Here is a 57191-nt window from a genome sequence, read left to right as displayed (position 1 = left end):
GATTCTATTAAAATCTGATCGTATTCAAATACTAATGGATTTTTTTGGATTTCATAAAATAATGAATTTTGTGGCATTCTTCGGTGTATTTTAAATTTTTGAAATCTCACCAAAATCAATGATGATTTTGAAGCATTGTGCTTAAATCGTATTAACTCTGCGACATTTTATCAAGAATCCGTACAAAATCAAAATCACATACAACCCATTAAAATCCATAAACTAAAAACAATCTATTAAAATCCCAATCGAATACACCCCTCTAAGATATTGGGAAAAAATATATTAAATTTCGCGATGTCTGGACAAGTTTAAAAAAGTGATTCTTTGCTTAAAATAAATAAGTGGATTAGAAGTTAGAAGTAAATAAGTTAATAAAGTATTTGAAAAAAAGATGGAAGAGAAGCTGACATTCTCAACTTCTTAAAAATGTTTCTACTTATTTACAGAAACAGGTCAAGAAAAGTAGATTCTAAAGGCAGCTTCCGCTTTCTCTGAACAGACATGTGTATAATTATTATTTTGATGTAGTGGTCCGGATTCTCGATATACATATCCTCCCGGTGGCTGTTTTTGTGGAAAATGTCTACTCTTTTCCTAATGAAAAGATTCTCGTAAAATGTGTATTATTTACTCCCACCTTTTATTTTTTCTAATATCAATCCGTATCATCACTAACCCTGATTAATCAATTTTCTGTCTACCAAACAAAATCACTAAACACCGTATACACATACTTAGACTTTCTCTATTAATCTTAATAATCACCATATTAAATAACTAAGTCATCTATACATTCATTTGGACGTTCTCTACTAACCTTGATTATCACCATGTTAAGTATGTTGTTTTCAAAACCTAACGACCATCGTCTTCAAATCTATTTGTATACATTCATTTGGACATTCTCTACTACCCTTGATTATCACCACGTTAAGTAGGTTGTTTTCAAAACCTAACGACCATCGTCTTCTAATCTATGTGTATACATTCATTTGGACGTTCTCTACTAACCTTGATTATCACCATGTGAAGTAGGTTGTTCTCAAAACCTAACGATCATCGACTTCAAATTTATGTATTTACTCGTTCTCATTCCTTCTCATAATATCGTTCTCATTTCTTCCTTTGTCACCGCTAATCGATGTGTTTTACTCATTCCCGCTCCCTTTCATAATATCTTGTTCTCGTTTCCTCCTTTTTTTTCAATGCTAGGGACAACGAATTAGTAGTATGAATTAATAAATACTCACAAACTTGTATTTCAGAAACGATCTCAGGTTTTATCGATATTTAAAATCGGTTGATTATTTAATTGAAAATTTAAACACTAATTCTAATCTTGTTATTTGGGGGATATAATGGAAAGTAGACTTAATTTTCTATTTCTATGACAATAATGACGATTATACAAATTTTGTGTCACACACAAATCTAAATAAGAACAAAAAGTGAAATTTGAGAAGAAAATAAAAATTAAATTTTATAACACACAAGATAAGACAAAGTTGGATAACGATAGGATGATGATGAACAATGGGTGACGAATGCCTTCGGTTCAGCCGTCTGTTCAAAAAATCAGTTACATGTATGTTAGTAATATATGGGAAAAAAAGGGAGCGCTCAACAACTTAACCCTAAATTTTTTATGTATACGTACGGGTGTTATAATACCATCTAGCACAATATAGTCTCCGATATTTTTTATGTACAGCTTTTTCCTCATCAAATACATGCTAATAACATATGTATGTTTTGAATCCCTTTCAAGTTAAAATTTTAAAAAATTGATTTGGCAACCCACTCATATTTCTTTGCAGCATTTTTCTGAACCGTGGTTATTGATGATGAGATGGTAATATCAATTATTAACTAGTCAAGTTTATACGAATATGTGACTTTATATATGATTGAAAAGAGTAAGAAAATAAGATTATATTTGTGATATCAAAATATGTTAATGTATGTAAGATATGTATTCTAAAAATATGTACAAGTCTTTTAGGAAATAATATACAAAAATGCGTATATAAGGGTTCTCGTTCTAAAAATCGTATATACAAAATTAATACTAATCCTCAATATCTTATTCGTATTAACCTTACTTTTTATGTAAATTGTTGTAATATAAAAATTTGTGTATATCAAGAAAATTTAAACATATTGCACAGTACTCCCTCCGTCTCATTTTATGTGAGCTGATTTGACTTCCACGGAGATTAAGAAAAAAGATAGTAAATTTTGTTGAAAAGTGGGTAAGTGGTGGGGCCAATCAATATTTAATAATAAATTTGAAATAGTGGAGGAAAGTAGTGGATGTAATACTGTTTATTTAATAAAAAAGAGAATATAAGATAGAGAAGTAGTTGGTGTAATAGCGAAAAGTAGTGTTCAAAAATAGTAAGTATAATAGGTTCTAGGACATCCCAAAAAAGAATATAAAATGAGACGGAAGGAGTATCAATATATATATATAAAGTAGGATGCGGACGTATCTAGAATTGTTCGATTCAGTCTTCTGATTTTTCTTAAATTTCGGAGAGAAAATATAGTTATAATTCAAAAAATCAGGTTCAAGAATTCTAAAGGTAATACAATTCTTCTCCCATTGAATTCTAAATATAATACAATTCTTTTCATATTTAGTATTTCTTATTGTATTCTAAAGATGATAAAATAATATTTCTTATTGAATTCTAAAGATGATACATTTTTTTTTCTATTTAGTAATCCTAAAAGAAATAGGATTATATTTATTCAAACTGATAATAATAGATAAAATACAATTTATATTTAATATTTGTTAAGTAATATATACAATTCTTATTTTCGATAAGATATATTGAAGATGTAGTTGAATTTTATATTATAAAATTTTATTTTCGATAAGATATATAGAAGAATAATCTAAATATGTTTGAATCATAAAGTTGGCGTATCTAGAATTGTTCGATAGATAAAATACAATTTGTATTTAGTATTTGTTAAGTAATATATACGATTCTTATTTTCGATAAGATATATTGAAGATGTAGTTGAGTTTATATTATAAAATTTTATTTTCGATAAGATATATTGAAAAAATAATCTAAATATGTTCGAATCATAATCAAAAAAAGTTGTGAAATTTATAATCTTATTTTATTAATTTTTTTCAAATTATATATTTAAAAAAATAAAAATCAGCATCTTCCGTAACCTACATTGTCTAAACATGTTCGTAGCGCTAAACTCACGTCGTTCCATAATAATCAACAAGAAAATAACATAAAACATTTTGACATCTTCACAACCTCATTCAAATAGTATGTATGGACTTACGACCAATCTCGACAATAGTTCATTCAGTCTTATAATTTTCTTGAATTTCCAATAATAAATTAAATTATAATTTGGATTCAAAAAAAAATTATAATTCAAAAAACCAAATTCAAGGATCTTCTTATTTAGGAATCCCAAAAGAAATAGGATTTTATTTATTTAAACTAACAATCAAAAAAATACAATTTATATTTAAAATTTGTAAGGTAATACGTACAATTTTTATTTTCGATTTAGTCTTATAATTTTTTTAAATTTCGAGTAGAAAATTAAGGACTATAAAGATAATAATCATTAAAAAAAACTAATAGCACACAAATTAGAATAATAAAAGAATAATATTTTTTAACTAACAAATAGGAATCATTAAATAAAAATAATAATAAATAAATAGGATATATAAAATTGGAATCATATATTGATTTTATGATTCTTGATTAGTATTATGTTTGACGGGCACGGGAGGCGGCCCAAGCTAATTTTTATCTAAATAATAATAATTTTCTGTTAGTATTGTGTTTGACGGGTAGGGGAGGCGGCCCAAACTAATTTTTATCTAAATAATAATAATTTTTTTATTAGTATTTTGTTTGACGGGAAAGTGGCTAAATAATTTTTTTTATCTATGTTATAATATATTTTTTTGTTAAAACAGGACCACGGTTCAAAATAATTTTTATCCAATTATAATTTTTAATATTACAAGTTTCATATATTATTTTATTTCATAATTTACGAATAGATATTACACGCCGCCGCCAAGTAATCACACTTTATATCAAACGGCTTTTATGAAGCAAACAAATTTTTACGACAATACACCTTAATATATCATACATCCAAAGATTCTTGATAGTCTGATTGAATATTAAATGAGGGCCACTTAAGCAAATTTTTATACTAATTATAATATTTTTTTATCAGTGATATGTTTTACGGGAAATGACTCAAAAGAATTTTTAAGCTATTATAACATTAAAGAATTTTTAAGTTGTTATAACATTAGTTCATATCAGAATTTAAAAAAAAAATCATGACGCCGCCGCGAAGCGCGGCTTTTTTCACTAATATAATATTAGTATTATGTTTGACGGGACAGTGACTAATATAATTTTTATCTATGTTATAATTTTTTTTGGTTAAAACGGCAAAATAATTACAAAATAAAATAGGATATATAAAATAGGAATCATATATTGATCTTATAATAATAATGTAAATAGTTCTTGATTAGTATTGTGTTTGACGGGCACGGGAGGCGGCCTAAACTAATTTTTATCTAAATAATAATAAATTTTCTATTAGTATTATGTTTGACGGGTAAGTGGCTAAAATAATTTTTTGTCCATGTTATAATATATTCTTTTTGTTAAAACGGTACCGCGGTTCAAATTAATTTTTATCCAGTTATAATCTTTAATTTTATCATAATTAGAATAATTTTATTAGTATTGTGTTTGACAGTAAAGCGACTCGAACTAATATCTTATATCTAAATTATAATGTTTTGTTATTAGTATTGTATTTGACAAGAGAGCGACTCAAACTAATTTTGATCTAAATTATAATATTTAATTTTATCTTAAAAATAATAATTATTGATTAATATTGTCTTTGACGGGAGGGAAGTTCGAGCTAATTTTATTATCAGTATTGTGTTTGACATGATGGCCACTTATACAAATTTTTATATTAATTATAATTTTATTTATTAAAGATATGTTTAACAGGAAGATTGACTCAAAATAATTTTTATGTTATTCATATCAAAATTTATAACACCGCCGCGAAACGCGGCTTTTTTCACTATTTTTCTATAAAAGAATATATTGCATGGTCAAAGAAAAGAACTAATATACACCGATCGAATCTAATCTACACATTTATATGGAAAAAAACTCCTAAATAGTTACTCTCTCCATCCCACCCAATTGTTTACATGGATTTGAGCATGGAGATTAAGAGATATATGTAAAGTAGTGGAAAAGATAAAAAAAAAAAGTGGGTGAAGTGGTGGAACCATTGATTTTTAATATATAAAATGAAGATAATGGAATAAAAGTAGTGTGAAATGGGAGGAAAATTGGAAAAGAGGTGAGACGTATTAATTATTTTAAAAAGGTTTTGTAATGTAAAGAAATAAATGGGACATCCGAAAAAGAAAACTATAAAGAATCGTAGGACGGAGGGGATAGTCAATATTGAGGGGCAGTCAACGACCGAGAAAGCATTGCGTTATGCATGGTCTTGGATTTCAGATTATTGGATATTCCTCCTAGGGGTGAGCATTCGGTCGGTTCGGTCCAAAACCGGACCGAACCGAATAGACCGAGAACCGAAATTTAGATTTTTTTCGGACCGAACCGGACCGAAATTTAATAATGGACCGAACCGGACCGAAGGAACCGAAATTATTTTAAAAATAAAAAAAATATTATAAATAAAACTAAAATTCATGATTTATTTTAAAATTTTCATATTAATTAATCACCCCCAATTCATTAAAGATACATATAATTAAATTTACAAACTAGATATTAAAATTATAACATATAAGATACATATATAATATAAATATAAATTAAAATTATATATATTTTGGACAATTCGGTCTATTCGGTCCGGACCGAAATATTTTTTTACGGACCGGACCGAACCGAACTTTATTTCGGTCTATTCGGTCCGGACCGAATGGACCGAACTTTCAGAAAATTTGGACCGAACCGAACCGAATTTACACGGTTCGGTCCGGTTTTTCGGTTCCGGTTCGGTTTTGCTCACCCCTAATTCCTCCGGTTCTATTTATTTCCAATAATATCAGTTGTTCGCTACTTTATTTGTGTCATCCCACGTTAAAGTATATTCTAATTGAAGAAGATTAGCTAAAACAAAATGTGGAATGAGGATGTCTCTTTCTTTTGGTGTGGCTAGCGGCCAGCCCTTGTGGACTTTTAAGTGCGAGGTGTTGGCTGCTCTTGTTTCCTTCTCTACATATTCAACCGACTATCTATCATTTCTATGAGATTTTATAACATTACAAAGGAAACTAATTTTATTAGAACTTGAAAGAATAAACTTTGATCTAAAATTTAATTATAAAAGAATATGATGATTGTCTAATATTTGATTGTGACTTTATACTCATTAAAAATAAATTAAAATTTACTGTTTGATTAAACGAAAATTGATTTTAAGTCCAATATATTTGGGTTTTGTTTGTGATTCAGTGATAAAGGTTTGTATGGTGATACATTTATAATCGATTGCTCAAAACAATATTGAGAGTATTACAGACTTTACAGTAGGTACATACTCCCTCCGTCCCTCCCAATTCTTATCGTTTGGGTTGGGCACGGAGGTTAAGAAATATGTATAAAGTAGTGGAAAAGAGAAAGAAAAGTGGGTGAAGTGGTGATTTTTAATGTATAAAAAGAAGATAGTGGAGTAAAAGTAGTGTGAAAAGGAAAGAAAAGTGAAGAAGTGGTGGGACCCATTGACTATTTTGGGTAAGTTTTGAAATGTAAAGAATTGGATGGGACATCCCAAAAAGGAAAGTGTAAAGAAATGGGAGGGACGGAGGGAGTATCTCTTAAAGAATCGCGACAATATGATTCTGCGTTTGTTCAATTTCGATTATATCTGCAGACGACGTATGACTTTGCATTATTGAATTATTTTTTTTTTTCAAAAAGTCAGAGATTAAGATTAATTTAATAAATCACTGGTGGTAGCCAAGGATAACAACGGTGGTCACTGGTCAGGGACTGAGCAGACAGCTCTGTTTGGGAAGCATTATCTTGTTTTGGGCTTATACTTTAAGGCTGATACCTAAGCCCAATTATTTACAGTGTTATTTGTAAGTTCTGTATTGGGCTTCTTGTTTAATTTGGTGCATCAACCCAATTAATAGTGTTTCATATTTTCTAGAGTTGCCAAATAATCATACTGCCTTGTAAATTGTAATGATACAAAATAGAGAGAATCAAGTGCTACATGTAAACATTTAAACGAACAAAATTTAATTAAGTCCTGAATAATCAGGATTTTCTTCCTTTTTCTATCTGAAAAATCCTAACAAAAGGATCACCCGTTGGAATATTCTGCCTTTTCCAGGATACCTGGTTCATATGGGATCCGTGGTCGGAGAGAAAATAACCCGTTTAACTGAGTTGGTGACCTGATGACAGGGGGCCGACGACCGAAGCCGAACTGGGTTCAGTTAGCCCTTGGGATCATGTTTACATCAAATTTTAGATTCAACAAATAACTATAAGTCACAAGTTCTAAAGAAATAAATCAGCTGTATCAGACTTTTAAATAGATGAGCCCAACAAGACAAATTTCAGGCCACTCTTATGACTATGACATACTATAAGATTTGGCGGGACACAAGTAAAGCGCCATCATATAACCGCTCGGATTTCTCCTGTTAGCAAAGCAAACTTCCGATGCTGTGATATTATCGATGGTAACTTGACAGCCTGAATTCTAGATGTCAAGTCGTTACTATCTGATCCTTTAGTATCCTTAGCTGCATTTAGTATTGTCTGCAAAATCTGCAAAGGATCGCCATGGCTGACAACCAAGACTGCACACCTGCAACGCATATGTCGAAACAGCTCAAACAAGCTAAAAGTTCTCATGCTTTAAAGAATACAAATTGGATTACATAGAGATCCATATTATGCAGAAGCTACATATCATACTATGCCAAAGCGAGTGATATTAAAGTTGCTGATCATTACCCTTTAAATTCTGCCTCTATGGTTAGCAGAGCATTTGTAAGTCTAGAAACAACGTCTGCAACACTTTCTCCACCTTCTGGAGGCTGAAATGGATCCTTCTTGTCGAGTGCCCATATGTCTGCATACTGTGTTACCAAGAGTAGCAAGAAATTCTCACCTCAGTGAAGCCAAATAGAAATTTAAAGTGAACTGAACTTTAAGAGAAACTGCACAGTGCGCACAATTGGGAAGCTACAACAATTGGCTATCATGCCAAAGGAAAATAAATGAAATTGATATCAACAATACTTACTTTATCATGAGACATAAGCTCAAATGATGGTCCGAAGTAACGTTCATGGAGATCTTTCACAACCTGTCCAGAAATTCTGAAGGTGTTGTATAACAAAGGCTAAAAGCTGATGATAACTGTGAGAACTCTAAGACTTTAAGCAATTATATTCCCCGAATATAATTCAACAAATAATTGAGCTGAACTACTCCATGTGTTTAGGTAACGATATACTTGGTCAGATACAGGGGACAAAAACTAATATTCTATATAACAATCACAGAATCACATGTTTTACAGACAAATCTGGAAACAAAACCATATTTGTTGAATTCACCGTCCTTATTATTTCTCAAATATTTTATATTAATAACTAATAAGCAATTAAAATCGTACATATTAATATATATTATCTTCTTTATTTTAACTGACAATTGATTCCCCCCCCCCCCTCCCCCCCCATATTTTACACATGCTGTACTTATAATGCTTTTCAATTTTTAAATAAATTTGATTTTTGTTTATAAACAAATTTTTGCTAAATCACTACTTCGGTGTTACCTATTTATTAAAATTTATGTAACATATATATAACACGAAATACAACCATAATAAATAAATAATAGTTATATCATTCATATTATGCAATTTGCAAATCATGCTTTTACAAAAGAAGAAACGAAATTACCTAAAGTGAAAATGTTAATAAAAATATCAGTTCATGTGCATACATGACTTAACTAAATAAATCAGAACAATGTGAAACGCCTATCTGTAGTCGTTTAACCCATGCCTGCAGATGCCTCAGGTAAGGTTAATCTCATATCCAGTTTGCTCATAACTATAATTAAAGCACGGTAGAAAAGAAGACGATTGTATAATTATAAATTACATCTGAAGTAGATTGTGGTTGACTAAAAGAACTGGAGACTTGAACAGGTAGATATGTTATGGACTTACGGGTCACTAGTGGAACAGTATTCCTGCTATGGACTTATGGTTATGGGTCACTAGTGGAATAGTATCTTAAATCTCCTTACAAGTTATGAGCATCAATGCCATAATGCTCATCCCAGAGGTCACTTACTGAGAACCATAATCAGCAATCATAAACTCACGTCACAACAGCTAAAGGTCAGACGATTCTCAACTGTGATTAACAAAGATTACCTTACATTGAGGCCCTTCAAAGGGAAGATCCAAAACAGATGCGACCATTTCAGCTGTGTGACGTGTCCTTGAGAATGGAGAGTAACAGATTCGAACGTCTTTGATCGACAAGTGATTTTTCTCAAGTTCCTGTGCATATAAACACGGACAACATCCGACCAATTATTGGACATATGAATACTGATAACACTGAAGCTAGGTCATATACAAGTACTAGGAGGATATTAAAAATAATCTTACGTCAGGTAAATATAAGTATATCCTAGACACATTTATATTACTTGACTGCTATGCATTTTCCACATGCTTCAGCGTTATACAATGAAACTAATAATATACTATTACAAATATGTCTGTATACTTTACTGAGACCACTGTTAAAAATAATTGATCTGAACCCAACGCCTAGCAATTCACATCATGATGTCATGAGTTGTGACTCATGAGACAAGATATCTATAATCACGAATTGTAGTCGAGCATATATTTTGAAGTTAGCACATATGAGGGAAACATTAGCTGGCAGCCTGGCACATAGCACATAATGGACCTCTTGAATTTTTTTATTGGGAACTGCTAAGTATAAAGGTTTTGTACCTGAACTCATATGTGAAAAGACCGGGAGGCAGATCAAAAATTGTACATCATAACATTCTCTTACTGTAAAGATGAATTTAACAATGCTAGCTGATTCCAGCTATTACCTGGCTACCGTTGGTCATTTCACATCAATTATTTACAAATTTCTAATATGCATAAACTAGTTTAAAGTCATTCTAAGTCCTCCATTTTTCAAACAACTCACCTTTCCAGCCAAACTAGTTACAACAATAGTATCAACTCAATTACATTAAATTGTTAACCGCAACTAGTAACAACTAGAGACATGCTCAGTGCTCGACCAGCATTTCCTCCTTACATGATCAAAAAGTAGATAAGCAAACAGCTAGCGCTTACCTTAAGGAACGTCTGTCCAGCCAATCGAGCTTGATCAATACCTTCAGGGGCTAACTTGTATTTGTCAAGTACACCATTCTCCTGTCAAGAAAAGTAAAATTCAATTGGCACAAGCATAACCAAACCTCTACATTCTAACCTCGAAAACTCGAAAATCGAAAAATTGCCCAAGAAAAGACAAGACCAGTAGGCAGTAGACCACCACATTACAGAAGAAAGGGAAACAGAATACTAGTATGCAAATAACAGAATCTGTTGTAACTGAACCTAAACATATAAAGGAACGATTGTTATAGTTCAAAATAGAAAGAAAGAGCATTACCATGGAAGAAACGATGATACCCTGGTCATTTGGAATGCTTTTGCCATGTCTGAGTACCCAGTATTTGTTCTGCAAAAAACCCATTTTCAATCTTCAATCAATCCCAATTATCCGGCACTTATCTCCAATGTAGTATCACAAAATTGACATTCGAGAGAAGATAAATACTCTTAAGGTGTGTATTAATCAGGATTACGGACAATTTTTATTTTTTTTAAAAGTGAAATCTGAACATATTAAACTAGTGTTTTTATTGAAAATTAAAGATGAATTCGACTGAGATTTTAATAAATTTTTTGTAGTTTATGAATTTTAATAAATTACATGTGAATTTGGTTTTATGTGAATTTTGGATAAAATATCACAGAATTAATTTTAATTTTTTAGAAGTTAAACATAATACATCAAAATTTCATAGATTTTGGTAAGATTTAAAAAAATCCTAAAATACACTGAGCAATCCTATGTAATTCATCATTTTATGAAATCTATAAAAATTCGTCAGCATTGAATATCATCACATTTTAAACAATTCCAATCCATCGGTTTCTTAAGCTTTGATATCCTGATTGAATACCATCACATTTTATAGTATAATTTAAAATCTCAATCGAATATCTCAATATTTTAACAGGTTTTAAACAATCTTAATTGAATACCCACACATTTCATGAATGAAAGAAATCTCAATCGAATACAACCCTCATATTGGATTAGCGAAGGATTTATTCTGAACATATTAGATAAGTATATTTATTTTATAAATAATATTATTATATTTGAATATAATTCTTTTTTAATATTGAAATAGGATTAAAATAAAAACTTAAATACAATTAGTTATCAAATAGATCACTTCATTCGTTCGTGAAGTGGGTTATCGACAAATTTTAGGTGTTGTTTGCATCACTTGTTTAAAATAAAACGACATTCTATTAATTTTAAAATTTGCATAAATAAAAAGGATTAACTATTCAAATTTCAATGATTATGCATATGCTCATGTTCAGACTACTTCAATTTCTTGTACTAATCTTTCTTTTTAATTAAATTAAAACTCTATTTTTATATATTTTTCTTATGACAAAAAAGAAAAAGGAAAAAAGAACCTAAAATTAATGACAAAAAAGAAAAAGTTATAGTAGAGTGATAAGTTCTAAACACAGAATAAGTTGGTGAATGTATTATATAATAGGATGATATATTTCTTCTCAATGTGATTTTAAAAATACTCCCACAGTCTCTCTCATTTTATTTACAATTTTTTTGTTGCTCGACATATATTTTAAGACGTACATAAATTATAATTTCATAATTTATTTTCCTATAACATTAAATATTTAATTAGAAGAGGGAAAAATTCAACTTAATCAAACTATATTTTATGGGAATATTAAAATGAGTTTCGTGGTCTCCTCGGTGATACAATACCAATTGAGTGGAAACAATTGAATGGGAAGAGCAGTATAACATAACAAAATAAAGTGGAACTAAATAATTTTTGAGAAAAGTGTACTTTTTGTACTTGAACTTTAACCATTACAGCACTTTCAATACTGTACTTTAATATCCTACACCCGATGTATTATACTTTTTAATTGTGTACAACCGTTAGACAACGCCTAACGCTGGGAGATTAAATTGTAATTAGCCATGGTATGCACAACCGACAACCCTTCCACCCTTTGGGGCACTCAAGCTTCTTCCTATTTGCATTTTCCTCAAACCAACGGTAACTCTCAACAACACATTTGTCACAGAAACATAGATCGAGATCTGGAATCCCACAAGAGTCTCCAGAATTGGTGTTGCTACTGTTTGCTGCGGCCATCTATTCAAGAGTAGAGATAAAGAGAGAAGGAGATTTAGGGTTTAGAGAGAGAGGGAGATTTAGGGTTTGTTTCTAGGATGGGTCTATGCAAAGTGATGGGTTGGGAAAAGACTTTAAAGAACTTAAAAATAGCCGTTACCAACATAATTAAACCTGCTAATTACAATTTAATCTCACGGCGTTAGGCGTTGTCTAACGGCTGTACACTAACTGCATAAAATTAAAAAGTACAGTACATCGAATGTAGGATATTAAAGTACATTATTGAAAGTGGTGTAATAGTTAAAGTTCAGGTACACAAAGTTTTTGTGCACTTTTCTCATAATTTTTTAAGGAAAAAGTAAAAAAGCAGAGCCCTGAATCCGACAAAGTCATACGATAGTTGAATGGGACTGTAACTGAGCCGCCATAGCCCACAGACACACATATATACTACCCACCGCACTCTTACCTCGTTCGCGTGTCTCTCTCGCTCTGTAAACATGTGTGGAATACTCGCTGTGTTTGGCTGCGTTGATAGCTCTCACTCTAAGCGCTCCAGAATCATCGAACTCTCCAGAAGGTACTTCATTTTTATGTTCTGTCTTTTTTTTTTTTTCATTTTATATATTTTTTGTTTGTTGAATTCGTAGTATATAGATGTGATATGTGTTGCTGATTGTTTGTGAGTATTGGTTATTTGATAAATGTGTGTTGGAAATGCTGTGGAGGATGGGTTTTTTTCCGAATTCGATTAAGGTATTGTTGAGGCAATTGATCTATTGTGTTATGTGTGTAAGTGATTGTGCGAATGTAGAGTGGAATGAAGATTTGTGAATTGGATTAAAGGGTGAGGAAAGGGCAGAAGAGGAGTGGAAAATTTGCGGATTTCTTAATGATGATGTTGTGAAATTAAGAAATTTAGTGGGAAGGAGTGAGCAATTATCGGCAGGGACACCGAATTGATGAAATAGAGCTCTTTTATAGATATGTTGTAAATGAAATGGAGGAATTAAGGGAAATTAATATATATGTGCACAACAAAGTATTTCAAATCGTTAACTCGATTAGACGTGGCGTCTTAGCTTTGGGTGGAAATTAATTTATCTAAACAGCTAAACTATTGTCTTTAAAAATTGGAGCTTCTCGATAGAAATGTCTGTAAAAATGTTGTTAAGACGAGTACTAACACTATAATCAGATAATGCAGGTTAGAGCTGGAAAATAAATCAACTGTGCATCATATAAAGAGTTAATGTGCATAGCCTTTGTACATAGTGGTAGTACTATGAATAATTGCAGCTGGCTGTAAACTTTTTCAGGACAGTCAAAATTGGCAGCTTCCTTTTGAAATGATGTTCACTTTGTAGGGTGATGAGGATATCAAGTAACGTTAGCAGTGTACGAATTCTAAATAAACATTAAACATCTAAATGCTAAAATATAAGTTAGTGAACTGGTTGCTAATTTGCTATTAGTGGCTCTAGTTACTTTACAAAGTTGTCTCAGTCTGCAATTTATATGGATGCCGTTCTGCTTCTTTCTTCAGTCATCCACCTATCTGCCAAACTATATTTGACTTGGTACAATTAAAAATGCTACTTTTCCTTCCTCAATCATTGTTGGCAAATGTAGGCTGCGACATAGAGGCCCAGATTGGAGTGGATTGCATTGTTATCAGGATTGTTTTCTTGCTCATCAGAGATTAGCTATTGTTGATCCTGCTTCTGGAGATCAGCCACTATATAACGAAGACAAGACAGTTATTGTAACGGTAATGGATTAATGTCTCTCTCTTATACTTGTATCCTTCGTAATATAGGAGAGATTTATTGGTGTGCTGAGATTCATTATAATTCACTTAATTTTAAACCCATGAGTATATACACTTAAATTCTGTATTTTATTGCACACATACTTTTTTTATATTCGTTAGGTACAGTCTGTGCCTTGCACAGAATTGGTGATATATTTATTTGAAATCCTTGTTTTTGGTCAATCATTAATGATTTTGTATCTTCTGTCAAAAAAAAAAAAAATAAATAATTTATGATTTTGTATAAAGATTTCCTAAATTAAATAATTAAGATGTTGTGAATGTAGAATAATTATGATAGTGGAATTAGAATATGCAACGCATTGGAAGTTAAATTGTGAGTTACTGATAACTGCTGCTAGACATACCTATTCTGTTAATTAGTTTGGACTATCAGTTGTGGTTCAAGTTTTAATCTTCTCTGTTATAAACTATAAATTCATTGATGATTTAGTTTTGTGAACTTGTAGTTCATTTGTACATAGATCATATCAAATTAGGCTGTATTACCATTTACTTATAATTGCTAAACAAGTGTTGAATATGCTTCAGTACAGGCTCTAGATTACATTTTAGACATTTGCATTTAAAGTGCCTGCTGTTTTGTTGTAACATTAATATCTTCGTTTTAGTAATCTCTCATTCCTATCTTAGCTACATGTTTGATCCTTGCACATCTGACTGTAGGTAAATGGGGAAATCTACAACCATAAAGCTCTTAGGGAAGGTTTGAAGAATCACCAATTTCGTACCGGAAGTGACTGTGAAGTGATTGCTCATCTTGTAAGTGCTCTGCAATTTACAGTGATCTTTGTGATTAGTAATATGCTATGATGTATTCAGGATTACAAACTACCAAAAATTCTTTCTCTCTATATGTGTATGTATCTATCAGTATGTCCATATCTAGGTATCTGTCTCTGTTATACTTATAAAGAGGGAGGAAGGGATGACGGACATTTATATATACTTATAAAGACTTGATTGTTGATCATTGGCAGTACGAAGAACATGGAGAAGATTTTGTTAATATGTTGGATGGAATGTTCTCATTTGTACTTCTTGACACCCGTGACAAAAGTTACATTGCTGCAAGGGATGCTATTGGTATCACCCCGCTTTACATTGGCTGGGGACTTGACGGTAAGTATTTCGGAAAGTGATTGTAAAAGCACTTCACCTCACTCCGAGATGTTTTTGCTGGGTATGGTCAATTACACGAATTTAATTACACACAAATGCCTTTACCGAGGCTCGAAGTCTTGATACTTCTGGGTTATCCACTATGCTACATTGCTAGGGATCACTCAGAGATGTTTGCTTGTTGCAATCTGTGTCGTCTGTGTATATAGAAGCTCGTTTATTCTGTTTTAGCTGGTTTCAATTTCCTTTTTTCACCATCTGGATTTTCACTGTTTTGTGTTTATATGTTTTCTCTTAAACTTGCATGCTGAACTTGCATCAGAGGTGATATATATATATATACCTATCATACTAGTAACTTGATAGTTGAGATAATATAAAATCTTTATCACTGCAAATTTACTATCTTTTTGCTTAAAATTAATTTGAGAACTTTATTTTTTGGGGGAATTCACAGGAAAAGACTAATCTTTTGTATGTTTTACAAATTTAGTATCATTATGTTCCTGAATTTATGGGTACATATTACACTATTCCCTTTTGAAAAAATAATTTAGAAGACAAATATATGTTTACTTATGAGCTTATATTGGCTGATATGGCTAATGTTTGTATCATTTTATTAATTTTGGTTGGCTTAAATCGTGGACCTCTATAGTCGTAGAATTGAGCTTCATTAACAGTTCAGATTACAGAGTATACGTATTCTCTAATTTGTCATTTTCTACTGCTCGAGTTTAAAAGTGTTTCAGTTAGTTGACTAAAAGTTGAGTTGCCTAATAATAATTCTAAAAGTACGAAGTTAAGTTAATATAGCTACTCTTTTCTTCCCTACCGACACCTGCTAATACCATCTTCTCTTAGCGCAAATAGCTTTTTCTCTCTACCGACACCTGCTAATACTATCTTCTCAAAGTGAAATTAGCTTTTCTTCTTTATTGAACTTGTAACTAACTTATAGATAAGAGACATTTCATAACCCAAATACAATTTTGATAACATGCCCAACTGAATGGTTTCATCTGCATTTTGTTTTCATTTATCCTAGTACCGGAACAGTTTTTCAGTTCAGTAATCTTTTACTTTTCATTTCCTGTACACAAATGTAACAAAATTATACTTTTAGAAGAATATTATCTGAGAGTTATACCTTTTTTGCAGGGTCGGTTTGGTTTGCTTCAGAAATGAAGGCTTTGAGTGATGATTGTGAACGATTCATGTCTTTTCTTCCTGGCCATATTTATTCTAGCAAAACTGGTAAATGCAGCAGCCTTACTAATTACTATTGGATTCTTTGCTGCACGTCTACAATTCAAATTTTTTTCTCTTTTATGTGCACTTTTGCTTATTTGTCTCATCTCTTATTTTGGGTTTGTATTTTAGTGCCATTTTCTACAAAATAATAATTTATAATGTTCTTGGTTATATCATTGCTTAGAGTTACTTATTTGATAAGTTGGAGTCCTGTGTAGATTGATGTCCTGGAAAGCAACAAACCTCGAGAGTAGAGTTTGTCTTCACTGTTACCACCCTGATCATACCTTTTCTGTGTTATTAAGTTTTATCATGAGCTCCTAATTTTTTTTTTATGTCAACAGGTGAAATAAGAAGGTGGTACAACCCACCTTGGTACTCAGAAGATATCCCTTCAACTCCTTATGATCCCCTAGTGTTACGTAGGGCTTTTGAGAAGGTTTTTTACTATCTTTTATCCCTGATAATTTACCGTCAAGCGTCAACATTACTTTTGAGAGCTTTTAGAGTGTGAATATCAAATTTTCCCACTAGCTTTAGCAAATTCTGTACAAATGAAGTTCCAAATCCTTTTATAAAAACTGTATTACATATTCTGAAAATTATGATAATGGTAAACGCTTGAAACCTAAATCCTACTGTGTATATATATCTGGTCAGTTGCATTCGGAAGAAAAGAGACAGTGAGCTGGTTTGTTTTCCTTATATTTGTGACTAGATGATCAATATTGCATTGCATGTTTCACTCTGCAACTCATACAATTTCACTGCATTCTAGGCTTTCTTTCTTTGTGTTATTGTGACATGGTTCGTGCTATTTGTGTTGAGCAGGAGTCAGCCTGCTTTCGTTTTTCATAATAGTTCTCTATATATACAAACACTTGTACTATCTAAGTTCTTTCTTCATTTAAGCATGCAGGTTTATATTGTTTATGAATATGTAACTCATGTGGATTTCCTATCGAATGTATTGCAGGCTGTGACTAAGAGACTTATGACAGACGTACCATTTGGTGTACTCTTATCAGGGGGACTGGATTCATCACTTGTTGCTGCAGTGGCTTCACGCTACATGCTTGATTCAGAAGCTGCCTGTCAGTGGGGGTCTCAGTTACATACATTCTGTGTTGGCTTGAAGGTGACGATACTTTTGTCAAATCGCGGCTTTTAGAGTTCATTTTTTTGATAAAACAAGGGCGGGAGATTACTAATATAATAATTGCTATTAATATTTCATTTTGATGCCAATTATAACGCAATATAATGCTTTAGTAATAGGTTCCTAGAAATTCAAAAGGATCTTTTTTCTTACCCCTGTGGATTGAATTTGGATGTGTACGTAGTATTTTAATCAAATTGCGGTATGTCTTCCCTCAATGTTCAAGTATTGGTTTAAGCTACATCTTGTGGTCCGTACATTTATGAACAGCAATACCTACATTCATATGTCTGGGGCTGTATTAATAGAGCTACACACTTGTTCATAAGATAGATGTTGAATAGTATTTGATGTCTTCCTTGGGCTCCCTTTTCTGAAACATCGAGTACGTGCAATAAAAATATTGTAAAATAAGTAAACAAGAAATGTAAATTATATATTCTGTCGTTTCTAGGAACAGCTCCAAGTAAAGCTAGTATTCTATCAGACGGCTAAAAATATACTACCCTCTTTGCTGAAAAACCCAACTTGCAAAATGAGTTACCTGTAAATTTGATCATTTAAAGCCTACTGGTGATAACATGATACTGTTAAAAGTAATAATAATTTGCGTACATTGTTCTATTTTGTTCTATCATAATTATCAGATTATGCATTTTATCTATCATACTATTTATTTAGTTACTAATTAGTTTTTCGTATTATATTAACTGTGACTTTCTGGGAGAAAACTACGATTCTTGTGGAATCAAGGGATTAGGGTTCTGTAGATCTACTGGTATGCTTAGCTTGGCTGTTGTATATTCGCATTTCCTATATTGGACCTATTTTATCTGTACTCTTGCTAACTCTATTTTCGGGTAATTACTGGCGAGCATGCAAACACACACACACGCGCGCGCGAGCACACACACACACACAGATATATAATATTATATCTGAGGAAATAGAAACACAATCCAATAGATAAATGATTGCGTGCTTGTTAAATACATTTGATGCGAGTGTTTAAACTATTCAAGCTTGTTTCATATACTTTTTAACCTTATATGTTAAGTTATACTCAGTTGCTTTATGTTTATACTATTTGTTACGCAAACAAAAGCTAGAATATTTTAAACCTCATATTCGATTTTAATTTCATCTTTCAGGGTTCTCCAGATCTGAAAGCTGCCAGAGAAGTTGCAGATTATCTTCACACACGCCACCATGAGTTTCATTTTACAGTTCAGGCAAGTTTTTTCCAGCATAGTAAGCATCTGTCCTGTAAATCAGTGCACCATGGTTAGATACTGATAATTTTTGCTGTATCAGGAAGGTATAGATGCACTTGAGGAGGTCATCTATCATATAGAAACATATGATGTTACCACCGTCAGAGCTAGCACACCAATGTTTCTTATGTCTCGAAAGATCAAATCTTTAGGAGTAAAGATGGTTCTGTCTGGGGAAGGTTCAGATGAGATATTTGGCGGGTACTTATATTTTCACAAGGCTCCTAACAAGGAGGAGTTTCATCAAGAAACATGTCGAAAGGTATTGTAACCTTTTGCTATGCGTATTAGATTTCAGAGAAGTTGTATGTCTGATTGCTAGTTGGATTTTCGATCAGATTAAGGCTCTCCATTTGTATGACTGCTTGAGGGCAAATAAATCAACTTCAGCTTGGGGTCTTGAGGCCCGTGTACCCTTTTTGGACAAAGAGTTCATTGACGTCGCAATGAGTATTGATCCTGAGTGGAAAATGGTAAAGTATATAACTTCTGAAAGTTTTTTATTCTCCTCTCTTTGGCATAGTTTCTGATATGGTTGTGACATTATACTGATAAAAACAATTCAAGCAGGGTTACTAGTGGGGTTTGCATTTAGGTTGTTGTCAAACAAAATTATACTTATCATTGTAATATGGTGGCTTTCTAATCTTCAACCTTATAAAACATATTACTAAAGTATGTTAGTGTTTGTCCATTGTTTTAACTTTAGCATACTCATCTCAAGTCTTTTAATGGAAGAATTTCATGCAATCATATAATTTGCTTGCCAGCATTATCTTGAAATCATTGTTGTAATCATCATGCCACAGTTAAGTGATTGCCTCATTAAAGTATTGTGGTAACTGGTAATATTGTATAAATGTCCTCTTGTAATCTGGTAAATTATTTTAGCTAATTGAACTTTGTCGATTGTCGGAGTGTATACACCAAACAATGTAACATATGATTCTCTTTATTAATTTGTTTGTTGGGATTCCAAAAAATAAATTTGCTTCGTAACTTTAAAATCCCTACATATATTAATAAATTACAGATTCGGCCTGATCTGAAAAGGATTGAGAAGTGGATATTACGCCATGCATTCGATGATGATCAGAATCCATATCTGCCAAAGGTTTGTCTTTTTCTTGTATGTTTGTAAATACTGGACTACATACTACCGTGATGGAGTTGCTGAGGGTGCTGTATTGGTCTTAGCACATCTTGTACAGACAGAAGGAACAATTCAGTGATGGAGTTGGGTACAGTTGGATTGATGGTTTGAAAGATCATGCAAACCAGCAGGTATTCGACCTTATATTTTATGGTTGCAAACAGTTGTATGCTTACATTTCCTATTTTCTTAAATATTACTTCTCCATTGCTAATTAGTTAACTACATGAGTTATTTCAGGTTACGGATGCGATGTTGCTGAAGGCCAGCTACATTTACCCTGAAAACACTCCTACAACAAAAGAGGCATATTATTACCGAACTATATTTGAGAAATTCTTTCCTAAGGTGGCGTCTGCATCCACTCATCTTTAAATGTTTTAATTGAACCGTTCTTCATCTCACTTTTGTCCGATCTATATGAGCAGAATGCTGCCAGGTCAACAGTTCCGGGAGGTCCAAGTGTGGCTTGCAGTACAGCTAAAGCAATGGAATGGGATGCGTCTTGGTCAAAAAACCCTGATCCATCTGGCCGAGCTGCTCTTGGTGTTCATGAGTCTGCTTATGAGGAAAGTAAAGCCTAATGTTTGAGCACTCGAATTATAGCCAGAAAGCAGTAAATTTAGCAGTCTTGCTATTGTACATTTTATTGCTAGCTCAATTTCGATTCAAGTTGTTGGTTAATTACATGTTAGTTTTCTATTCAAACGTCAAAGGTATCTGCGGACATGTTTAGGGAACTTTTTTTTTTTCTGTAGTGGTGGAACAGTGGGGACGACTATCAAGGTAGGAATCAACTAGGCAATTACCGTGTAAGGGGTTGTGCCAGTTCATTGCGCTGTAGACATGGCCATGATCCTTAATCAGAGTATTCATGGGTATGAAACGTTTGTGTAGGAGTCCCCATATTCACAAATGTGGTTTTGCATTGTTCTTGTTTATTCAGTTTAGTCGGAAGGTTGGTTTGTCTATTTCGCTTTTGCTCTACTTTCTTTGATTGGCACCTGCATAGATTAAACCTTTTTGACCTTATTATTATTACTATTTTTTTTTCCTGCGAATCCAGTATTTGTAACTTTACCCAAGTGATCCAGTAAACCAACTTGTACCGCACGCACATATTGCATTTTACAACGTCCATATAGTCATATCTCGCTCAAAATGAGGTGATGTAATGTAATGTATGGCAAGACACCGTTGCAGTGTTGAAAACATTGCAAAACGATCGTTGGGTGATCGAGTTATTAGCTGCTAGGAAATCAATGGCATTTATTAAAATTATTATGATTGTAATCTGCTCCAGATTCCACGTCACTTTACGTTTTTAAAAAAACAAATTGACTGATTTTTGACTAAACATTAAAAGGTAGGAGAAATTTAGGATTATATTATTAAGTTCTGGTCAAAATATAGTTAGTTGTCGATTCAAAAATATGGCAATTTGACTAGTCAAAAATCAAAAAAAAAAGAATTAAGTAGAGATTTCATTAATTCAAAAACTATTTATGAAAATTGGGTTTTCAATCAAAAATAACTATATGAATCTTTTTTTATTTGACAATCAATTCAAAATAATTTGTTTTCTGAAAAATTCGAAGTACTAGAGTTTCATTTGAGTTGCATCTAATTATGTTTGTTTACAAAATTTTATTTTCTATAACTTATTAGAGGATTTCGTATTACTGTATGAACTCCATTTTATTCTAATACTCTTTTTATTTTATTTTTCTTGATGTTTTGATTTTTAACACGCATCTTTAGGTTGGTTGATTGGATTGTAAAATTTATTATTTTTTATTGATCTTCTATAAGTCATATTTGTCAAAAAAAAAATTAAATTTTTTAAAAAGTATAATATATGTAATTATTCAGTCAAAATAATTAAAAATAAGAGAGAGTTAACAAAGATGATAGAAATGTTCCAAATAAATTCAAATTCCTAGGGCAAGAAGTACTGGTGTGAGAGAACTCAAGAGTCTCTGAGTAGTGAGTTTATAAGCAACAACACAAACACACACTCTCAAAACACAATGGCTCGAAAGCAGCGATCGCCTCCTGCGACTATTTCGCAGCCCTCCCAAAACGACGCCGTTGAAGAGCATGCAGCGTCGTCTGAGTCGGAGAGATCTCCTGTCAAACGCACAGCGACTCCGGATCCGAAGCAGAAATCCGGGTCAAAACCCGACCCGAAACGAAGCAGGAAGAGGGGTTCTGAAAAGGAGGAAAAGGTCGGTGTGAGCAAGAAGGCTAGGGTTGAGAAGAATTCGAGTGTGAAGCGGGTTTGGAGCGATGAAGATGCAATTGCTATCGTGCAAGGACTAATTGATTATGAGTTGGAGTATGATGAGGACCCGCGTTCTGATTACGAGGCGTTTTTTGAGTATGTGAAGGATTCTCTCCAGGCCAAAGTGTCTCTTACTCAGTTGAAGGAGAAGATTAAGACGCTGAAGAGGAAGTATAAGTCTCTCAAAGATTCTGATGCTGTGTTTGTCAAACCCATTGAAGAGGAATTGTTTCGGCTTTCTGATAAGTTTTGGGGCGAAGGGGATGACAATCAGGGTAATGCTGCTAGCAGGGAGAAGGATGCGAGTATCGAGATCAATGAGGATGGAGTGATTGAGAACGGCAGGAAGGAGAAGGACACGAGTAACGGGATAAATGAGGAGGATGGAGTGAATGAGGACGGTGGGAAGGAGAATGGGACAAATGAGGAGGATGGAGGGAATGAGGACGATGAGGATGGGAAGGAGAATGAGGGTGAGGATTTGGATTTTAAGGAATTGTATCCGAATTTGAGTCGGGCATGGGAGTCGGATGCTGGTTTTCCGCAGGCATTGAAAGATCTGAGCATGAAAAATTTGAAGTTGCATGCAGGTGAAAAGATGAGGGCTTTGGAAAAGGAATGGAAGGATGTGTTGGTTAAGGAGTTGCAGTTGTGTGCTAACAAGTTGGAGTTGAAGACTAAGCTTGCTAAAGTGTTGTTGGATCAGATGCTAAGTTCAGACCCTTGAAGACTTGTGGAAAGCATTCGAAGGTCTTAATATAGTAGTATCGCATATATTAGCTATCTTTTGCTTTCGAAGTAGTACCAACTATGTTAAATATGTTAATGGTTTTACTGTCTACCATTTTATGGGGTATTTTTGTGACATTTGAATTATTTCGGCAAATCTAAATCCCTGGTCAGAACAGTTAATGCTGTGGTTACTATAACTATTATTGGTTTCTTGCCATAATTCTATTATAATTATTGTCCGTAAAGGTGTTCTTTTGAGCTAAATATCTGCATGTGCCAGCAACTTAATATAGTTGTAAAATTTGATTCTCCTTTAATAATTTGGTTGGTTTATCCGAATCAGGTTGTCTAGCTTTCATTTTCCAATACAGAAGCATGTTTGTGTTGTCTCTATATTGTGGTGATTAATAGCTGGTTTGAGTTTACATTTGCAAATATACCAGTCCTTTTGCTAGGGTAATAATAATATTTTTGCTCAGGTCTCAGAGTCCAACCAATAGCTTCTTACAATAGAATTCCCTACGTAATTGAGTAAAATACTCATCTAAACTACCATTTGACATGAAATCGTAAACAAGATTTCTTTTGTTACCTTTAATTGAGTCACTTGTAACACAAGAGCCTCTAATAGAAGAAGATTTTGCTAAATGTCTGCCACCTTTGTGAATTCTCAATCTTCCCCATTTATAACCATATCCAGAAGTTGTTTCAATGTGACAATTGTGCCATCCAAAAGATTAACTTTGATAGACCACTCCAGATCACCCCCCACCCCCACCCCTACCCCTACCCCAAAATCAAATTCTTTCTTGAGGACCTTTTGATTGCGCAGCAATATGAAATCAGTTGCAGCAACAATTTTGCCTTCACTCCCCTTGCATATTCTTTGCGCAAAGCTGATAATCTTCTTTCCTTTTTCATTTTTTGATAATTAATGATACAACTTAAAATGGTTATATCTCTGATAATTGCCCCAAACAATCGAAAAACAAACTTGAAAACTTGTTTTTGCTTTTAGTTGTTGACTTGGCCACATCCAATCCTCGTGCACAATCAGCTATGTTTTTATTCTCAGGGTCGTATTCATAAATGATTCCAGCAGCATACAAACAAGTGTAATAAAAACATTTTGTGGAGTTCAACCTCATAGACTTTGAGAGAGGATCCACTCTTTTCCCAGCCTCCAAATAGGCATTCTACTCATTGAGAGTAGATCAGTTCTCTTTGCAAGCTGAGTCCAGTTCGCTAGGACCAACTTTTCTTTCCAGTCTCGTAGTGTTGTAGTCCCACCAGAATCATTTGAACTGTTAACCTCTATCTGCTTGTAAAATGCATCTGTGCACGAATTTATAACCGATATGCATGCAAGCTTGTTATTATAACTATACATGCAAGAAGTTGCGGTTTCTGATTTTGGAAGTAGAATTGAATTTTATGGGTGATTGCACTGACCATATATATGCTTTTGATATGCTATGCTCTTGTCCTTTTCTAGGGTTCTATTGTTAATTTTACATTCAGTTTTGTATTTTTTGATATCGTGATTGCGATGTATGTAATGATTGTTTAATTGTGCTTAATTGTGATTTGTGAATACTTAAGAACATATCTTTGCAGTTGGATACTGCTCTTCTTAACCTAGACATATGCACCAGATTGACTTTTTTTATTAAGTATTTGATCTCAGGAAGCAACTGAAGCTATGTGCTTGCTTTTTCTAAACTTTTATTCTCTAAATATAAATACAAGCAACATGAAGGCTCAAAGCTTTTGCATTTTGTAGTCAGTACTTGCTTTCAAATTTATTATACAGTATTGGTGATTTATGTTCAACTTTTAATCCATTTTACAGAGTTTATTACATTTAGTACTTTTCACTTATTAGAGTTGATGTCAGTGATCATATGATTTGTGGTTAATAGATATCTAAAAATATTCATTATGATTTGTGCCAGTGTTTATGTGTGTATTAATTATTATTTGCTTAGCATCCAAATCTTTAGAGATAAACTCGTGTGGTCAGTGGCAATGTCAGGCCCTATTGATGTGGTGAAAGTTTACTAGAATGGGAAAAAGGGGCTGGGGTAGGTAGGGGGATATTGATGCATTGTACGAGTATTACATAATCAGGTTTGTGGAGCAGCTAGGATCCTCATGACATTGATTTTACTACTTTTATGTTTTGTGAAGGCTGTTTCTTTTGGAGTTTGTACTTGCACCTTGCATGGTTCCTGTGTTGTAAGATAGAGATGTTTTTTTCCAGTCCATTTCCAAATCATGGGATCTCCTTCAGATCACACAATATCATGAAAGCACACTTTGCCGGCAAATGACGTAAACCTAACAACCACGCTCATTTAGAAATACACTTGGATTCTCAATTATTTAGAAATACACTTGGATTCTCTCACCTTCCAATCAAACTGGCCCTTGCGTGCTTCCTTTGTTTGTCTATTATCTTCTCGGTTTAGTCTGTGTTTTGTAATTAAAAAAGTTCTTCGTATGTAATCCTGCTATGATTCTCATTTATTAAAAATATAGATGTGATAATCTTTGGATTGGGAACATGTTAGAACTGATTGTAGGTTGCTATATTTCCGGTGCTCAAGGAAATGTGCTGTTTACTCGTCGTCTTCGATTCCTGTGGGTGAATTGGTTAATTTTATTAGTTTCTTCTAACATATTTGAAGACATTACAGTACTCCTACTGTTGTCAGAAATTGCCCTCATTGGAGGTATACAATATACATATAATGTGACAGAAATGGATCACAACTATCTGGTTAAGTTTATGATTGAATTGAATTAGGGGCCATTTGTTTAACAGAGCTGACCAAGATTTATGTGACCGAAACTTCTCATTCAATTTATTTTATGTAAATTTCTCATTTTAGTCTATTTGGACATGCAACTAACACAACTGAGTGAATGTTAAATTTGGGGGTGTGGTAGGTAATCACTGGGATGGTGCTGGAGTGAGATTTTTTTGCTACATTACCTAAATGTGAGTTTAGGAGCACATTTAGGTAACGTATTGGACTCTAATTTATTTATAAATCACTTTTATTTTTGTTATTATATTTTTATTAAGGTACTGTTTGGGGTCAACAGCAACATCAGTTTTTTACTGAAAAACAGGTGAAAAACTGTTTGGTAAATCTAAAAGTAGCTTTTTCGAACAGCAGCTTTTAGCTGAAAAGCTGCTTTTAGAAAAAGCAGGTCCTCCCATGCTTTTGGAAAAAACTGCTTTTCAGCTTTTGCAGAAAACGGTTACGGATTTCATTATCAAACCTCATCAACAACATTATTTTTTTATATTCAAACTCAAAATAAGCAAATATCAAAAAATTACCAAATAGTTATCTGATTTCTACAACACTTTTTTTCATCAGCACTTTTCCCGACAACACAACAATTTTTAACAGCACTCCCAAACAGACTCTAACTACAATCATTAATAAGTCAAAATTACTCAAATAAATATTTTAAACTCTCACATGTTAATTTATAGATTACAAATTTAATTTTAGTCAAACCGGCTTTGTTACAAGGTCAAATTGTATTAAATACGTCATTAATTTCTTAAATTCACAACTAAAAGATTTTCTACATTTCTTCAAAAATAAATAACAAATCGGGTTAATAATCAAGTAAGTCACCGAAATAAGATCGATATATCAAGTTGGTCACCGAACTCAAAACGGTCTCAAATCGATCACTGAAGTCGGTTACAAGTATCTTTAAATATGAGTTCAAAGACTAAAGATATTATTTACGGAGGTTTACTCATTAATCTTGAATGTTACCACAACTAAGTATAAGGTTATGAATTCTTGTATTTATGATAATATATTTAGACTTTATCAAGTTTATTTACTATATATTTTAATTAAAACAAAGAAAATAACTATATAATAAAAAATAAATAGTATATAAACTTGATAAAATCTAAATATATTATTATAAATATTAGAAGTCAAGACATTGTACTTAGTTATGGTAACATTCAATAATATTAATAATGTGTAAACTTCTGTACATAATATTTTTACTCCTTGGACTCATATTTAGAGGTACCTGTAACTGACTTAAGTGATCGATTTGAGACCGTTTTGAATTCGGTGATCAACTTGATATACTGAGCCCATTTTGGTGACTCACTTGATTATTAACTCGTAACAAATCTTTACATGTTATCTTTTCTTTATGATATCAATGATGGATATAATTTTTAATGAACATTAATGATGGGCAATAAATGATGTAATTTTAAGACTAGCCATACCCAATCGAAAAAGGATGTTATCCAAGTGCATTTTAAGTAATTGGAATAAAACCTGACCTGTTGACCCCTTGGTTTTACCGGCAATACGAACGTATTTAAGTAATTGTCGTTCTGTAAAATCATAATGAAAACACAACTTTTGTTTTTCTTCTAGACGAATACGATATTGAGATTTTTTATCGAAACGTGATTGGTTTCTAAGATCACTTCCGGCTCTAGGCCTTTTATTAGTTAGTCCCGGTAAAACCCCCAGGCGACGTATTTTTTTGAAACGAGGTCCCCGATAACGCGACATATACATAACGCTAAAAAGAGGGAATCAGACTTAGTCGGTGAAGGTGCCGTCCAACGATTAATCGGAGATTAATAGGAGTGTTTAATCAGATCATTAATCGTAATCAATTTAATACTATTTTTTAAATTATATATATATATATATATATTCATTTAATTATATATATTATAAATTTATAGTCTTATAAAATCAAAAGATTAATGATCTTTTCTAGCACATAACATGCCTTTATTTACATATACAAGTCCAGTCATCTCATGTATAAACATGAATTTGATTGAATCTGCGAAGAAAGATATTACAGATTTTTGTAATTAGAGTTTAGTGGCTAATATTGAAAGAGTGAAAGGTAATAAAAACAACTTTAATTTTTGTGATTTGTCATTTCCGTGCCTTTTATTTTTTTTAAAATTAATTTTAAAATTTTTTACTTCATATTTTTAAATTATTTAAATTCACCGATTTTGATCGACTTTTTCCAACTAATCCCGTCTTTCACCGATTTTCAGAAAAAAGATTTTTCCAACAATTAACGCTTAATCGAGACAGTGACCGACAAATCAGCGATTAATCACCGACTTTTAGAACACTTATAACGCTACATGATATAACGTTAATAAATGGTATTTAGGGCCAGTTTTTCAGATGCTTATATTGAAGACATAAACGCTAAACGATACAATATAAATAAATGATATTTAAGATATTTTTTCATATTCTAATATTCGGAACATTGACTATGGACACAATGATTAGGGGTGAAAACGAGTCGAATAGGTACGAACAAAAGTATGGTCGGATTTGGCTCGAATTTATAATTACTCGCTTGAATTTGGTCGGATTCGAACTAAAATTATATAAGTTTGTTCAGATTCGACTCGAGTTCGAATATCAATATTCGTATATGATCCGGCTCGGCTCGAACGGATACCAAATTACTCATTTTTGTATATTCGTATTCGAATTCGTGAAGATAATTAAATAATTATAAATACTCAAATAATTATCTACTATAACTAAAATAAAATCATTTGTAGAGTATTAGAGCATCTCCAACCATACAAACCCCTTGACTAAAAAGTGAGTTGGCATTCCAAATATAAAAAATTTAGCCAACCAGTTGAAAAAATCATACTCCAACCACGTGAACATGTTGTCTATAATTTTAGCCAATCTCCAATGGATGACTATATTTGTCTAACCTCTACAGGTCTGTAAGAAATCTATAGTTAGATTGCACATCATTTATTACCATATTAAACTGATATATTCTATTTTAACAAACTAAAATATTAATAACATTCTATTTTTTAATTATAGCCAACCAATATAGCCAATACCATTGAAGTACAATGTCTTACAGGTTCAACAAATTTTACATAATGTCTTACATGTTCAATTTAAACAACGATTATAACCAATGCCGTTGGAGATGCTCTTATATTAATAGAAATATTATTTTTATGATGTATATTATACATAATAATATACCTGATTTACAAATTCGATTCGAGTATATATGTATATTAAAGTATTCTTTTTTTTTTGACAATATATTCGAGTACTCTTAATTTAGTGCAACTACTCTAGATAAATATGTCCGAGTAGCACAATGATATGATCCGACTCGGTATATCGCTCATTTTAGATGAATACGAATTATATTCATTTTAAACGAGTATACGAATATAAAAGTTATAAAGATCAATTTTTATTTTTTCTCCTTCTCTCTCTCAAAACCCTAGCCTCCCTAATCTCCGTTGAAGATTTTTGAAGGGGCTTCCATCGGTTTTCACCGGTGGAAAGCCCCAATTCCTTGTTTTCTGTGTTCTTGGTTTGAAATCTTATTTCCTATTGAATAAGTTCCCAATTTATTTGGGTTTTGTTGTCTCTCCTTCTTGTGAGAGTTGGTTTGTTTTGTTTCGGTGTGTTTTGATGTTCTTCATGACCGAGTTTATAGATCGGCATGATTTTCATGGGTTTGATTCAGATTTGAAGGTTATTATGGGATCGCATCTATGGTCGATTGTTCAGAACACTCAGGTGAAAACCAATCAGATGGAAACAAGTGTGTATATTCAAATCATCTTCAAATCGCTCGGTTGCCTCTCCAAGAAGGAAGGATTCAACAGCGATATTATTCAGCGTCTGTCCAATTTCGATTGTGTTTGTAGATGCCGTATGGCTTTTAATTAATGAATTGATTCCTTTTTATCAAAAAAAAAAAAAAAAAAACGAGTATACGAATGATACTAGCTCTGTGATTTTGGACGGATTGAATAGTTTTACTTGCAAATAGCCAAATACTCCCTCCGTCCCATGACCTCATTTCTTTTTTAGGACGTTCCAACAAGAATGAACCTACAATACTTACTATTTTTGAACACTACTTTTCACTATCACACCCACTACCTCTATATTTTATACTCTCTTTTTATTAAATAAACACTATTACACCCACTATTTTCTTCCACTATCTCAGATCTATTATTAAATATTGATGGGTCCCACCTTTTTCTTAATCTCCGTGAAAGTCAAACCCGTTCACATGAATTGGGACCGAGGGAGTAGCAATGAAGAAAAATGGTAAAAATACCGAACTGGTTAAGCGAGTAAAAATGTAGATACTACAAAGTTGGGATCCCAAATCTTACAATTCAATCACAAAAATACTCATTTCTGCAGCTCGGATCAGCATCAGATCAGCAACAATGGCACTCAATCTCCGTCTCAAACATACTGGTACATACTCTCCCTCTCTCTCCCTCTCTCTCTCTCCCTCTCCCTCCCTCTCTCTCTCTCTCTCTCTCTCTCTCTCTCTCTCTCTCTCTCTCTCTCTCTCTCCCTCTCTCTCCCTCTCTCCCCCGCTCTCTCTCTCTCTCTCCCTCTCTCTCTCTCCCTCTCTCTCTCTCTCTCTCCTTTCCAAAAAAAAATGTGTCTCTTGCTCTTCGAATGTATGTCTACACTATATTATGATTCTGAGTTGATTTAATTTGATAATTTGTATAAACAGAATGCATAATCCGTATGTTGAATCTGAATCAACCGTTAAATTCAACCACCACCACCGCTAACGAGCAAGTATATAAGATCCTTATCTACGACAAGTTTTGCCAAGACATTTTATCCCCTTTAATTCATGTTAAGGATCTCCGTAAACACGGCGTTACTCTCTACTTTCTAATTGACAAGGACCGTCAGCCGATTAACGACGATGTTCCTGCTGTTTATTTCGTCCGTCCTAGTCAGGAAAATGTGCAACTGATTATTTCTGATGCGTCCAGGGGGCTTTATAATTCGTTTCACCTTAATTTCTCGTCGTCGATACCGAGGCCGTTGTTGGAGGATTTAGCATCGGGGACGTTGAGTTCGGACTCGATTCATCGGGTTGGGAAGGTGTTTGATCAGTATATGGAGTTTGTTACTTTGGATGATAATTTGTTTTCTCTTGCGGATAAGAATTGTTATGTTAAGTTGAATGATCCGTCGGCTGGGGATAAGGAGATTGAGGAGATTGTTGATAGGATTGTTGGGGGGTTATTTTGTGTTTTGGCAACGCTAGGTGTTGTTCCGGTTATTAGGTGTCCGAGAGGTGGACCAGCTGAGATGGTTGCGTCGTTGCTTGATCAGCGTCTGCGTGATCATTTGTTGGTTAAGAATAATTTGTTTACTGAGGGTGGGAATTTTTCTGGGTCTTTACAAAAGCCGATTTTGTGTTTGTTTGATAGGAACTTTGAGTTGTCGGTTGCCATACAGCATGATTTTAGGTATAAACCTCTTGTTCATGATGTGCTTGGTTTGAGGTTGAATAGGTTAAATGTGCAAGGGGAAAAGGGTGGAACGAAATCGTTTGAGCTGGACAGGTTTGACCCATTTTGGGTGGCAAATGGGTCTTTGGAGTTTCCTGGAGTTGCGAATGAGATTGAGACTCAGTTGAACAAGTATAAGAGAGATGTGGATGAGGTCAACCGGCGGACTGGTGGAAGTGACGGAGCTGAGTTTGATGGGACAGACTTGATTGGCAACACAAAGCATTTGATGAATGCAGTTAATTCACTACCCGAGTTAACTGAGCGAAAAAAAGTGATTGACAAGCACACCCATATTGCTACTGTCTTGTTAGGTGAGATCAAAGAAAGGTCTTTGGATTCTTATGCTACAAAAGAGTGTGACATGATGGTTAGAGGTGGAATAGATCGGAGTGAACTTGTTGCTGTACTTAAAGGGAAGGGGACTAAGATGGACAAGCTGCGGTTTGCTATAATGTATCTTATTTCTACGGAAAGTCTTCCTCCATCAGAAGTAGAGATGGTTGAATCGGCTCTTAGGGAGTCTGAGGTAGATACCAGTGCCTTTCAGTATGTCAAAAAGATTAAAGCATTGAATTTATCATTAGCATCTGCAAATTCTGCAAGCAGAAGTAATATAGTTGATTGGGCTGAGAAGCTATATGGACAGTCTCTCAGTGCTGTAACTGCTGGAGTCAAGAATTTATTGTCTAGTGATCATCAACTGGCTTTGACAAGGACGGTTGATGCCTTAATGGAGGGTAGACCCAATCCTGAAATTGAATCTTACCTCGTGTTTGATCCTCGTGCTCCCAAGTCAAGTTCAAGTAGCAGCCATCTGAGAGGACCATTCAAAGAAGCTATTGTTTTTATGATTGGAGGTGGTAATTATGTGGAGTATGGAAGCTTACAAGACCTTGCTCAACATCAACAGCCCGTCAAGCATGTTATATATGGAACAACAGAAATTTTGACAGGTGGGGAGTTCGTAGAACAGCTTGCAGCTCTGGGGCAGAAGATGGGATTAGGCGGCGGCAGCAGCAGCAGTGCTGGTCCAGTCTCTTAAAACTGAAAGAATCATTATCTTTTTTATGCAAAACCATGAGTCACGTCTGCACCAGTAAGATACGCTCTATGGTGTCCTAGTGATGTATACAATTGTATGCTCTATGCTGTCCTAGTGATGGACAGGAGTCCATGATATGTCCCCTCAAGCACCTGCAGGTTTTTGAAATTTAATCTACTCCTTGCATATGTCCACTTTCTTTGAAGTTTTTGGTGTAGTTTGATGCTGAATTTATTTACATGTACCTATTTATTTTAAATATATATTAAATCCATTGTGTTCTGTCAATTTGTCTGCTTTTTTTTCTTTGGTTCTGTCAGTGTTAGTCATATCTAGTTATCATCAGTTGGTGTAAGCTTATTATTAGAACTTGAACAGTTCTAGATGTTAAGCTACCCAAGCATATATTTTCTTAACTTTGTGGCCACCAGTAATTATTTTAGCAGCAAGTTAATCATCACTAAACAAGGGACTCTTACTTTTTGAGCTTTTGATATAAGCACAGCTCAGTGAAACAACTCCAAGTTGCTAACAGAAACCTGTTAATAGAGCTCCTGCCATTCCTTTAACCCTCATCAAATCTGAAACTTTAGAGCAAGTCCAATAGTGGTACTAAAACACATATATAGCTATTGCTATATTATTATGAAATCAAAAAGTGTTTTTTGATGTAAAAATAGAACTTATACTCCAATGATAGTTTTGAAATAGCAACAAACTATTTGAATATAGCTTTATTCACTCACCACATTTCTAAATGCACTATTTTGTCAACATTACCTTAAATATTGATTTTCCCACATGCATGCTTATGTGACAATTATAGCAACATCTATACTTGGTTCTATATTTAGCATCAAGTAGCATTTTGCTATTTTGCATCCATGTTTAGCACCCCATTGGAGTGAGGTTTTATGCTTGGGTGCTATATTATAGATATAGCAACGTTTTTAGCACCTCCATGGGACTTACTCTCACAAGAATCAATCAGTGAGTTGTGAGAACTTCTGCTGTAACCTATTCAGAGTTTGGACTTTAGTTGCATCTACTTGCATGTACCCTTTGTATAGAATGTTGTGGCTAAGCTGGCTTTAATATCAAGTGCTCTTGATGCTCTTTGCTAAATAAGTTTGGACTTTACAGTTTACAACTGTAGTCATTAAAAACATGAACTGAACCTACCAATGCATGACTTAAAATTACTCCATAGTGGACAATAGACATGGCCTAATTCATTTACTTTATTCTAATAACTTTGAAGTAGGTACATAATCCAAGTTTTCTGCACATGGTTTGCATTCCAATTGATTTGCATCAGATTTAGATGGTTGCATTCCTGATGCTGTTGGTACGAGTTTCTGTTATTTGTATCTAATATAACAACGAAGTAGATAGTATTAGGAAATTTGATGTCAATCTGTTGTGATGTGAAATTAAATGACATGCGGTTCTAAGTACTTCGACTTGTGCCATGTAAGATGTTCCCTAATGAAAATTTGATATCCATCTGTTGGTAATATTTGGACTTGGATGTAATGCTGTTATGCAAGTACTTTGTCTCATGCGATGTAATATATAACTTACTCGAGGGATCATCGAAGCAGATGCAAGCGAACCTCCACGCTTGAACAGTTGAACTAAAATTCTCATCACCTATTGAATTCTTGCACAGTTTCAGTTCAGATGAGAAGCTGAGAGGTTAACAGAATGGCAAGTGCTTAGTTAACAGATTTGTCTAAGCAACTGTCAAGTTGTTTCGCTCAGCTGTGTTCTTTCAAGTTACTATGTTAAAATTTAAAAAAAAATATTCTGAATTCGACTCACAACAGATTGTAGGCTGTTGTGTTAATAATTCTAGTCATACGAGTATCTGTTTGCAAGTAATCTGATGTACATATATAGTAGAGAGTGTATAATGATGATTTTCATCAAGGACTGTGGTTGTGGTCTTGTGGAAAAGCAAAGTATAGTGTTTCGAAGTTGATGTTTCATTTTCTGCACTCATCCTGTATAGATTTTTGTATACAGGAATGAAGTCTTTATTTTGAAAGATAACAAGGTTAGATTGCATAATCAATTAGCATGCAGTCACCATTTTCAATTCAGTGTGTTTTGCTGCACCGGACAGCAGGAGTCGAGAAATTGGATCCTTATTTGTGGTTGTGAGTTTGGGTTTTGGTGTTGTGGAAGTATCAGACCTTTGATCCCCCTCTAGTTGGTGGTGCATTTGTCGTAGTCATGTAATTCATCTCTAGCTAGCTCATGGGTGAACTACAGCTGGTCAAAAATCATAAAGGGTTCAAGTTTTAGTAGTTATCTATGGGCAAGTGGTTTGTTTTGGCTTCAGAGTTTTTGAAAAGCTATGCACACATTCATACTTTATTGCTTTCATCTTCTCAGCATCCTCTATAGTTCAACTATTATTATGTAATATTTCTTTTTTTTTTAATCTTATATCAGTTGTCACTACAGTATAGTTTTTTGAGTTGATTGAAGGCACAACAGTCATGTTTGGGAAACAATTAAACCTTGCATTTATATATATGGTTATTCAAGAATTAAATACCAAATAAAAATATCACAAGTTGTATATATAGATTTATCACTTTATTTTGCTGAAAAGTATTTTATTTACGAGTTTTCCCCGAATTTCCCGGCTGCCATAAAATTTAAAAAGTCATATCTGACTATTTAAGGTATTAAAATCAGTTAAAATGTATAAAAAAGTAACAAAAAAATTATTATAATATTTTGAATATAATAACTGAAACCAATATTTAAATATAATAATATTCCACAACCAGCTGCTCAATTATTCGCTTTATAATTTATACACAGAAGAGTCCTCCTGTATAAATAAACAACTCTAGTGGCGAGCTTTGATTTTTCTCTCTAGTTAATTTCAACTAAAAAACCCTAACAATTCCCACCAGATCCATGGCTTCACGACGAGCCCAACCGCTCCTCCGCCGCCTCTCCGCCCAGCTCACCCCGACCCGATCCGTCACCTACATGCCCCGACCCGGCGACGGCGCTCCCCGCACCGTCACCCTCATCCCCGGCGACGGGATCGGCCCTCTCGTCACCGGCGCCGTGGAGCAAGTCATGGACGCTATGCACGCCCCCGTCATCTTCGAGAAATTCGACTGCCACGGCGACATGAAGGTGGTCCCACCGCAAGTCATGGAGTCAATTAAGAGGAATAAGGTGTGTTTGAAAGGCGGCTTGATGACTCCCATGGGCGGCGGAGTCAGTTCGTTGAATTTGCAGTTGCGGAAAGAGCTTGATTTGTATGCTTCGCTTGTCAATTGTTTTAATTTGCCTGGCTTGCCTACGCGCCACGACAATGTGGATATCGTTGTTATTAGGGAGAACACCGAAGGCGAGTATGCGGGACTTGAACATGAAGTTGTTCCCGGTGTTGTCGAGAGCCTTAAGGTATCATCATCCTTTCCGTAAATTGCGTTAACTTTATATTCTTAGGTTATTCATTTTTGTTGGTTATATATGGACTTGATTGATATGATATGCTGTTGTACGTTGTAGATTGATGTCTAGTATATAACTAACATTGTCGTTTGTTGTCGTGTAATATGTAACTAACTTTGTCATCCTTTGCTGCGCCGGCTTTAATTTTATTGTTGGTTGTATTCTTAACATGAATCTGATATTGCTTGTGTGTTTGACGGGCAGTTTGATCAGCTAATTATCTTTCATTTTCACATTCTTACAAGATATTTTAGTTTTACCGAGCGTCTGATGTTTTTTAGTCTAAAGATCAAGGATTGCAAATGTGGTAGGGGTTTAGGTGAGGGTAGAAGCCGTATTGTTGTAGTCAGGGGCGGAGCCACTCATAGTGGCCGTGTGCAGTGGCCCACCCTGAACCTTTAAGAGCAAGTCCAATGCAAGATGCAAAATAGCTATAGCTATTGTTATAATTTAGCACCAAAAAGTGTTTTTTGTTGCTAAAATAGAACTTCAACTCCAATGCTAGATGCATTTTGCATCCAAATAATTCCAAAATTAAGTAACTTTAGTCCCTCTCTCCTAAACTTTGTTTAAAGTTCACCACTATATATACCAATTATAGTTAGTTGATGGTGTGGCATGGATGCATAAATGCATCCTTGGTTTCAAATTTAGAACTGAGGATGCATATATGCATATTTGCATCCAAGTATAGAACCCCATTGGAGTTGAGATTTTTAGCATTTGATTTCAAATTATAGAAATGGCACCACTTATAACATTGCATTGGACTTGCTCTAACAAGTACCTGGGTATATGTATGTGATCACTGTGTTGTTTCATTGGACATTTTTTAGAGCCAGCAAGAAATTACTTTGTTACCCTATTTTATCATGTAGTAGATAGAAATTTGTTCCTTACAAACAATATTTTATAAGTGGATTAAACGAAAAAGTTCTCATTTTTGCAATTACACATAATCCTCTTTTTGTATATATACAATACAACAATTTTTTTGTTTTTGTTTTTGTTTTAAAAGAATTATATATTAAAATGTACTTTGAATAAAAAGTACTAGATTTTTGTATTACAACTAAAATGTAAATTTTACAATCAGAATGAAGTAACTGTAATCAACTGCTAATTTATTAAGAAAAATATGTTTCTTTATATTGCACTGGATAAAATTGTATGATCTTAAAAAAGATTTATAACCAGTTATTTTATGAGATAACTTAAAAACAGTACATAAAATCACCTAAAATAAATTGGTACAAGGCCATGTACAGATGTCGTGACAAGATTTTTTTAGTTCAAATTTGGCCGACCCTAACTTGCCATCTTCCCTCTACTACTGATTGTAACATAACATAAAATATGATTTATTTATATAGAGGTCTGTTTAGTATCTGGCTATCTGCACTCTTCGGAATTTATAAGCTACGCGGGCATTTGTTGTCTTTTTCATTGAACTAACAGTTACTCCCTCCGTCCCCCTGAGTTGTATACGCCAGGGTGCGGCACATACTTTAATGCTTTTCTAAAGTATAGTTTTATAACTTATTTTTAAGATTTTTTTTTCTGAATAAAAATTTAAATATCAAATTTTTATTCAGGAAAAGAAAATATTAAAAATAAGTTATAGAACTATGTTTTTATAGGAACATTAAAGTGCGTGCCAAATAGTGAACATATAGAATTTAATGGGATGGAGGGAGTACCTATTTCTTCCTTCTCCTCATTAATACTTTTTAAGTTGTTTTTTTGGCTAAAAATATTATCGGTGTTGAATATGTTCTCATTCTTGAGCAATGGAAATTTAACAGAGAAACTTTCATAGTATGAATTTTTTGAATGTATAAATTTCTTGGAATACACCACGGTTCTTTTCTTTAATCCCTCAAGTCAGAAAGCTATTATTGCTTTAATGTACACAGCAATACAGCAGTGTAACACTTTAACTCTTGAAAAAAATCATTAATGGATGTGGCAGTGTTGTTTTATTATGGTTTACACGAAATCAGTAACATTGTTTTCATATAAGGACGTCGGTATGTTTTCATATTCTTTTTTTGGTATTTGGGAAAATTCGGATATAAAATATTTATCAGTTCCTGTTCCTTCTCAAGATTTTTCTTATTTGGGGTTTTTCTTCTGAATTTGAATGCCTTTCTTCAAGTTTGACCATGTCTTCTCACTTTCTAAGTTGTAAGAAGGATAAAGATTGTGAGAACTATATATATTTTCCAAGAGCTTGAAAGCATGTTCTATATCTCATTAAGCTAATATGCTAGGTGATAACAAAGTTCTGTTCGGAACGCATTGCAAAATATGCCTTTGAGTATGCTTACCTCAACAACAGAAGGATGGTGACAGCAGTGCACAAAGCAAACATCATGAAGCTTGCAGATGGTCTTTTCTTAGAATCCTGCCGAGAGGTTGCAAGCAAGTATCCAGGTATCAAGTACAATGAAATCATTGTTGACAACTGCTGCATGCAACTGGTTTCGAAACCCGAGCAATTTGATGTTATGGTATGTGATAGGAATAAAAACGTTTCTTACCATACCTTTCTATTTGATGTTACGACATTACGTATTTTTATAGCAGGCAGGTTAAGGAGGTTAATCTATGTTTTGTAGGTCACTCCTAATCTTTACGGTAATCTAGTGGCGAATACAGCTGCCGGTATAGCTGGGGGCACTGGTGTCATGCCTGGAGGTAACCACAGTTTACTAGCTGATTTACATTTCTGGTATAACTGTATAACTTCATTATATCTATCTGAAGTAAAGGCCTTGTATGATATTAGACCACAGGAGTGTAGAAGAATCAGCAATTTTTGACATATTGGTCCCCGCAGATTATTAAGAAAAGGAAATTGTATTATACAATTTAAAAAAATTAAATCCGGAACAACAGTAATTTAACTTCAGTAGAACCACTAGTGTTAAGGTTTTTCTAAAACAAGGAAAAAAGGAATTCAAATTTGTGTGGGTCCCCAGAAAAACAAATAAATTAATGGCAATAATTTCTCAACCAATATGATATAAGTAGTTATGCAAATATTAAAAGATTAACTCGATGTAAAGAACTACTCGAGATCAATATTTGAAAATAAACTCGAAATGTATACTTTAACTCAGCAACTCAGGGAACATTACTTGTGGTTTTTTAACATATCGCTGGACAAATCAAATTTTGAATCCGGAACGAAGAACATATCAGACAACTAAAACAGTAAAAGGATGAATTTGGCTGAATTAACTGCAAACCACGATCCACCTCATTTTCACTTTTCAGATTTTAAGGTAGATGAGTAGATGATTGATGAATGCATAGATCTACAAACCCTAGACAGACATCTTACGTGATGTACTGATGTTGAATTATGAAGTGATTATGATAATAAACATAAGATGGGAGGTTGCTAAACCTTCAAGCTAACTTTGTCTGCGGATTGTTTATTATCACTGCAGTCTGTTTTTACCTTCTTTTAAAGAAGTGGATAAATTATTTTGAAATAATGGAGTATTGCATCTATATATACTCCTTATCAGAGAATCCCAAAGCTAACTGTGAAACTACTCCCAGTAACAGCTTCTTAAAACTAATCTTCTACCATTATCAGATGGAAGAAACCTGTTTGACATATTTTACTACAGTTCTAAAAAGATTCTTAATAATCTACTTGCCTTATTTTATTAAAGCCCGTGATTTATAAAAATTAATTGTTAGATATATTAGCTTAAAAAAAATACTAATTAATGTTTCATGAATGTTCTGTTTACTTGCGCATCATCAGTGATTTTTCTTCTTTTACTTTTGAACCAAAGATATCATGCTTTGGTGGGCCAATCTAATCAGATTTACTGGTTGAACACACCACTATATGTGCATGCGTTTAATGATGAGGTTTTTGAGCAAGCAAACTTGTTAAAACCCTTAAATATTTAGTATTTCAGCTCATACATTACTTGCTTTAAAATTCTTGACTGAGACTGCCTCTTGATCGCAAAGGTAATGTGGGGGCTGATCATGCTATATTTGAGCAAGGCGCATCAGCAGGAAACGTTGGAAAAACTGAGTTGGTAGAGCAAAAGAAAGCAAATCCAGTGGCTTTGCTTCTATCCTCGGCCATGATGTTGAGACATTTGCAGTTTCCTTCATTTGCTGATCGACTGGAGACTGCAGTGGAGAGTGTAATTTTAGAGGGAAAATACAGGACGAAAGATCTAGGAGGGAGCAGCACCACACAAGAAGTTGTTGATGCTGTTATAGCAAAGCTGGACTGAAGTTTGAAACATCTCCTAATTATCGACATATCGTAAATGATGTCATTTTAATGGCTTTTTTTCCTATATATATTCATTTTCTTTCATATACAACATCTCAGAACAGAGAAGAGTTTTTGCAGGAAAACATCGAAGTTGTATTGAAATATCAAGGTTTTGAATAATTACGGGCTTCAATTGAAATTGTACAAGACTAATTTGAATACGTGTGCACCAGCTCTAACAATTTAGCTGGATCAGTTGTAGCGATGATGAGAATACTACGCTTGAGTTTATTCAATTACCTCTCAAGGTACATAGAAACATCATTCCCTTATTTTGTGATTGGGGATGCAAGTGCTTTGCACCTTAAAATTGTTGCATGTTCGGATAGGTATTGTTATAATGTTATGTCAACAATTTGGTCAGAATGTACAATTTTTTTACTTTGTTATGTCCCATAACTTTGATCTCTCTTTAGTACTGTTTTATAATGATAGTCTTTTATATATGGGATTTTCATACTAAGAGCAACTCCAAGGGGCTCTCTAAACAAGCTCCTAAGTCTAAATTTTAGGAGCAAATCAAAATTTAGTGCTCCAATGGGCTCCTAGATGCTCTTTAAAAATTTAGGAGCCTACTCTCTCTCCTTTCTTTTAAAGAGCATCTAGTAGCTCTTAACTCAATATTATATTAATTTCCTTTCAATCTTCTCTCTCTTTTAGTTAACCTTTTTTTCTAATTTATATAAAATAAATATAAAATATGAATAAGGAGCCAAGTATAGAGAGTAGCATTGGAGTTCTCACGTTTTCCGGTGTATTAACTTACTAGGAGTCACATTTTATATTATTGTTTAAGGAATGATTTAGGAGCACCGTTGGAGATGCTCTAACAATCATTTTTTAGTTAGGTTATAGGATTTTTATTAGTTTCAATATTATTAATAACAATAAAATGTACGTATAAAAACCTTTATACTGCGTATTTGAGAAAGACCTTTTATATATTTATATATATATCTTGTAGTATAGTATACTTTTTTTATTTTACAGTATATTTTTTATATGATTGATATTATTATAAAAGTTAATTGCAAAACACATCTTTTGAGCTTCAGTTGGTTATATTTTAATAGGGATAATTAATTTATACGTCCTTGAACTTTGGTCCATTTTTGATTCGCATCCTTGAACTAAGTTTGTCAATTTATGCATTCTCAAACTTTGTAAATTTCCAATTCAGGTCCCTCCGTCAGTTTTTGACTAACAGAAGTTAGTAATTAGGGTTTTGAATTTGGGGGTTTTCGACTCGTTAATGGATTGTTGAAATTGATGGTATGGGAAGTTTCGGGAGGTCAAACCGAAGAGATTCATGTAGGTTTCAATGGCGGAGGATTGCCGGAATGATGGCCGGAATCAATGGCCATTTTCCGGCCGGCGGAGACATTGCCACCATTCCGGCAATCCTCCATCATTGAAACCTACATTAATCTGTTCGGTTTGATCTCCCGAAACTTCCCATACCATCAATTTCATCAATCCATGAACGAATCGAAAACCCTCAAATTAAATACCCTAATTGACTAACTTCCGTTAGTCAAAAACTGACGGAAGGACCTTAATTGGAAATTTACAAAGTTTGAGGATGCATAAATTGACAAACTTAGTTCAAGGATGCGAATCAAAAATGGACCAAAGTTCAAGGACGTATAAATTAATTATCCCTATTTTAATATCTAAATTTTAAACAATTGCGGAATTAATCAAAATATGATGTTATAAAATGAAAATTAAAAGGATGAAATAAATATAAAAATTAATCAAAATATGATGTTATAAATTTTTAAATCCATTTTATCCTTTTAATTTAATATATTAATAGGTTAAAATAGATGAAAACAGGTCAAGATTCAACATATACATATGATGCTAAAATATATTCTAAAATATATTCTAAAATGAAGTATTGTTTTATTCAAAATTTAGATAATAAATATAAGAGGTATTAGCAAATCGCACCCCCTAAGTTTCGTTCAAAAACGATATTGTACCCATACTTTCGGAAATTCAACTCGCACCCCTTAACTTTATGTTCCAAAAACGAGTTGCACCCCTTCCGTTAAATCATTGCAGCTGCCGTTAAAGTCCCGTTAAAGTGACATGTATAACACTTTAATAGCTAATCTGAATCGCATAGTTCTAACTGTGCATGTTAAAAACAGTGTTTTTACTGTAAGAAATATAATTCAATAGTATACTAAAAACTATCACTGATCGTACTTCTAAAATAAGGTTAAACAAGTCACAAATTATTAATATGCAAAAAAAGTTGACCAGATCCTTAAACATTATGCCTAAGGAGTATCATTTGCTAAGACAAATCATCAGTTCAAGGCAACATGTAAGTAATAAAAGAAGAGTTCTCAATCACCACATTTGTAGGCAGGCCTACAACTATTACTACTAGACAATGACTATCTGCAGCAACCGCGATTAAATATGGAAAGAAGAGCTTTCACTATTTGTGACACATTAAATGAAGAGTATCTGCATAGGATGTAATAATCCAATATCAATAACAGAAAAACAATTAACTTCAACTCAACTGAATAATATTTCAAATACAAAAACAAATAAGATATCACAAAGATTAACAATGACCAGTCAAACCTAATTCACAAAAACATATATATGCATGTTGTTTATCAAACCCTAATTTCAAAATCAAAATCTGGAGCACAACCATTAATAAACAAGATCGAGGCTAGCAATGAGTATTAAAACAAAGCACACTAACATTGATATATTAATCTACACAAAAACAACATATATAGACATGGCGGATTAAAGAGACATACCACTGTAATCAGGATGTTCGGAATCACCATATTCCCAACCATCGCCTCTTAAGCGACCTCTCACCATCGCGATATCAACAGCTCGAGCGGGAGTTTTAGGGTTCTTCACTGATGACGAAAGAGTGGAAAGAGGAGTGTGTAGAGACAAGTGCAAAACTCAAGCTGTACAGACAAGTGTAAAGCGTGTGAAAAGACCAATTTGCCCTCGTTTTTTTAACGTTAACGTTTGTTTTTGTGACTAGTTAACGGAAGGGGTGCAACTCGTTTTTGAAACATAAAGTTAAGGGGTGCGAGTTGAGTTTCCGAAAGTATGGGTACAATATCATTTTTGAACGAAACTTAGGGGGTGCGATTTGCTAATACCTCTTGAAATATAATTGACTCTAAAATATCTAATATTAATTATTGTTCAATTATCCAAAATTTAGATAATAAATATAATTGACCATAACTAAAACGATGTATTTTACTGACCGACTCTTCTTCCACTATAATCGTGAATTAAATACACTACTGAGTACCGGCATTTGGATTCAGTTAACTTATTGCATTCCCTCCTGCCAACCAGAAATAAATGTATTGATCGGTATCACTATGCATGACTTGCAGCATTCAAAGAAATTAGCTATTTTTTTCGTGAATTATAACTTTGAGAAATACAAATACTAAAAGAATTAGTATCCCGCTTTCATTTGTTATTTATAGGTAATGACTAATAATTCCTCATATAAATTTTAATAATAAAATATTCACTTTCCACTTTCTTACACTCTCTCCCCGTTTTCATATTATTTCCTTACTAATAGGATTTGAATTTAATATTATAATAATATTAGAGTACATAAAAAGGGATAGTTATTGGAATTATAATTTAATACAATATAGTACTAATTTGCTAGAAATCAAATTATTTATAATATATTTTAAAAATATAAGAGGTTTCTTAGATACACTACTGTGTTGTGTACTGGTATTTGGATTCAATCAGCCTTATTCACTTACTAGCTTATAACCCGTGCAATGCACGGGCGGTTAACATATTTGTTATTTTATTATATATATTTTAAAGTTATCTAATTTTATTGTAAAAGTAAAATTATGATAGAATAACGTGGTTTAATAAATGTTTTATTTAACAGTTGGATAAATTCTTCATAGTTAAGTCCGTCAAATGGTTAATTGAAAATTAGGTCGAACATATATATTTTAATGAGAATGTTAAAATATTTTCTTTTACATGTTATAATTTAAGGTGGCCTATAAACTCAGATATAAACTAACCAATCAACCTTTGATATTTCGTTATTAATAATTAATAATATGGTATAAAACATACGCATGAAACCAAATACCTCCCCATCATACTAACCTAAATTTAATGTTTTAGTTTAATTGATAATAAAAAATATACTATAGCATGTTATAAATTCAAAAGCTCCGTGGGTCGAATACCAAACGATTCACCAAACTCAACTAACTGACCAACCAAGTGAATTTTTATTTTCGGCTTTAATAGTGTAATAATATATAGTATATGATAGATTTGTAATATTTCTTTTAATATGAGATCATTAGAGTATTTAAAAATAATTTTATTAATGTATTTTGATTGAATAATATCACATGTTATTTATTAATAATTATATATAATGATATTATATTTTTATATATATGGCGCCCGTGTTAATTGTAAAAACTCGGTTTTTTTAGGTAGAAAATCTAAAAAAGATAAAGCGTTTTGATTAAAAAGACAATTACTATGTTGCTCGATATTATTTTAGAAGATTGAGTTTTTTTATCTAAAAAATATATAAAAGATAATTTATTTTAGTTAAAAAGAATAATTGGTTATATATATAGATAGACCCGTACTTCGGCCCAAGTACCGACCGCCCGACCAATATAATAATACTCCCTCTATTTTTTATTATTTGACTTTTAGACTTTTGGCACACATCTTTACGTATAAATATGTCGCCCATGTCCGTATTAATTGTAAAAGATTAATTTTTTAGTTGGAAAATTTATAAAAAGATAATATATTTTAGTTAAAAAAGTAATTACCATGTTTCTCAATGTTATTTTAGAAGATTGAGTTTTTTAGTCAAAAATATAAAAAAGTAATATATTTCAATTAAAAGGATTATCTGGTTATATAGATAGGCCCGTACTATGGCCCAAATTAAAAAGAATAATTGGTTGTATAGATAGACCCAGAATAATTGGTTATATAGATAGGCTCGTATTTTGACCCAAGTACTGACCTACCAAACTTTTAATGTTTCGGCTTTAAAAGGATTATTAATCGGTTATATAGATAGGCCCGTACTTTGGCCCAAATTAAAAAGAATAATTATTTATATAAATAGGCCAAGAATAATTGGTCATAAAGATAGGCCCGTATTTTGGCCCAAGTACCGACCGACCAAACTTTTAATGTTTCGGTTTTAATAGTACTAGCCTTTAACCCGTGCGAAGCACGGGCGGGTATATAATTCGTAATTTATTATTTATAATTTAAATTTTAACATCATTTTATTAGTATTTTAGTATTAATGGATTGAATTTTAATTGAATTATATTATTCAACTGACTATATTTTTTTCCGATTACTTAAAAATGGACAAACCCTAATATATATATATATATATATATATTAGGATTTTATTACATTTAATCCGAATTTAGTATACGTAGATTTAAAAATAAAAAAATCAGAAAATTCTAATCTTTTCCAAATGTAGCCGATCGTGTAATACCTTTGAAAGATTCAGTAATCTGATAATCGAATTTCAACATAATTTTGTAATCTTGATTTTTTTGACAACAATAACTTCTAAGATTAGAGTTAGAAAGAGTTATGTAATGGTTATATGAAATAGAACACGTTAAAGTTAAAAAGAGTTATATGAATGTTCTTGTTAAAAAAAAGATACTCAAAATTGTATATTTATAATTTTATTTATAATATCATTATAATTTTTTTAATGAAATATTATATGATAATGTATTATTATGAGTGTTTTTAGTATTTGAAACTATTTATAAAACTAATAGACTCCACATTTAATTGTAGACTTGTAGTACCAAAAGGAGAGTACCAAACCAAAAAATATAACTAAAACCTAGGACTACAAATTATACCCATGTTGGCTTATTATAGTATAGTATAGATAGTATAGATTGCATTTGCTCCTACCAACCGGAAATAAATGTGTCAAAACATTTGACGGAGTCCTGGCTCGTATTAAAGTTTATCTGCCTGTTTGTCATATTTTAGTGATTTTTAAAATTTGATTTATGAAATTATATAAGATCATTCTAAAAATAATTTATAATCATTCTCAAAAAAGAAGAAGATAATTTATAATAAATTTGCTATTATTTTAACAATTTTAATACTAACAAATTATATATATATATAATATTATTCACATATATAAATTAATAATTATTGTTTATCTATAAGTAATTTTTGATTTATAAATAATAAATAATTTTCTAAAATAAAATCCTTATAGTTTGACTGATTCCTCTTCTTATTAAAGTACATGGCACCGTTTGAGTTAGTTTAAAATAAGTGTTTCTTGCTTAAAAGGTAAAAGTTATTTTTATAATTTTTTAAAATTATAAAAATACTATCAAAATTTAAAAATATTTAAATGTTTTCCAAAAATTTGTTTGGTGCCTCTCTACATCCGGCCATGCTCTCCTGCCTGAGTTATTACTTGATTACATCTTCAAACCATAAAACACTATTAACTGACTTGTATATAAATGTGGGGCTCGGTGGAGCTTATTCATAAACTTTCAACAAGTTTATAATCCCTCCGTCGTTCTTGTTACATTTCTAATTTTATTTTATTGGTGATTCTTGTTACATTTCTAATTTTATTGGTTAAATTGACTAACTTTAGGTCAAAAATTATAAATCATTCTTTCATTATTTTGAAAAACTGAAAATTATATCTTAAAATAGATTAAAAGTTATTTTCGGTGACATATTTTTTTTATTTTCTCAATTTATTAAATGTTAATAAATTTCAGTCAAATTATGCTCAATTTGACCAACACAAAACCAAAGGTGACAATTAAAAACGGAAAGAGTACATTGGATACTAGTATTACATACATGTATTATTTTTCTAAATTTTAAAATTGCTACAATTACTGTTTGAATTATTGGAGTACTTGTAAATATATTTTTGGACATTTTGAACAAGTAATTGTTAACTTAGATTAGTAATAATATAGGACTCGCGCGTGTATATTTATGTGTGTTTTTTTTTCATAAATTAAAACTAGACATATGTTTGTATCATTAAAAAAGTTTTCTTTTTGACACATCTATCACTATTCTCATGTCCTCATAGTAATTTTAGTTTAAAGTAATTCATACATAATATAACTTAAAATTATAGAGATTACATAAAAAAATTCAACTTCTGATTGTTTATAATTTAATCAATCTCATGATTTTGATTATATTTGAACAATATCAAGACACATGTAATAACAATGAAAGATGGCGTCAAATCTCACAAAATGGAGAAGTAATGCCTAGAATAACAAGTCTGAAAAAAATGGCCCCAAATACTAGTTATTAACGTTAGATAATCTAGCGTTTTCAATTTGGAAAGAAAATGCTACATCGTATAGCGTTTTATTGTTTTAACTCCTACAAAATGCAACATGATGTAGCGTTCGGTTGTTTAACCCTAGCAAAACGATACATAAACCAGCGTTATGTTCTTTTAATCTAACAGAACGCTACTTAAACTAGCGTTATGTTCATTTAACCCCAACAGAACGCTAGACGATGTAGCGTTTTGAATGAATTATCCATAACGCTATATGATGCGGCGTTAATAAATAATATTTGGGACCATTTTTTCGGATTGTGATATTCATAATATTAATAATGGATATAAATGAGGCCAACACTAAATAAGATTTCACAATATTTATTATCAAATTAAAATAAAATATATATTTTATTTATATAACTCGAAACAATAATAAGATATTAGGGTAGCCCCACACAAGTGGACTGGCTTACAACTTGAGAGTATGACCCATTCTTATTATTAACTACAATGGATCAACCAATGCCATATATGTACAGGTATGTTTGCAGTCCTTAACTCATCTTATAATGGAAACACAGGTTGCCATCATTGGTGCTGGCATTAGCGGCCTGGCTGCCTGCAAGCATTGCAAGTCCAAGGGTCTGAATCCTATCGTCTTCGAGTCTGAGGCAAGTGTTGGCGGTGTCTGGAGGAAGACCATTGGGATAACCAGGCTCCAGACTCCTAAAAAGATTTATCAGTTCTCTGATTTTCCTTGGCCACCTTCAGTAACAGATGAATTCCCTCCCCAGTCCCAGGTGATCCAGTATCTTCAGTCCTACGCTCAACATTTTGATTTGTTGCAGCACATCCGCTTTGGATGTCAGGTTGTGAGCCTCAGGTATGATGGTCCATCAGATGAAGAAATGCGAGCATGGTCACTCTGGGGTGGCAAAGGGGATCCTTTCGACACTAAAGGGAAATGGCATGTCACCGTGCAGGATCAGAACACGCTTTCAACTAAGGTACGAAGATTTAAAGTCTGCAGCACTAGTTTTACGTTTACTCTCTGTTACAGCTCTAACTGATACCTCAATACAGGTTTACTCTGTGAGCTTTGTGATTCTTTGTTTTGGAAAATACAACGGCCTTCCAGACATTCCTGAGTTCCCGAAAGATAAGGGACCTGAGGTTTTTCAAGGAAAGGTGATGCACTCTGCAGATTACTCAGCCATGGATAGCACAGACGCAGCTAATCTGGTCAGAGGGAAAAGAGTTGCTGTTGTGGGGTTTCGGAAATCAGCAGTGGACATTGCACTGGAATGTTCAACTGTAAATGGTCAGTGCCACATTAAAACTACTACATACAATCTAAGTAATGATAGTTTTTATCCTAGTTAGTTATTTCATCTGTGGTTTGCCTCTCAGGGCCGGAACATCCATGTACAGTGGTGTACAGGACTGGACATTGGGGCATCCCCTCTGTCCTTCCGATGGGAATTTCTATACCCTTTCCATACGGTACCCGCTTCTCAGAGCTGATGGTTCATAAGCCTGATGAAAGTTTTGCACTCTCTCTGCTAGCATCAATTCTCACCCCATTGGTAAGAACAAACTTGAGAAAGATCTCGAATTTATGAAAGAAAATAACTACCCTTATATACTAACCTATGTTTACTGTGTAACAGAGTTGGGGAATTTCTAAATCTATTGAAATATACATAAGTTCCTATTTCCGTCTGGGAAAATTTGGGACGGTTCCAAAACACAGACTCTCGAAAGAAATCATGTCTTGCCACAGTGTCAAGTTGTCGGAGGAGTTCTATGACATGGTTGAGAAGGGGAGCATAAAACTGAAGAAGTCCAAGGCATTCTGTTTTAGCAAGAAAGGCATCTTGTTTGATAGTGAGGTTGAATCAGCAGATGTGGATTTAGTCATACTGGCTACTGGCTTCAAGTATTTCGAAAAGCTGAAGGACATTTTTGTGTCTTCAACATTCCAGAGCGACATAACCACAGCACCTGGGCTTTACAGGTGAGCTGTTCCAATGATCATAAACAAAAATTATTTGTGAAGCTCTATAACTATTTTTAAAACAGAAAACATGGAATTAGTAACAATTGATATTCTCAATATGTAAACAGGAACTGCATTCACCCTCGAGTCCCACAACTAGCTATAATTGGATTTTCAGAGAGTATTTCAAATCTACACAACGCTGAGATGAACTGCCTATGGCTGTCAGAACTTCTTGATGGCACATTCAATCTACCAAGCATCAAAGAGATGGATGATGACATAGCAAAATGGGATAAATACATGAAGGAATACTCTGGTGAATACCACTACAAAAGGTGCATTGCAGGATTACAGATATGGTTCAATGATCAATTGTGCAAAGACATTGGCTGGTTTCCTAAAAGGAAAAAGGGATTTATGGCAGAACTATTTGAACCTTATGGCCCGACGGATTATGTCCAATCCTAAATAATACAAACCCTGTCTATTATATGCTAGCTTTGATCTGTATTGAAGTTTTAATATTGAGTGTGTGCACACAGTGTTGTAATAATTCTGATCTGAAGGAGTCCCCCCACCCCCTTCCCCCTCAGAAGATGTATATTTGATCTGCAGCAAGTTTGGCGATTTATACATAGATGAACAACGTCTTTAAAGATCAATTGAGCAAACTTTATGACCAAACACTACTATGTTAGCAGTTCACAATTTAATCTGCTTCTGAATTATCCATCAAAAATAAAAGTAAAATATAACGTGGCAAGGAAAAACAAGAAACCAATGTTCAGAAAGAAGATGTGTCAACAAGGATGTCCACAGCTTTTTGTAACATAGTTTTGTAAATACAGCAGTTGCAAGTAAATTACCAAGACTATCATACAAATTTTCAAAATGAATCACGTTTTATACTTGACCACAAGGATTACCTCTTTTTCGCTAATATGTCCTAAATATGTGTCCCAACTGTCAGACATGGTTTTTGTATGCACAGATAAAATTCACAGTAAGGCAAAAAACAAATAAATATAAGCCACCCCAAAAGGCCATGGTTCTGCTGAGAGTATAGACTTAAAGACAGACAATGTTAATATTGGCGCCAAACTGATCATATATTAGCAAGAGAAGTTACTTGGGAAAGTAAGCAAACCAATAATAATCTGCAGGATGGTGATTTTGATGGTAAGATTGACAAACCTGAATATAGTCAGGCCTTCCAGAGTCTTCGTGCAAAAAACGTCATGGACCAAAAATTGATGATAATTTAACAGAACACGGAACAAACAATATTCCATAGTTACACTAAGATATATTACTTCTACTGCGAGAAGCACGAGATACTAGTACAGCTTCTTTTTCATTCTGCTAGCTGAATTCAAAGAGAATACTTATGTGAAGCATTGATTGCTAAGCCAAGAACTTTATTAATCATATCATGAATGGAACTGACTGAAACTACCAAGTTTGACAAGCCTCTGGATTGATTTTAATGATGTCATATATATATATATATATTCATTACTCTCTTGTGTACAGCATATCAGAAGAGAGAACAGTTTCAATAGAAACATTTCAATTGAGTTGGGATATTAAGGTTCTAAATAAGTTTCGACTATCAAAGTAATACAAGACTAATTTAAATGCATTTACATCTGCTGTAACAAAATCTGTATCAGATGCAGCAGTGATGAGAATGATCCACATGAATTTATTTAATTACCAGCGCTTCGGTAAGTAGAAACCTCATCAGTTGCTTTGTAACTGGGGATTCAAGTCCTGCAGTTTGCTTCGCAACCTAGCAGATGATTGCTTTTGTATGTTATTATTGTTTTGAAAGATGCAACATAATATTCCGTTTGTTACATGTTCAAAGATGCTTACATATGTCTCGTGATGTTAACAGTTTGCCTAGTCTATTATCATTTAACTCGGTTCCACCATTACCAACTGTTGAGTTCAGTACTATCAAGTATTATCTAAGGATGTCCTGGAGTTCTTAAGCATTATCTATCGAAGACGTGTCTCATGTTCATTCGTAACCAAAAACTAAGTATTGCTTTGTTAGACAACCTACAGATACATAATTCAAACACAACATAGCCTACAGATATATAATTACCTCTAGATTCCTGATTAGTTATGACATAATAACATCTGATTATATTAAACAAATGTCATGTGCATGGAGATTTACAAAATTAAAAAGCTCAAATACCAATAGATATGAAACCCAAAGACCATAGATTTGGCATCCACTGCCTACTGCAGCCAACATGCAGTAGAATATGTGGTTCCACATATTCATGAATTATAAGAAACGACAAAAAATACCAAACCCTATAAATCATCAAGATAATACCGAATTATGTAGAAAAAAATACAGACCACTTTTCGTTTCTGTCAAGAAATTTCAGAAATGCTTGATGGATCATGCCATGTTGAAATATAAGGACAAGGACAAAGACAGGAGACATAATAGAAGTGAAGACCAAGAAAATGTTGTGTAAATGATCTACAAACATCTTAGAATAATGGGAGCAGTTAAAGAAGGATCGTCACAGACAGCTACTAACATTTCTTTTTGTTGTATTCAACTACTGTGATGTAGATATAAGCTTATTATAGTCTCACCCTCACCCTCAAGGTCTCACCTTGCCGCCCGCTGAGAACATGTGTATGTATAATATATTACTTGTTTTACATTATATGATATGCATTTTGAACTTTCCAAGAATCTGATACACACTGTGGCCTCACTAATATGTTATTTACCTGCTACAAAACAAAGAACAAAAACCCTGCCCAGAGTACCTAACCAAAATTTGTAATTCAACAGAAGGACCTAGAAAATTAATCTGACAATAAGCAAAAAAATGTTGAAATATAGTTGCTATTAAAATAATTTTATTAAAAAAAAGTGGTTGATAAATGACTTTGTATAAAAAGATTGAAATAATGCTGAAATTTACATAATCTTCTTAAAGGTGCATCATAATATATTTAGATATATCAGAAATGTAAGGTATCTGTCAATAACTTTGGGGGGCATCATAAAATATATTAAAAAAATCCAGTATGGATTATACTGGATATTGTAGTATCTTAAAATGTATTATTACAAAAGGATAGTGTGTATGTGTATATAAATGTTTGCAGTTCTCCTCTCCTGGCCATTACAAAATTTTTGAATGCTTACAAAGCTTAAGCATTCTAAATCATCTATAATGGAGAGGCAGGTTGCCATCATTGGAGCTGGCATTAGTGGCCTAGCCGCGTGTAGGTATTGCAAGGCAAAGGGTCTCAATCCAATCGTGTTCGAGTCTGAGAGCAGTGTTGGTGGCGTCTGGAGGAAGACCATCAGGACTACCAAGCTTCAGACTCCTAAACACTTTTATCAGTTTTCTGATTTCCCTTGGCCAGCTTCAGTAACAGAGGACTTCCCTGCACAATCCCAGGTGTTCGAATATCTTCAATCCTATGCCTCTCATTTTGATTTGTTACGACACATCCGCTTTAGAAGTCAAGTTGTCAGCATCAGGTATGATGGTCCACCTGATGCAGAAATGCAAGCATGGTCACTCTGGGGTGGCACAAACGATCATTCCAACACTAAAGGGAAATGGCATGTAACGGTGAAGGATCAGCAGGCACTCTTAACTGAGGTAAAATTTTAAAAATTTTCATCAATAGATCTACCCTTACTCTGTTCATAGTTCTAATGATAGCTGAATACAGGTTTACCAAGTCAGCTTTGTGATTCTTTGTTTTGGAAAATTTAGCAACCTCCCCAACATTCCAGAGTTTCCAAACGATAAGGGTCCGGAGGTGTTTCATGGCAAGGTAATACACTCTGCAGAGTATGCATCCATGGATCACACAGCTGCAGCCAATTTGATCAGGGATAAAAAAGTTGCTGTCGTAGGGTTTCAGAAGTCAGCATTGGACATTGCAATGGAATGTTCAAGTGTAAATGGTCAGTAGTACCAGCACATTAGAGCTACTACATATATACTAGTTAATCAGTTCTTTTCCTAGTTATTTTATCTGTCGTTTGACTCACAGGGCCAGAGCATCCATGTACAGTGGTGTATAGGACTAAACATTGGGGCATTCCTTATTTCCTACCATTTGGAATTCCTTTACTATATCCATACCTTAATCGCTTCTCAGAGTTGATGGTTCATAAGCCTGGTGAAAGTTTAGCACTCTCTCTCCTAGTGTCAATTCTCACCCCTTTGGTAAGAGGAGATTTTAGGAAGATGTTAGAGTAAAATTTATATACTATATAATTAGTGCATCTCAAAACTGATATAGTAGCCTGATTTTATTATATGACAGAGGTGGGGAATCTCTAAATACATAGAAAGATACATGACTTCCAAGTTCGGCCTGGCCAAGTTTGATATGGTTCCAGAACATAGTTTCTTAAAGGAAATCAATTCTTGCAGCATTGCCATATTGCCTGAGGATTTCTACAACAGGGTTGAGAAGGGGGGCATAAAACTTAAGATGTCCCAGGCATTTTGTTTCAGCGAGAAAGGCATCTTGTTTGATGATGAAGTCGAATCAGAAGATGTAGATATGGTCATACTAGCTACTGGCTTTAAGTATTTTGAAAAGCTAAAGGATATTTTTGTGTCCCCAACATTCCAATCCCACATAGCCAATGCATCTGGGCTTTACAGGTGAGCTTCTAGGGTCACATGAAGAAAGATTTCTCATGAAGCTTCTACTTTTTAATTATTACTAATTGTACTATGCAAAACATGGTACTGAAATTTATTGATATTTTCCCTCTTCTTCTCAGGAACTGCCTTCACCCCCGAGTTCCACAACTAGCTGTAATCGGATTTTCAGAAAGTATTTCGAATCTACACACCTCTGAAATGAGCTGTAGATGGCTAGCAGAACTTCTTGATGGCACATTCAGTCTACCAAGCATTAAAGAGATGGAGGACGATGTTAAAGAATGGGATAAATACATGAAAAAATACTGTGGCAGTTACTCTACCAAATGGTGCATTGGAGGCTTAAAGATATGGTACAACGACCAATTGTGCAAAGACATGGGATGGATTTCTAAAAGAAAAGGGGGATTTTTTGCTGAACTATTTGAACCTTACAGCCCGCTGGATTATATTCGACCCTGACTTACACAAACCCATTCTATTATATAATTGTTTGCACTGCTATGTAGTGAATCATACAATTTACCAATGTTGCAATTATATGATTCAAAGCAGTCCCCATCTTAGAAAAATATATATATATATGATGTTTAGCAGGCTTGGCAATTTAGACAAAATTGAACACATTGCTACACAAAGCTCTGTTCAGCCACGTTATTACTTATCGTATTTACAACTGAATTTTAAACTGTCAATGATTATAGGATGCGCGAAAATAAAATGAGATTGGTAAAGCAAGAAAAATTCAAGAATGTACTTGTCTAGAAAAGTAATTAGTGTCAACTAACATAAACTTACAACTTAATAGAGTTTTGTAGCAGCATGTAGGTTCCTACAGTCAAATTCACATCTATTTCCATATCAACTGGACAGCTGATATAAATTAAATGATTGTGAAAAGACTAGAAAAGACTTGATACATTACACATGATCATAATGACTGCATATTATTCTGAGTATGTTTATTTTGGTTCGGCTTCGAATTGATCATGTAATAGCAGAACATATAATTTCAAGTAAGTACGATTATCACACCTTTAATAAGTTGTAGGGTGCTGATTCTGATGGCGTATTTCATAAACCTCGCTAAACTCATATCTAGCATTTGCATGCAGAAACCACCATGCACCATCTTTGATAATAATCTGAAAACATATAGCAAAATTTTCCAAGAATCACAGTAATATATAATTACTCCCACAAGGAAAATAGATGAGTTAACTAATACAGATGTCATGAAGCTGAACTAAAATGAATATACCATGAGATAATCATATGACATAGTACTTGCATAATAAATAACTTAATTCATCGAATACTGACTGGCAACAGCCAGAAACTACGAAAGTAACATAGGTGATTGGCTAGAGCATGACCATGATGAAGATTTTGAACAACAATATATATTAAATCCCAAATCGATCTAACACTATTTGCTCCCCATGCTAATCCCACAGAAGATTTTACTTGAAACTACTTGATACTCAAGATCAGAAACTATCACCCTCTCTGAAAGCAGAAAGAGTTTTATCCCCAAGAAAAGAATAATGCCATATTTCTGAAATATAATGGTTAATATTACATGCCAACTCCAGCCAGTGTTCACAACGCCATAAAGAGATTCAATCCTACCCAAAACACCAGGAAGCCCAAAAACTGAGGGAGCATAATACAAGAATGTAGAAGATATTGCTCTCACCACTATCTGTTGTTCATAGAAACAACATGTATAATAATGCACTTTGCATCATACCCTGTGTTTGGAGAACAATTACAAGCTTAGTACTGCTTACCACGGAACTAGCTGCATATATGAAATCTGAAAGACCGTGGTGGAGGCCATCCAAAATAAATGCTAATGCATTTATAGGTTGACTGGCACCGACAAACTGTATAGAAATAAAATGATTAGAAGAACTTTAACAATCCAATTCAATCTATGTGAACGAACGAAGCACCTACCTATACCCCAGTTCACACAATGGCCAAGACTTCTGCATCTTTGGTAAACAGGGTAGCTTAGCTAAAGACCTAAAAGATGCCCTCAAAATCAAAGTCAATAAAACGCCTATACAAAATCCTGTCTGCAAAGAAAATAAACACAATCAATATCATGCATACTCAGATATAGGGCCCAATCATCGAGAAGTTACATGAAAGTTATAGAACCTGCTATACCTTCAATAAAGAGTATGCGACTTCCTTCACAGCTTTGTAATTATTGCTATACAATCAATAAAGAGTATGCCACAGGTGTCCCAAATGTCGTAGTTATGAGGACTGCGAGAGTTCTCCCAAGTAAAAAACCTAGCATTTTCCAAATGATAGTGAATAAGAAAAACATGCAGATACATACAACACCATGTGGAGATGTAGCAAAATGAAAAATCAGGGGAAATGCACAAGGAAAAAATGCTGCAAACTTGAGATCTGGGATATTAAACATCAACGCAATACTAACCACAATTTAA

General features: G+C 33.3%; 7 protein-coding genes and 1 long non-coding RNA gene across 9 annotated transcripts; 6 read left to right on the top strand and 2 right to left on the bottom strand.

Annotated features, from left to right (window-relative positions):
* Positions 1-7555: 7555 nt before the first annotated feature.
* LOC108216726 (uncharacterized) lies at positions 7556-10997 on the bottom strand. The gene is made up of 6 exons (XM_017389561.2): positions 10787-10997; positions 10465-10545; positions 9508-9636; positions 8359-8421; positions 8067-8191; positions 7556-7917 (listed from the first exon to the last, which is right to left on the bottom strand). The coding sequence occupies exons 1-6, from the start codon at positions 10868-10870 to the stop codon at positions 7725-7727; spliced, it is 675 nt and encodes a 224-aa protein (XP_017245050.1). The 5' UTR covers positions 10871-10997; the 3' UTR covers positions 7556-7724.
* A 1911-nt stretch (positions 10998-12908) lies between these two features.
* On the top strand, positions 12909-21366 carry LOC108219172 (asparagine synthetase [glutamine-hydrolyzing] 3). 2 transcript variants are annotated; one of them, XM_017392471.2, is made up of 14 exons: positions 12909-13179; positions 14232-14370; positions 15100-15195; positions 15414-15555; positions 16717-16812; positions 17154-17248; positions 17786-17947; positions 19120-19200; positions 19283-19504; positions 19581-19715; positions 20276-20356; positions 20440-20526; positions 20636-20743; positions 20824-21366. In XM_017392471.2, the coding sequence occupies exons 1-14, from the start codon at positions 13100-13102 to the stop codon at positions 20977-20979; spliced, it is 1680 nt and encodes a 559-aa protein (XP_017247960.1). In that variant the 5' UTR covers positions 12909-13099; the 3' UTR covers positions 20980-21366. The 2 variants fall into 2 exon arrangements, with proteins under 2 accessions (XP_017247960.1, XP_063947866.1); XM_064091796.1 differs by having other exon boundaries at positions 12975-13179; positions 19120-19204; positions 19287-19504.
* A 974-nt stretch (positions 21367-22340) lies between these two features.
* On the top strand, positions 22341-23650 carry LOC108217074 (GLABROUS1 enhancer-binding protein). The gene has a single exon (XM_017389923.2). The coding sequence runs from the start codon at positions 22426-22428 to the stop codon at positions 23404-23406; it is 981 nt and encodes a 326-aa protein (XP_017245412.1). The 5' UTR covers positions 22341-22425; the 3' UTR covers positions 23407-23650.
* Positions 23651-30551: 6901 nt separating this feature from the next.
* Positions 30552-33133, top strand: LOC108219432 (SEC1 family transport protein SLY1). Its single transcript, XM_017392885.2, has 2 exons — positions 30552-30733; positions 31005-33133. Exons 1-2 carry the CDS (start codon positions 30703-30705, stop codon positions 32843-32845), a joined length of 1872 nt encoding a protein of 623 aa, XP_017248374.1. The 5' UTR covers positions 30552-30702; the 3' UTR covers positions 32846-33133.
* A 2522-nt stretch (positions 33134-35655) lies between these two features.
* Positions 35656-41041, top strand: LOC108219271 (isocitrate dehydrogenase [NAD] regulatory subunit 1, mitochondrial). Its single transcript, XM_064091710.1, has 4 exons — positions 35656-36283; positions 38608-38847; positions 38956-39034; positions 40334-41041. Exons 1-4 carry the CDS (start codon positions 35783-35785, stop codon positions 40606-40608), a joined length of 1095 nt encoding a protein of 364 aa, XP_063947780.1. The 5' UTR covers positions 35656-35782; the 3' UTR covers positions 40609-41041.
* A 1857-nt stretch (positions 41042-42898) lies between these two features.
* Positions 42899-43603, bottom strand: LOC108216855 (uncharacterized). Its single transcript, XR_001806151.2, has 2 exons — positions 43448-43603; positions 42899-43136 (listed from the first exon to the last, which is right to left on the bottom strand). It is a non-coding gene; the product is annotated as an uncharacterized LOC108216855 (long non-coding RNA).
* Positions 43604-48495: 4892 nt separating this feature from the next.
* Positions 48496-50700, top strand: LOC108216854 (probable flavin-containing monooxygenase 1). The gene is made up of 5 exons (XM_017389709.2): positions 48496-49040; positions 49117-49354; positions 49444-49619; positions 49704-50050; positions 50161-50700. Exons 1-5 carry the CDS (start codon positions 48603-48605, stop codon positions 50501-50503), a joined length of 1542 nt encoding a protein of 513 aa, XP_017245198.1. The 5' UTR covers positions 48496-48602; the 3' UTR covers positions 50504-50700.
* A 2448-nt stretch (positions 50701-53148) lies between these two features.
* LOC108217824 (probable flavin-containing monooxygenase 1) lies at positions 53149-55415 on the top strand. The gene is made up of 5 exons (XM_017390713.2): positions 53149-53694; positions 53768-54005; positions 54095-54270; positions 54371-54717; positions 54840-55415. The coding sequence occupies exons 1-5, from the start codon at positions 53221-53223 to the stop codon at positions 55180-55182; spliced, it is 1578 nt and encodes a 525-aa protein (XP_017246202.1). The 5' UTR covers positions 53149-53220; the 3' UTR covers positions 55183-55415.
* Positions 55416-57191: the final 1776 nt, after the last annotated feature.

Source organism: Daucus carota, chromosome 4 (genome assembly GCF_001625215.2).
Source record: "Daucus carota subsp. sativus chromosome 4, DH1 v3.0, whole genome shotgun sequence".
NCBI lineage: Eukaryota > Viridiplantae > Streptophyta > Magnoliopsida > Apiales > Apiaceae > Daucus > Daucus carota.
Note: the sequence above shows the minus strand (reverse complement) of the source record. Positions and strands in the feature narration are given on the sequence as shown.

Bases quoted from the DNA above. Each gene is read 5' to 3' on its own strand.
- LOC108219172 (XM_017392471.2), top strand. From the start codon at position 13,100: ATGTGTGGAATACTCGCTGTGTTTGGCTGCGTTGATAGCTCTCACTCT. The intron at 15,556-16,716 runs GTAAGTATTTCG...CCTTTTTTGCAG, and splicing joins CATTGGCTGGGGACTTGACG to GGTCGGTTTGGTTTGCTTCA. The intron at 19,201-19,282 runs GCAAGTTTTTTC...TTGCTGTATCAG, and splicing joins AGTTTCATTTTACAGTTCAG to GAAGGTATAGATGCACTTGA.
- LOC108217074 (XM_017389923.2), top strand. From the start codon at position 22,426: ATGGCTCGAAAGCAGCGATCGCCTCCTGCGACTATTTCGCAGCCCTCC.
- LOC108216854 (XM_017389709.2), top strand. From the start codon at position 48,603: ATGGAAACACAGGTTGCCATCATTGGTGCTGGCATTAGCGGCCTGGCT. The intron at 49,620-49,703 runs GTAAGAACAAAC...ACTGTGTAACAG, and splicing joins CATCAATTCTCACCCCATTG to AGTTGGGGAATTTCTAAATC. The intron at 50,051-50,160 runs GTGAGCTGTTCC...ATATGTAAACAG, and splicing joins ACAGCACCTGGGCTTTACAG to GAACTGCATTCACCCTCGAG.
- LOC108219271 (XM_064091710.1), top strand. From the start codon at position 35,783: ATGGCTTCACGACGAGCCCAACCGCTCCTCCGCCGCCTCTCCGCCCAG. The intron at 36,284-38,607 runs GTATCATCATCC...CTAATATGCTAG, and splicing joins GTGTTGTCGAGAGCCTTAAG to GTGATAACAAAGTTCTGTTC. The intron at 39,035-40,333 runs GTAACCACAGTT...TTGATCGCAAAG, and splicing joins CACTGGTGTCATGCCTGGAG to GTAATGTGGGGGCTGATCAT.
- LOC108219432 (XM_017392885.2), top strand. From the start codon at position 30,703: ATGGCACTCAATCTCCGTCTCAAACATACTG. The intron at 30,734-31,004 runs GTACATACTCTC...TTGTATAAACAG, and splicing joins TCTCCGTCTCAAACATACTG to AATGCATAATCCGTATGTTG.
- LOC108217824 (XM_017390713.2), top strand. From the start codon at position 53,221: ATGCTTACAAAGCTTAAGCATTCTAAATCATCTATAATGGAGAGGCAG. The intron at 53,695-53,767 runs GTAAAATTTTAA...AGCTGAATACAG, and splicing joins AGCAGGCACTCTTAACTGAG to GTTTACCAAGTCAGCTTTGT. The intron at 54,006-54,094 runs GTCAGTAGTACC...TTTGACTCACAG, and splicing joins GGAATGTTCAAGTGTAAATG to GGCCAGAGCATCCATGTACA.
- LOC108216726 (XM_017389561.2), bottom strand. From the start codon at position 10,870: ATGGGTTTTTTGCAGAACAAATACTGGGTACTCAGACATGGCAAAAGC. The intron at 8,422-9,507 runs GTAATCTTTGTT...ATTTCTGGACAG, and splicing joins TTGAAGGGCCTCAATGTAAG to GTTGTGAAAGATCTCCATGA. The intron at 8,192-8,358 runs GTAAGTATTGTT...TTGGTAACACAG, and splicing joins AGCTTATGTCTCATGATAAA to TATGCAGACATATGGGCACT.